Below are 72,089 nucleotides of genomic sequence, written 5' to 3' on the forward strand. Positions count from 1 at the left end.
GTCTTAATGAGATTGTATGCTTAAAGCCTGAGACAGAAGGTGCCTCTCATATAGCGTTTACGCGTCCTCTCTCGCTCCTCACTGATCTACATAAAGAATGATGGAGCGGCAACAATGGGATAGTCTAGCCCTTCTTTTATCTTTCTTTATGTAGATCATTGAGGATCGAGGAGCGAGGGAGGACATAGGCCTATAAACGCTGCTTGAGAGGGACCCACAGTAAATACTTTAAAAGTTGTATGTAGATAGTCTAATTAATGTTGATAGACAGAATGTTTAATGGATGTTGATAGGCAGATTGTTTAATACATATTGATTGACAGTTTAATGGGTGGATGAGTGAATGGTCTGAAGAAGATGAATGGATAGAAGGTTGGATGGAATGTGCCTTATATTCTTGTTAAGAGAGACACTGATACAACTCTCTGAGAGTAGTTGATACAGGTGTAATCAATTTAATTGGCTAGTCTGAGACAGAGTAAATAATTTAAAAGTTGAATGTAGATAGTCTAATTAATGTTGATAGACAGAGAGTTTAATGGATGTTGATAGACAGATTGTTTAATAGATGTTGATAGACAGTTTAATGGGTGGATGAGTGAATGGTCTGAAGAAGATGAATGGATAGAATGTTGGATGGAATGTGCCTTATATTCTTGTAGAATGGAGAGACACAGCTCTCTACTGAGAGTAGTGGATACAGATACAGGTGTAATTAATTTAACTGGCTAGTCTTAAGAGAGCCAGCCTGAGACAGAGTAGATTGTTTAAAAGTTGAATGTAGAGCGTCTTATTGATGTTGATAGGCAGACTGTTTAGAATGGGTGGATGAGTGAATGGTTTGAAGAAGATGAATGGATATAAAGTTGGATGGAATTAGGAGAACTTATTTTGATACTGTTGTGCGCAGAGGATACAGGGGAACAGAATATGTAGTCTTCAGAGAGATTGTAGCCTATGGTTAAAGCAAGAGAAACTGACAGTTGGTGCCCAGGTGGCCGGCCACCTGGCCTAAGATTCTAATTGCTGCCGTGATGTCACAATGAGCAATGTTAAGTCTATGGGGAAATAGCTCAATGTTAAATCTATGTGGAAATCGTTTTTTAATTCATAGTTTAAAAAGTATAAAAGTTACAAAGTTGAAAAAAACAAAGCCCACATCGCGTAAGTAAGACCTACGCAACGAAGTTTGAATGAAGTTTCTACGTTAAACGGTTGAAGCTGAATTGCGTGCGTTAGAAGAAGAATAATAAGAAAAAGCCTAGGAAGAACAGTACAGTGCATTTTCATGCACTGTAACTAGAGAATGTAATTCCAGGGAAATTACGAGTGCATGAAAATGCAAAAATGTATAGATACAGTAGATAATGTAGATATAGTTACTAAGGTGTAGCTAGGGTAAACATGGTGGTTGCATAGTTTAAAGAAAGCTGATAGTGTGAAGGTAGACAGTTTAAAGCTTAAACATTACTGTTCTAACTGAACTAATGATTTCTAGCAGTTATGCTAAAAATGTTAACTATGCTAACAATGCTAACCAGGTTGATTAGCTAACTTAGCTAATCATTTCGAACAGTTATGCTAAAAATGCTAACTATGCTAACAATGCATACTATGTTAACAATGCTAACCAGGTTGATTAGCTAACTTAACTAATCATTTCTAACAGTTATGTTAAAAATGCTAACTATGCTAACAATGCTAACAATGCTAACCAGGTTGATTAGCTAACTTAGCTACTCATTTCTAGCAGTTATGCTAAAATGCTAACAATGCTAACAATGCTAACCATGCTAACTAGCTAACTTGCTAGTGAGGACTTTTATTTTGAAACATTTGTTGATAGGGTATCTATGGTGGCCACTATCAGGAATAAAGAAGTTACTGTAGTAAAATCATGTTGGTTGCTATGGAAACGGCCATAAACGCTTAATTTTAATGGTTGCTATGTTGGTTGCTAGGTACATGGAGGTTTCATGTAGTTGACTGGAGGCATAGTTGATGATAACTGACAGTTGGAATGGTTGAACAGTTAAATAGTTGAGTAGTTTCAATGGTTAATTGATTTAATAGTGTATTATTGCAATGAGGACTTTTATTTTGAAACAGTTGTGGACAAAGGAAGTAGTGAAACAGGATCTGTAGTCTTAATGAGATTGTATGCTTAAAGCCTGAGAGAGAGAGAGCTGCTGCACCTGGACTGGCCACCTGGCATAAGATTCTAATTGCCCTATTATGATGTCATAATGTAATGTTAAGTCTATGGGGAAATTTTAATAGTTTTTATTTAATAGTTCAAAAAGTATAAAAGTTACAAAGTTGAAAAATACATAGCTGAAGTCACCTAAGTAAGACCTACGCACCGCAGTTTGAATGAAGTTTCTACGTTAAACGGTTGAAGCTGAATTGCGCGCACAAAAACGTTAGAGGAAAAATAAAAATAAAAAAAAATCGGATAACAGTAGAGTGCATTTTCATGCACTCTAATAAGAAGATATCGGATAACAGTAGAGTGCATTTTCATGCACTCTAATAACTAGAAAATGTAATTCCATGGAAGGAATTACCATTGCATGTAAATGCAAAAAGGTTGCTGACTGTGTAAAACATTGTAGGCTATTAGGCCTATAGTTAAAAAGACAACTAGGCTACACAGAAGAATAGATAAATAACAATTACCCAATTACAATTCCACTGAAATTGTATAGGCCTACTTGGAAAGTCATATTTAAAAAGTGATTTATGAAAATGCATCAAAATTGTGGATATAGGCTATTTTGGAAAATAACTCTTCATTTATTAGAATTTAAAAGACTGAAATGAAGTTGCCAACAAACGAGTTGCAAGAGCCTTTAGTAGCCTACAGTGAAACGACTGGTAGAATAGCTTACATGTAGGATATTATAGCCTATACATGGCTATGTATAGCCTTCATATCTACACTAATGCAGGTTAAATGTAGGCCATAGGCTATAGACTTAGACACCATTGGAATACGGAATACCGAGATATCGATGGCTTTGCGGAATACAATCTCAAACAACGCCAATCAACGATGATGCAGCAACAGGTAGCCTACGATCTAGCAAATGTAACGTTAGCTTACAGTAGGATATTTTATGTAGGCTAGCTACACTACACATATTACAGAATGAGCTAGTATGTTCTTCGAAGTGTTTCCAGGTGTGTGATTGTCCTAATCGGAATGTACAATGAGCTGTTAACAAAGGTTTTTAATTTGTGAATGATACTGAAAGCTTTAAATGATCGCCTGGCAAGTCCCTATAGCTGAAACGACTGCTAGCTTGCTAACAAACAAACAAACGTGAAAATGATACTGTAGCAATGCAGTTTGTACTAGAAACGACTGGGAGAAAAAGGCTTGAACCTAAATGGTGCAACTAGTAGGCCTATCTATCAGGCTGGACTTCACTTAAAACGCTGGATGAAGATCAGTGTCGTAGCTTAGGCTGCTCTGTCGAGATGGCTAACTTGCTTGTCGTTAGCTATACAGTGTTTACGTTGACGTCAGGTTAGATTGTCTTTAGCTGTTGATAACGTTACGAGAGCAAACCGGTTACTATAACGATATAAACAAATCAAGAGTAGCCTAACAGGAGACAAGACGATAACGTCCCGGTTTTCAGCAGTTGTGGCATGGTAGAATGTTTTCACAGCTGTTACAGCTGAATGAGTAGCAGACGAACATTCAGGTTTAGCGGTGGCATGGCTTTGGATCAAAGATCCTTGATTACTGACAGCTGAGCACTGACGTAACAATTAATCTTTGCCGCCAAAGGGTCTCAATAAACTCTATGGGAATTTTAAACTCTTATATCGTAAATATCTCAAAAAGTATGAAGTTCCCAAATGTGAAAAATACAATCGTCAAATCTCCGTTACAAGACGTTTGTATGAGTGTTTGAATGACGTGAAACGGTTCAGTGGTTTTAACGCAATTAACCGTTGATTTTGGTCGGAAAGAGAATAATAACTATAAGAAGAATAGGGATAACAGTACATTGCATTTACATGCAATGTAATAATAATAACTAGAAATGCAATTCCAAGGAATTACCAGTGCATGAAAATGCAGAAATAGATAGATAATGTAGATATGGTTACTAAGGTGTAGCTAGGGTAAACATGGTGGTTGCATAGTTTACAGAGAGTTGATAGTGTGAAGGTAGACTGTTTAAAGATGAAACATTCCAGTTCTAACTTAACTAATGATTTCTATTCATGTTAAAATGTTGATTAGCTAACTTAGCTAATGATTTCTAGCAGTTACGCTAAAAATGCTAATTATGCTAGCAATGCTAACCATGCTAACTAGCTAACTTGCTAGTGAGGACTTTTATTTTGAAACATTTGTTGCTAGGGTATCCATGGTGGCCACTATCAGGAAACAAGAAGTTACTGCAGTATAATCATGTTGGTTGCTATGGAAACGGTCATAAACGCTTAATTTTAATGGTTGCTATGTTGGTTGCTAGGTACATGGAGGTTTCATGTAGTTGACTGGAGGCATAGTGGATGATAACTGACAGTTGGAATGGTTGAACAGTTCAATAGTTGAGTAGTTTCAATGGTTAAATGATTTAATAGTGTATTATTGCAGTGAGGACTTTTATTTTGAAACAGTTGTGGACAGAGTAAACAGTTAACAGGATATGTAGTCTTCTGAGAGACTGTATGCTTAAAGCCAGAGAAACTGACAGTTGGTGCCCAGGTGGCCGGCCACCTGGCCTAAGATTCTAATTGCTGCCGTGATGTCATAATGAGCAATGTTAAGTCTATGGGGGAAATTGTAATAGTTTTTAACTAATAGTTTAAAAAGTATAAAAGTTACAAAGTTGAAAAATACAAAGCAGGCATGGCATAAGCAAGACCTACGCAACAACGTTTGAATGAAGTTTCTACGTTAAACGGTTGAAGCTGAATTGCGTGCGTTAGAAGAAGAATAATAACTAGAAATGCAATTCCAAGGAATTACCAGTGCATGAAAATGCAGATATAGATAATGTAGATATGGTTACTAAGGTGTAGCTAGGGTAAACATGGTGGTTGCATAGTTTACAGAGAGTTGATAGTGTGAAGGTAGACTGTTTAAAGATGAAACATTCCAGTTCTAACTTAACTAATGATTTCTATTAATGTTAAAATGTTGATTAGCTAACTTAGCTAATGATTTCTAGCAGTTACGTTAAAAATGCTAATTATGCTAGCAATGCTAACTTTACTAACAATGCTAACCAGGTTGATTAGCTAACTTAACCAATGATTTCTAGCAGCAATGCTAAAAATGCTAACTATGCTAACAATGCTAAATTTGTTAACAATGCTAACCAGGTTGATTAGCTAACTTAGTTGATGATTTTTTGCAGTTATGCTAAAAATGCTAACTATGCTAACAATGCTAACCATGCTAACTTGCTAGTGAGGACTTTTATTTTGAAACATTTGTTGCTAGGGTATCCATGGTGGCCACTATCAGGAAACAAGAAGTTACTGCAGTATAATCATGTTGGTTGCTATGGAAACGGTCATAAACGCTTAATTTTAATGGTTGCTATGTTGGTTGCTAGGTACATGGAGGTTTCATGTAGTTGACTGGAGGCATAGTGGATGATAACTGACAGTTGGAATGGTTGAACAGTTCAATGGTTGAGTAGTTTCAATGGTTAAATGATTTAATAGTGTATTATTGCAGTGAGGACTTTTATTTTGAAACCGTTGTGGACAGAGGAAACAGTTAACAGGATATGTAGTCTTCTGAGAGACTGTATGCTTAAAGCCAGAGAAACTGACAGTTGGTGCCCAGGTGGCCGGCCACCTGGCCTAAGATTCTAATTGCTGCCGTGATGTCATAATGAGCAATGTTAAGTCTATGGGGGAAATTGTAATAGTTTTTAACTAATAGTTTAAAAAGTATAAAAGTTACAAAGTTGAAAAATACAAAGCAGGCATGGCATAAGCAAGACCTACGCAACAACGTTTGAATGAAGTTTCTACGTTAAACGGTTGAAGCTGAATTGGCTGCGTTAGAAGAAGAATAATAACTAGAAATGCAATTCCAAGGAATTACCAGTGCATGAAAATGCAAAAATAGATAGATAATGTAGATATGGTTACTAAGGTGTAGCTAGGGTAAACATGGTGGTTGCATAGTTTACAGAGAGTTGATAGTGTGAAGGTAGACGTTTTAAAGATGAAACGTTCCAGTTCTAACTTAAGTAATGATTTCTATTCATGTTAAAATGTTGATTAGCTAACTTAGCTAATGATTTCTAGCAGTTACGCTAAAAATGCTTATTATGCTAGCAATGCAAACTTTACTAACAATGCTAACCAGGTTGATTAGCTAACTTAACCGATGATTTCTAGCAGTAATGCTAAAAATGCTAACTATGCTAACAATGCTAAATTTGCTAACAATGCTAACCAGGTTGATTAGCTAACTTAGTTGATGATTTTTTGCAGTTATACTAAAAATGTTAACTATGCTAACAATGCTAACCATGCTAACTAGCTAACTTGCTAGTGAGGACTTTTATTTTGAAACATTTGTTGCTAGGGTATCCATGGTGGCCACTATCAGGAAACAAGAAGTTACTGCAGTATAATCATGTTGGTTGCTATGGAAACAGTCATAAACACTTAATTTTAATGGTTGCTATGTTGGTTGCTAGGTACATGGAGGTTTCATGTAGTTGACTGGAGGCATAGTGGATGATAACTGACAGTTGGAATGGTTGAACAGTTCAATAGTTGAGTAGTTTCAATGGTTAAATGATTTAATAGTGTATTATTGCAGTGAGGACCTTTATTTTGAAACAGTTGTGGACAGAGGACGTAGTGAAACAGGATCTGTAGTCTTAATGAGATTGTATGCTTAAAGCCTAAGACAGAAGGTGCCTCTCATATAGCGTTTACGCGTCCTCTCTCGCTCCTCACTGATCTACATAAAGAATAATGGAGCGGCAACAATGGGATAGTCTAGCCCTTCTTCTATCTTTCTTTATGTAGATCATTGAGGATCGAGGAGCGAGAGAGGACATATAAACGCTGCTTGAGAGGGACCCACAGTAAATACTTTAAAAGTTGTATGTAGATAGTCTAATTAATGTTGATAGACAGAATGTTTAATGGATGTTGATAGGCAGATTGTTTAATAGATATTGATTGACAGTTTAATGGGTGGATGAGTGAATGGTCTGAAGAAGATGAATGGATAGAAGGTTGGATGGAATGTGCCTTATATTCTTGTTAAGAGAGACACTGATACAGCTCTCTGAGAGTAGTTGACACAGGTGTAATCAATTTAACTGGCTAGTCTTAAGAGAGCCAGAGTAGCCTACTCTTAAAGCCTGAGACAGAGTAAATAATTTAAAAGTTGAATGTAGATAGTCTAATTAATGTTGATAGACAGAGAGTTTAATGGATGTTGATAGACAGATTGTTTAATAGATGTTGATACACAGTTTAATGGGTGGATGAGTGAATGGTCTGAAGAAGATGAATGGATAGAATGTTGGATGGAATGTGCCTTATATTCTTGTAGAATGGAGAGACACAGCTCTCTACTGAGAGTAGTGGATACAGATACAGGTGTAATCAATTTAACTGGCTAGTCAGCCTGAGACAGAGTAGATTGTTTAAAAGTTGAATGTAGAGCGTCTAATTGATGTTGATAGGCAGACTGTTTAGAATGGGTGGATGAGTGAATGGTTTGAAGAAGATGAATGGATATAAAGTTGAATGGAATTAGGAGGACTTATTTTGATACTGTTGTGCGCAGAGGATACAGGGGAACAGAACAGAAGTCTTCAGAGAGATTGTAAAGCCTGAGAGAAACTGACAGTTGGTGCCCAGGTGGCTGACCAGCTGGGGTAACATTCTAATTGCTGCCGTGATGTCATAATGAGCCATGTTAAGTCTATGGGGGAAATTGTAATAGTTTTTAACTAATAGTTTAAAAAGTATAAAAGTTACAAAGTTGAAAAATACAAAGCCCACATCGCGTAAGTAAGACCTACGCGTCAAAATTTGAATGGAGTTTCTACGTTAAGCGGTTGAAGCTGAATTGCGTGCGTTAGAAGAAGAACTAGAAATGCAATTCCAAGGAATTACCAGTGCATGAAAATGCAAAAATTTGTAGATAATGTAGATATGGCTACTAAGGTGTAGCTAGGGTAAAGATGGTGATTCCATAGTTTAAAGAAAGTTGATAGTGTGAAAGTAGACAGTTTAAAGCTGAAACATCCCAGGTCCAACTTAACTAATGATTGCTATTCATGTTAAAATGTTAACTATGATAACAATGATAACCAGGTTGATTGGTTAACTTAGCTACTGATTTCTTGCAGTTATGGTAAAAATGTTAACTATGCTAACAGTGCTAACCAGGTTGATTAGCTAACTTAGCTAATGATTTCTAGCAGTTATGCTAAAATGCTAACTATGCTAACAATGCTAAAGTTGCTAACAATGTTAACCAGGTTGATTAGCTAACTTAGTTGATGATTTCTAGCAGTTATGCTAAAATGCTAACTATGCTAACAATGCTAACTATGCTAATCATGCTAACTAGCTAACTTGCTAGTGAGGACTTTTATTTTGAAACATTTGTTGCTAGGGTATCCATGGTGGCCACTATCTGAAAACAAGAAGTTACTGCAGTATAATCATGTTGGTTGCTATGGAAACGGTCATAAACACTTAATTTTAATGGTTGCTATGTTGGTTGCTAGGTACATGGAGGTTTCATGTAGTTGACTGGAGGCATAGTGGATGATAACTGACAGTTGGAATGGTTGAACAGTTCAATAGTTGAGTAGTTTCAATGGTTAAATGATTTAATAGTGTATTATTGCAGTGAGGACTTTTATTTTGAAACAGTTGTGGACAGAGGAAACAGTTAACAGGATATGTAGTCTTCAGAGAGACTGTATGCTTAAAGCCTGAGAAACTGACAGTTGGTGCCCAGGTGGCCGGCCACCTGGCGTAAGATTCTAATTGCTGCCGTGATGTCATAATGAGCAATGTTAAGTCTATGGGGGAAATTGTAATAGTTTTTAACTAATAGTTTAAAAAGTATAAAAGTTACTAAGTTGAAAAATACATTGCCCACATCGCGTAAGTAAGACCTACGTGACATAGTTTGAATGGAGTTTCTACGTGAAGCGGTTGAAGCTGAATTGCGTGCGTTAGAAGAATAATAAGAAGAAGTTGAAGACTAGGAAGAACAGTACAGTGCATTTTCATGCACTGTAATAAGAAGAAGAAGAAGAAGAAGACCGAGGAAGAACAGTACAGTGCATTTTCATGCACTGTAATAAGAAGAAGAAGAAGAAGAAGACCGAGGAAGAACAGTACAGTGCATTTTCATGCACTGTAATAAGAAGAAGAAGAAGACCGAGGAAGAACAGTACAGTGCATTTTCATGCACTGTAATAAATATTTTTTAATCGGGTTATATGGAAGCATGATATTAAAGGAAATCATTTGTAACCTCTATAAGGCTATGTTTTTATGGGGTTAAATTTGTGTCAATAATATCTGTAAATGTGCACAAGTCTTTCTTGATTTGTATGCGTGTTTTGATATCCACAAATACATTTTTAAAATCTAATTTGTAACTCATATATTTATTTTTTACAAAATATTTGTATTTTTCATATTAAACTATGTTATTCCCTTAACTAAGACGAGTACATAACTCTCACGTTTCAATGCGTGCACTCACTGGCTCTGGTGCGTACTTTGATAGCACTTAGCTAGCCCAGTTCATTCATTAGGATCCAAAAGTTAGAAGCGACCAAACACCTCCATGTTTTCCCTATTTAAATACAGTTACACGGGATGGTACTCACACGACCAAGTATGGCGAGACAAAATAAAACGTGGTGCATTTCTAAGCAGGTGAGAGGGATAAGTATATTGTGTGGCGGAATAACAATTGGGAGCACTTAGACTTAGCACCTCACTCCAAAGTGAAACTGAAAGTGCAAGAGTGAGGATATTACTGCGCCACAGAATATAGTTTGTTTAAATACATGCTTTTAGAGCATTCACATATAGGAGATAGACTGTTATACAATAGCTGTGAGACCACAGAAGGCTCTATGAGTTTACTAGAGGCCCTGCATAGAGATGTGTACTATGACCACCTCTAGTGTTGTTCATCTTTTCTTCCAGTTAATTACCATTGGGTGGGAATAAGTGAACACATTTCCCTCCAAGAATGAGTATTTATCTTGATTGGTAGTGTTTCTGACAAAACTATAAGAAGTTTATTGACCTGTGTGTGTGTGTGTGTGTGTGTGTGTGTGTGTGTGTGTATATGTGTGTGTGTGTGTGTGTGTGTGTGTGTGTGTGTGTGTGTGTGTGTGTGTGTGTGTGTGTGTGTCTGTGTGTCTGTGTGTCTGTGTGTGTGTGTACCTGAGTATGCATGTCCCTTAAAGTACTGTATGTGTGAGTGTAAATAGCCTGCACCTCACATTCACTCATTAACACACACACTCACACAGACAGCGCAGGTTGGCATGCAAGGCTCAACACGGTCACAACCTAGGGTCACGTGGCTTCGCGCCTGTGTTTGTGTGTGTGTGTGTGTGTGTGTGTTTGTGTGTTTCATGCTGGTGTTACTATTTGACTGTGTAATCCAGGGGTGGTTTTTCATAAACAATAAGCCTCCCTGCTGTTGCTCACCTCAGATATTTGCATTGGAAAAAATGAAGCAACTCACATCAGCATACCTGCAAAATAGACCTACATTTCACTCAACTGTGTGTAACCAGAGGACCTCCTGATCACACATTAAAGACCCTCGATGTGTGTGTGTGTGTGTGTGTGTGTGTGTGTGTGTGTGTGTGTGTGTGTGTGTAACCAGAGGACTTCCTGATCACACATTACAGACCCCTGATGTGTCTGTGTGTTTAAGAGACTGTGGAGAAAGAGGGAGAGAGAGAGCAAGAGAGAGAAGAGAGAGAGAGATTCAAACACCATTTTCTGGATCATTCCTTAACCCATGAAATCATGACCTGCCTAGAAAACCAAACACAAAACAAAATTCATAAATACATTCACAGATGAAAAAAAACCCAATGCATCATTTATTTAAGCAATATAGCACGAGTGGGAGTGGGTTGTTGCTGGATATTCCCACGGGTGTTGTTCGGCCGTAGCCTCGAGGCCGGAGGCCGAGTGGCGCAGGCAACAACACCCGTGGGAATATCCAGCAACAACCCACGACCACGAGTGCTATATTGCTTTTATACAACAATTCTACCACTTGTTTTTTGCGCTAATTTCCCATTATAATGTAAACGTTTAGATCGCTAAAACTGTCTTGTTTGTAGAACTACTTCTCTCCGCCACAAATTTCTATTACTTGCAGGACAAACTGCCGTTACTAGTTCTAAATGGATGGTTGCTATGGCCAAAGGCCAGTCGTTAGTTCTAAAAGCACGTTGCTATGGCCAAAAGCCAGTCGTTAGTTCTATCTCTCCCGTTGTCAAGCAATACACGTTAGCTCGCATTGCGTCTGTTAGGACATGCTTTTAGCTTTGAAACATCACTATTTTACTTAGCCTACATGCCATCCAACTAGCTAATATCCACCTCCGTCATATTCTACGTTCTGAGCGTCTGTATTTCAGATTGGATGCAACGTGACAGTTCGTTTTACACTTCACAACTTGACATTGTATCGCGGAGTGATTTATTATTAGCTGTGAAAAGTCCGAGTGGATTATCGTGGGATATTTCAACTCATGGAACGTCTCTCGGCCAATCAGAAACAAAGAAACAGCTTCTTAGAACCCAATTGTTGTATAATAAAAATCATAGCCTGCAAGAATGTTCCTATAAACAGACAACACAGGCCAACAGCTGATATTTGCACATATGGGGATCACCTGATGTAATTATGTCTCCTGGCTGGAGCTGATGAGGGCCGATAGCAGGTAGTGCTCAGTGATCATCACACACTCAGGCTGATGAGGCTGCCTTTGGAGATCTGCGAGGTTGATAAGTGTGTGTGTGTGTGTGTGTGTGTGTGTGTGTGTGTGTGTGTGTGTGTGTGTGTGTGTGTGCGTGTGTGTGTGTGTGTGTGTGTGTCTATGAGCGAGAGAGAGAGAAAGTGTGTGTGATTGTACGTGTGCCTGTGTGTGTGTTTGCATGTGGGTGTGAGATGAGATGTACTGTAGAGAGAGAGAGAGAGAGAGAGAGAGAGAGAGAGAGAGAGAGAGAGAGAGAGAGAGAGAGTGTGATGAGAAAGGAAATGTCATCCGCCCCAGTTGTGCTTTTCCAGTGAGACCCACATATTGTTTGTTGGTGATTTTGTTTGGTATTCCGTAAAGAATGCTGTTGATGTAGTCCAGTCTGGGGGTGATGAGGGCATGGATGAGTGCTGTAGTCCAGTCTGGGGGTGATGAGGGCCTGGATGAGTGCTGTAGTCCAGTCCAGGGGTATGAGGGCCTGGATGAGTGATGTAGTCCAGTCCAGGGGTATGAGGGCATGGATGAGTGCTGTAGTCCAGTCCAGGGGTATGAGGGCCTGGATGAGTGCTGTAGTCCAGGCTGGGGGTGATGAGGGCATGGATGAGTGCTGTAGTCCAGTTTGGGGGTGATGAGGGCATGGATGAGTGCTGTAGTCCAGTCTGGGGGTGATGAGGGCATGGATGAGTGCTGTAGTCCAGTCTGGGGGTGATGAGGGCATGGATGAGTGCTGTTGCTGTAGTCCAGTCTGGGGGTAATGAGGGCATGGGTGAGTGCTGTAGTCCAGTCTGGGGGTGATGAGGGCATGGATGAGTGCTGTAGTCCAGTCTGGGGGTGATGAGGGCATGGATGAGTGCTGTAGTCCAGGCTGGGGGTGATGAGGGCATGGATGAGTGCTGTAGTCCAGGCTGGGGGTGATGAGGGCATGGATGAGTGCTGTAGTCCAGTCTGGGGGTGATGAGGGCATGGATGAGTGCTGTAGTCCAGGCTGGGGGTGATGAGGGCATGGATGAGTGCTGTTGCTGTAGTCCAGGCTGGAGGTGATGAGGGCATGGATGAGTGCTGTAGTCCAGGCTGGGGGTGATGAGGGCATGGATGAGTGCTGTTGCTGTAGTCCAGGCTGGAGGTGATGAGGGCATGGATGAGTGCTGTAGTCCAGTCTGGGGGTGATGAGGGCATGGATGAGTGCTGTAGTCCAGGCTGGAGGTGATGAGGGCATGGATGAGTGCTGTAGTCCAGGCTGGAGGTGATGAGGGCATGGATGAGTGTTTCAGCTGCAGTGGGGGACAGAGAGGGGTGGAGGCGTGCAAAATTTCATACATGAAACCAATGGCAAACGGTGAATCTGGGTATGAGTCCTTCGTTCATCTTTTCCATTTAAAACCAACAATCAAAAAAACACTTTGTTTTGGTAAAGAATACAAAACAAGGGACGGAACGTGAACGCAACATGATAAAAGTGGACACTCCCACAGGCTTCCCCACCGGGGGCAGATCGAGTTCTCTTGCTGTTTTGCTCACCCCACAGTTTTGATTAATTGTTTAATTTAATTCTTAATATTCAAATATGATGACAGTCTGACAGTGGACCATATGAACTGGTCTGATCTTGCCATCTGGACTCGTGTGTACAGTATGTGCAAGCTATTCTTGATCTTAGGCCCAGGGGGCGCCTTATCAATCAGTACAGCTTCTTCCCTGGGTCATTTAGGCCTACACTGTGGGGCCAGTAATCAGTGTGAGTGAACTTGTGTAGTCTGACACGCCCAAAAACAAGAGGGAAGAACAGGGAGACAAAGTCCACTGGCGACATGTTGTTACTTCACCAGTCAATCACACTTCTCCGGCTCCATTTTGGGACAGAGAGCAGTTGAGACATTCCTGTAGGCCGGGGCTGATCAATTACACATTCAGTTGGGCCACATTTGAGACCAATACATGGAGCTGGGTCAGACATTTTCAGCAGCTGGTAAGCAGCAGGTAATGATACATTTTTTACACAATTGAATGTGTTGAAAAACAACTAATGCTTTCATGGGACTGAACTTGTGTTTCAGAAGTGGAGTTAGAGAGAGCTTTGTAAACATAGCAGAATCTTGACAATGTTGTTATGTGTGGCCTACATAGCCTGTGCATTTTTCACATTTGATGTAGGAAATTAAAACAGCTCATTCATCAACAAAGCCGAAGTAGTGTAGTAAAAATGAAGTATTAATCCACAAAGAAAAGAAAAGAAAAGTCATGCACAGGCCAGCCCACCATACAGCAGGGTACAAAGTACGGCAGAGAACAAGGCTTTTTTCACCACACCGGAGACAGGTTATAAACACACAAGCATCCCAGGCAGGCATGAGAGCAACAAGGCTGTTGTAAACAAAGTATTACCATTATTTATAGGACGAAAAACACCATTATTTATAGGACTAAAAGAGGTGTTCTTGATGGATTACATGAAAGAAAGCGAGCTGAGATAGGAGATCAGAGATAAGCTGTTATTACTGTACATCAGACTAAAAGGGAGTCCACACTGTAAACTCCCATTGGTAGATTGATTTGTGTGTGGCAAAACACTCTTCAAAAGTCAAATGAAGCTCTTCAACAGTCTTACTGTATATACTTGTTTGGTCCTTTGCAAAACAGTATTCTAAAGCCTTTTGTTGAGTAGTTTGTTATTCTTGTGTCAAAAAGATTGTGTAAAATCAGCTGCAGCACTGAGAAATGTCATGTAGTAGACTTAGATTCTGATTGTTTGTTTTTTATTGTAGTTTGTCATGATGAGATTGATCTGGACGCTATGAAGAATGGCTGATACAGGGGAAAAAAGACTCGTCATAAAACAGGAAGCCAGTCCAAACGGGCAAAGGTAGGCTGCGGAGCACGTGATCTGTTAGTTGATGAACCTCGCAAAATCTTTTGGGGTTGTACGAAACAAACATGTAATATATCTGCTGAAATGTCCCTGCGGTCTAGCGGCTAGACTCTAGCCTACGTATGTGGGTAAAACCACGAGAGCACTTAAGACTAGAATAACGGGGCATAGATCTGCTGTTCGTAACCAGGATATAAAACGTTCAGCTGCAGTCCATTTTACAGAAGCCCGGCACAATATGTCTTCAATATGACTCCCTGCTTCTAAAACAGGAACTTTACTGGGTCCACATTAGACATAACCTGGAGGATTACATTAAGGGTTCAGTATTAGTAAATGTTTTCGGACTGGGATGTGTCTGGTATGTAACATAATATTAGTCGTAGATAACATAAAGACATGAACACCCTCAGTAAATATACCTTGATCTTGCTTGATCATACAGTTTGCTTGCAATCATGACCGCCTTTTGCACCTGCTGGAGCAGCTCGAGTGTGTGTGTGTGTGTGTGTGTGTGTGTGTGTGTGTGTGTGTGTGTGTGTGTGTGTCCTGACTCTTCCTCTCTTAGTGCACCTGCTGGAGCTGCTCAGGTGTGTGTGTGTGTGTGTGTGTGTGTGTGTGTGTGTGTCCTGACTCTTCCTCTCTCAGTGCACCTGCTGGAGCTGCTCTTGAGCTTCTGCGAGTGGACTTTTGCACACACACACACACACACACACAAACACACACACACACACACACACACACACACACACACACACACACACACATACACACCACACGTACTGTACACACACACCTACATACACACACACACACACACACACCTACATACACACACACACACACACACACACACACACACACACACACACACACACACACACACACACACACACACACACACACACACACACACACTTACTAAGCCTAAGTGTTCACTCTTGTGTTCCCCTCTGCATCCAGAAGCCCTGCATGGACTAAACCCCCCCCCCCCACACACACACACACACACACACACACACACTGGCACTGTACTGAAGACTGTGGCTACTCCAGCCATGCCATAGGCTGGGTGAACCCTGCCTGAACTTCCGGGGAATTTGAATTTCGCCCGGCAGCTCAGGCTGGAAACCAGCAGATCTTTTTTTGCTGTTTACTGCCAGAACCTTTGGCTCCAATCAGAAATGGCCATACTCTAGTCCTGGCACGCTATTGGCCGGTAACGCGCCGAAAAATAAACTTAATCGGTGCAAAGTGCAGTAGAAACAAAGCGCAGCCTTAAACGATTGAGCTTAGTATGGTGAAAACCAGACTAGCCATGCCATCCTGTGCTCCCACTCTCTTGCACTGGCACTGTCCTGAAGACTGGCTACTCCAGCCATGCCATCCTGTGGTGCCACTCTCTTGCACTGGCACTGTCCTGAAGACTGTGGCTACCCTTGAACCCTCCTCAACGCTCACTATTGCTGCCTAAATGGCCGTGACTATTGCACTGCATCATTGTGAGTGTCCTCTGCTATCTGTGGTGCCGGTCATTTGAGGTGCTCTCTTGCTGTGCTGTGGTCCCAGTGTCCCGTGCTGTCCTGCAGACTGTGGCTGCCCCTGAACCTCCCTCAACGCTCACCACTGCTATCTTGCTGTCCTGTGGTCCCAGTGTCCCGTGCTGTCCTGCAGACTGTGGCTGCCCCTGAACCTCCCTCAACGCTCACCACTGCTGCTGGACGGGCCGTAACTATATTTGACTGAAGACTGTGGCTACCCCTGAACCAGAGGTGGAAAAGTCCAGATTCAGAAAGTAAAAGTCCTTCCACACATCTGTGCCAACCATTCTTTTAAACCAGCTGATTCTGATTCTAGCACAACTCTTCAGCTAGGCAGAGCAGCTAATTAGTGAGATCACCTGTGTTAAGTGCACAGGTAGAACCAATACATGGTTGGATTTTTACTCTCTGAAGCTGGACTTTTCCACCTCTGCCTTAAACCTCCCTCAACGCTCACCACTGCTGCTGAAAGGGCCGTAACTATATTCTATTGTCTCTCAGTGTGTGAGTGTCCTCTGCTGCCTGTGGTGCTGCTGGTCATTCTTGGTGCTCTCGTCCAGCCTTGCTGTCCTGTGGTCCTGGAGCCCTACGCTGTTGTGAAGACTGCCTTGGCTGCACTGGATGTCTGTTGGGTTTGTCGTTCTGGAGCCCTACGCTGTTGTGAAGACTGCCTTGGCTGCACTGGATGTCTGTTGGGTTTGTCGTTCTGGAGCCCTACGCTGTTGTGAAGACTGCCTTGGCTGCACTGGATGTCTGTTGGGTTTGTCGTTCTGGAGCCCTACGCTGTTGTGAAGACTGCCTTGGCTGCACCGGATGTCTGTTGGGTTTGTGCTGCACGGACCTGGGCCCTTGATTATTGAAACGGTGGCCTCTAGGTGACCTCTAATCGAATTACTATGCAAACATTTTATATAATTTATTTTATTGAACTTCACAAGTCAAGCTACATTAGGAATCAAAATAATCCAGTAGATTAAAGCAGTTCAGCAACCTACTGTATCATGAATTCAGGTTCAGGGGTTTAATGTACAGTGTAACTATAGCTGCTGATATGGAACAGTAGCCTACTTCACTAGCTGCTTGGCCTTAGTTTCATATACTGTAGCCCCCCAATGCAAAGTCCATGCACCACCAACCTATGTACATGACCTAGGCTACCTAACACAATAAGTTGGCCTTTGCATCCTAGATTCCCAATGGCAGAAATCAATGGCTGATATGAGTCCTCCATAAATAGATCAGAAGCACATGACGCTTAACATGATTTAACTCTTTTGGCATTCTGACAAATGGAGATAATGTCCGGTGTGTTTGCAACTCCAGAGAAGGTGTTTGCAGGTGAATTAAACCTTTCAGAGTGGACAGTGGTGTGTTTGTAGATCTGTTCTTCCTCTGTGTGTGGGATCTGATCAGCTATGGGGTCCACCAGTCTGTCATGTTTGCCGATGTATTTCCCTTTAAGAGAGCTACAGTACAGCTGTTCATGATGTGGGGGGCTACTGACTCCAGATGCTGGGGGGGGGGGGGGGGGGGGTTCATGCAGCTTGCAAAGCGGTGAATGGTTGGAAGGAAACCACAGCGCTAGGTTGTACTTTGTGGGGAGAACTTGTGTTCAAACATCATTTACTGAATCATTCCTTAACCCATGAAATCATGACGTGCCTACAAAACAAAATTCATAAATACATTCACACATAAAAAACCCAATGCATCATTTATTAAAAATCACAGTTCACATGAATGTTCCTACATAGACAGACAACACAAACCCAACAGCTGATATTTGCAAATATGGGGATCACCTGATGTAAATATGTCCCCTGGCTGGAGCTGATGAGGGCCGATAGCAGGTAGTGCTCGGTGATCATCACACACTCAAGCTGATGAGGCTGCCTTTGGAGATCTGCGAGGTTGATAAGAGTGTGTGTGTGTGTGTGTGTGTATGTGTGTGTGTGTGTGTGTGTGTGTGTGTGTGTGTTTGTGTGTGTGAGAAGGAGGGCAGTGACCCTCACAGGCTGAGGTTGATGAAGGTGTGTGTGTGTGTGTGTGTGTGTGTGTGTGTGTGTGTGTGTGCACGGAGGGTGTGCACACACACACAGGGTGGTTGTGTCATGCATGTTCCTATAAACAGGCAACACAGACCAACAGCTGCCATTTGCAAATATGGAGGATTACCTGATGTAAATAGGTTGCCTTTGGAGATCTGCAGGTTGATGTGAATGTGTGTGGAGGGTGAAGGGCATTGGCCCTTACAGGCTGAGGTCGATGAAGATGTGTGTGTGTGTGTGTGTGTGTGTGTGTGTGTGTGTGTGTGTGTGTGTGTGTGTGTGTGTGTGTGTGTGTGTGTGTGTGTGTGTGTGTGTGTGTGTGTGTGTGTGTGTGTGTGTGTGTGTGTGTGTGTGTTTGTGTGTGTGTGTATTTGTGTGTGTGTGAGAGTGTGTGTGAGAGAGAGAGACTAAACAGACACATTATATACTGTACAATTACATATTGATATGTGATGTGATGTGACACACACACACACACACACACACACACACACAGAGAGACATATGCACACACACACATACACACACACTGACCTGAGACCAGCAGTATAGTAATTACAAGCAGAATCATGACTGAGGGCCTGAAGATGGAAGATCATTCAGAGTCGCTGGACACATCAACAAGGAGGGAAACACACACTGATGATTCTGTCAGATAGACACACAACAAACAACGTGATCTCAAAGTCAAGGTAGTACAACCTTGTACGAAAATTCGTGTCACGATAGATAGTACAAATCTGTACGATTTAATGCAATGTGAACCACGCCCCCATTCTCCGATGATCTTTCAGCCATATTGGATGCTGGGTTCACACGAAATTTACTATTGATTTAATTGTATCGACAGTGGATAATTTACTGTATTCCATGTCATGAATGACCACAATTTTGAAACGTTGATAAATTATATCACAGTTTTCTCGTCTTAAATGAAAGCATGAGTCATGAGTTATCCTAGTTTATGATTGCGAAGGCGTTTCTCCGTCAGATTTGTTAGCACATTGTTAGCACAGCGAGGTGTCACGTGACGGCTTGGCGTAAGATTGTACGCCACTTACGCTATTTGGCGTGCCATTTTACCATGCATTTTACACATTACATTTAAGGCTTTTAGCGTCTTACTGTACGCTGTTTGGCCATGGAGAACAACGCATCCCAGCTGCTACACGTTAACAGCCGAATCAAAACGAAAATATCCGAGCAGCTACGGATTGAAACGAAGTCCGAAAAGAAAACGACAGCAAGGTGAGTTGGTTGCATCTTGCATGTGACAGCAGACAAGATTTGCGTGGTAATAATGTGTATGAACATCTCAGCTCTTATATTATATATTGTGACAAGTAGGCTAGTAGGCTACGGCTGCACATCTATGCTTTTCTGTGTGATCTTGTCGATAGCCAGCTAGAATGTTATACCCTAATAATAACAGCTAATGCTAGCTTGCAATAAGAAACATATTGGAAACGTAATTTTCGCATAGGCCTACATCTTGCATTGAATATGGCCATTATGGCCATTTTAATTGCATGTAGTATGTTATTGAGCTATATTGACAAAACAAAATTATATACCACGTCGTTTATTCAATGTTGCCATACATAAAGCGAGTGATAATGATAAAGTTATCAGACAGGCATGTGCAATCGAATCTAAACTGCAGATTAGGCGGCGAACGCTCGGGAAAGGGCGAAGAACATAAGAGGGTGATGGGTTACTGCACTGATCACTTAAAGAACACTTTATGTTTGTATATTCTATAGATCAGTGGGTTGCTGTCATGTGACAGCCACACACAAAAAACGGAAATGCATCATAGAGCGAGAGCAAGCCATGTGGGGTAAACATGTAATAATGTTGTTGTTGTTTTGATTTTGTTTTTAAATAATGTTTTTTTTAAATAGTGCATTTCTTCAGCGTACCAAATAGTACAATGCAGCTTTTAATGTCCAAAGTAGCCTACCGGTACTGTATTATTTTCCTGCATAAGAACTACAATAGGCTACTCCAGTATTTGAATAAATACCCACATCAGTTTTACCCTTGTCTCACCTATACAATGTCTATGAATTGCAGTAGTGATAAAAATGAAAAAGGAAAGGAAGGTGTCCTGATGTGTTGTTTAAGGATTATGGTCCTGCAATGTTTTAGACGAATCTTTATGTCTTTTTTTGTTTTCATTTCATCATGTTTTCACAGATCCTTGCTCCTGATATCCTGATGATACTGTCCTGTATGACTCCAACAGAACACTCACAGAAAGGAGAGCAGTGTGATACTACAAGATAACTAGCAACAAACCCCTTGTTTGTCCTTGTTTGGCTACTCATTTGTCTACTTCCTGAAGAGGAGCATGCTAGCCTCGACACCTCAGTTCTTGCTTCCATTAACAGCTGTGTTATGGAGCGCATCCTCACATCATGGTCTACTGCAGCAGGTGGATACGGAAGACAATTGGTAGGTATTTTGCATCACTTTTACCTAACTTTTACTGTGGTTTGGCTATGGTACATATGGTTGTTGCTACACTAAATATAGGCCCATATTGTAGATTGAGAAACCAACTGTACAGTTGATACATTTTGGCCTATACTATTAAGGGTCAGCTGAATTGACCACCTATACCATATATTTTCTGAAAGCCTATAGCCTCTAGATGTCGGCATCAGGAATAACGGCATGTTCTTCCTGAGCCATACATTTTCTGTGAATTTGCTTTGCCTTTCAGCAAATATACAAAATAGAACCATGTATAGATTTATGTTGTCCAAAGGTTGCAGGAAGGTGGGATATGTTCTAATGTATGTTAAATCACATCTATAACTGACAAGCTTTCAGAAAATATATGGTTTGGGTAGGTGAAATTGCTCTGCCTTTGAGTTGGACCTCAAATCGTATCATATGTGTACCTCGTTCGCCAATATGCAGAATAGAATGATGTATAGATTTATGTTGTCCAAAGGTTGCAGGAAGGTGGGATATGTTCTAATGTATGTTAAATCACATCTATAACTGACAAGCTTTCAGAAAATATATGGTTTGGTTAGGTGAAATGGCTTTGCCTTTGAGTTGGACCTCAAATCGTATCATATGTGTACCTCGTTCGTCACTATGCAGAATAGAGTCATGTATAGATTTATGTTGTGCAAAGGTTGCAGGAAGGTGGGATATGTTCTCATGTATGTTAAATCACATCTATAACTGACAAGCTTTCAGAAAATATATGGTTTGGTTAGGTGAAATGGCTTTGCCTTTGAGTTGGACCTCAAATCGTATCATATGTGTACCTCGTTCATCACTATGCAGAATAGAGTCATGTATAGATTTATGTTGTGCAAAGGTTGCAGGAAGGTGGGATATGTTCTCATGTATGTTAAATCACATCTATAACTGACAAGCTTTCAGAAAATATATGGTTTGGTTAGGTGAAATGGCTTTGCCTTTGAGTTGGACCTCAAATCGTATCATATGTGTACCTCGTTCGTCACTATGCAGAATAGAGTCATGTATAGATTTATGTTGTGCAAAGGTTGCAGGAAGGTGGGATATGTTCTCATGTATGTTAAATCACATCTATAACTGACAAGCTTTCAGAAAATATATGGTTTGGTTAGGTGAAATGGCTTTGCCTTTGAGTTGGACCTCAAATCGTATCATATGTGTACCTCTTTTGTCACTATGCAGAATAGAGTCATGTATAGATTTATGTTGTGCAAAGGTTGCAGGAAGGTGGGATATGTTCTCATGTATGTTAAATCACATCTATAACTGACAAGCTTTCAGAAAATATATGGTTTGGTTAGGTGAAATGGCTTTGCCTTTGAGTTGGACCTCAAATCGTATCATATGTGTACCTCGTTCGTCACTATGCAGAATAGAGTCATGTATAGATTTATGTTGTGCAAAGGTTGCAGGAAGGTGGGATATGTTCTCATGTATGTTAAATCACATCTATAACTGACAAGCTTTCAGAAAATATATGGTTTGGTTAGGTGAAATGGCTTTGCTTTTGAGTTGGACCTCAAATCGTATCATATGTGTACCTCGTTCGTCACTATGCAGAATAGAGTCATGTATAGATTTATGTTGTGCAAAGGTTGCAGGAAGGTGGGATATGTTCTCATGTATGTTAAATCACATCTATAACTGACAAGCTTTCAGAAAATATATGGTTTGGTTAGGTGAAATGGCTTTGCTTTTGAGTTGGACCTCAAATCGTATCATATGTGTACCTCGTTCGTCAGTATGCAGAATAGAGTCATGTATAGATTTATTTTGTCCAAAGGTTGCAGGAAGGTGGGATATGTTGTAATGTATGTTAAATCACATCTATAACTGACAAGCTTTCAGAAAATATATGGTTTGGTTAGGTGAAATGGCTTTGCCTTTGAGGTGGACCTCAAATCGTATCATATGTGTACCTCGTTCGTCAATATGCAGAATAGAGTCATGTATAGATTTATGTTGTGCAAAGGTTGCAGGAAGGTGGGATATGTTATAATGTATGTTAAATCACATCTATAACTGACAAGCTTTCAGAAAATATATGGTTTGGTTAGGTGAAATTGCTCTGCCTTTGAGGTGGACCTCAAATCGTATCATATGTGTACCTCGTTCGCCTGTATGCAGAATAGAATGATGTATAGATTTATGTTGTGCAAAGGTTGCAGGAAGGTGGGATATGTTGTAATGTATGTTAAATCACATCTATAACTGACAAGCCTTCAGAAAATATATGGTTTGGTTAGGTGAAATGGCTTTGCTTTTGAGTTGGACCTCAAATCGTATCATATGTGTACCTCGTTCGTCAGTATCCAGAATAGAGTCATGTATAGATTTATGTTGTGCAATGGTTGCAGGAAGGTGGGATATGTTGTAATGTATGTTAAATCACATCTATAACTGACAAGCTTTCAGAAAATATATGGTTTGGTTAGGTGAAATGGCTTCGCTTTTGAGGTGGACCTCAAATCGTATCATATGTGTACCTCGTTCGTCAGTATGCAGAATAGAGTCATGTATAGATTTATTTTGTCCAAAGGTTGCAGGAAGGTGGGATATGTTGTAATGTATGTTAAATCACATCTATAACTGACAAGCTTTCAGAAAATATATGGTTTGGTTAGGTGAAATGGCTTTGCCTTTGAGGTGGACCTCAAATCGTATCATATGTGTACCTCGTTCGTCAATATGCAGAATAGAGTCATGTATAGATTTATGTTGTGCAAAGGTTGCAGGAAGGTGGGATATGTTATAATGTATGTTAAATCACATCTATAACTGACAAGCTTTCAGAAAATATATGGTTTGGTTAGGTGAAATTGCTCTGCCTTTGAGGTGGACCTCAAATCGTATCATATGTGTACCTCGTTCGCCAGTATGCAGAATAGAATGATGTATAGATTTATGTTGTGCAAAGGTTGCAGGAAGGTGGGATATGTTGTAATGTATGTTAAATCACATCTATAACTGACAAGCCTTCAGAAAATATATGGTTTGGTTAGGTGAAATTGCTCTGCCTTTGAGGTGGACCTCAAATCGTATCATATGTGTACCTCGTTCGCCAGTATGCAGAATAGAATGATGTATAGATTTATGTTGTGCAAAGGTTGCAGGAAGGTGGGATATGTTGTAATGTATGTTAAATCACATCTATAACTGACAAGCCTTCAGAAAATATATGGTTTGGTTAGGTGAAATTGCTCTGCCTTTGAGGTGGACCTCAAATCGTATCATATGTGTACCTTGTACGCCAGTATGCAGAATAGAATGATGTATAGATTTATGTTGTGCAAAGGTTGCAGGAAGGTGGGATATGTTGTAATGTATGTTAAATCACATCTATAACTGACAAGCCTTCAGAAAATATATGGTTTGGTTAGGTGAAATTGCTCTGCCTTTGAGGTGGACCTCAAATCGTATCATATGTGTACCTTGTACGCCAGTATGCAGAATAGAATGATGTATAGATTTATGTTGTCCAAAGGTTGCAGGAAGGTGGGATATGTTCTCATGTATGTTAAATCACATCTATAACTGACAAGCTTTCAGAAAATATATGGTTTGGTTAGGTGAAATTGCTCTGCCTTTGAGTTGGACCTCAAATCGTATCATATGTGTACCTCGTTCGTCAGTATCCAGAATAGAGTCATGTATAGATTTATGTTGTGCAATGGTTGCAGGAAGGTGGGATATGTTCTAATGTATGTTAAATCACATCTATAACTGACAAGCTTTCAGAAAATATATGGTTTGGTTAGGTGAAATGGCTTTGCTTTTGAGTTGGACCTCAAATCGTATCATATGTGTACCTCGTTCGTCAGTATGCAGAATAGAGTCATGTATAGATTTATGTTGTCCAAAGGTAACAGGAAGGTGGGATATGTTGTAATGTATGTTAAATCACATCTATAACTGACAAGCTTTCAGAAAATATATGGTTTGGTTAGGTGAAATTGCTCTGCCTTTGAGGTGGACCTCAAATCGTATCATATGTGTACCTCGTTCGTCAGTATGCAGAATAGAGTCATGTATAGATTTATGTTGTCCAAAGGTAACAGGAAGGTGGGATATGTTGTAATGTATGTTAAATCACATCTATAACTGACATGCTTTCAGAAAACAGTTATTTTACTATGGCCCTGAGTTATGATAGAAATTATATTGACACAAACAGAATGGTAATGGCATTTTTTCTGTTACCGTTTATTTAGGTCCAAACCATCTTGAAGCCTTTTGGACAGAGGAGCGGATGACCGAGCTGGTTAACCTCTACATAAATAGACACATGTCAAGTGGTATGTTTGTCTTTAGATGTAAAGAAATGAAATTTAAAGAAATGATGCAGACTACTTTGTCTGATTACACTTTAACACCTTTCTACCTCAACACTAATTCAGGGTTTATCAAGGCCCAAATATGCTGAGGAATACAGGCTGCCTTGGTGGCCTAAGGAGTCATGTCAATGATCAGCTGTTTGTTGAGGCAGCAGCAGCAGGAGCAGCACCAACAACAGAAGCAGCAGCAGCAGCAGGAGCAGCACCACCAGCACTATAAACGCCATCAGCAGCACCACCAGCACTATAAACGCCATCAGCAGCAGCGGCAGATTATAAAGAAGGATAACAATGAATACATGAAATCAGAGTGGGAAGTTGTGCTTTTATGTTTCATATATACTGTATAAATATATGCACCTTACTTGAGTGTCTCTACAATTTAATTATACTGCAATGCAATTAAAATAAAGGCATTAATTTAATTCATTTGTCATTTCAGTTTTTATTATTACATTCATTTCACCTGGGTGCCAGCCAAACTTAGCCCTTCCCACAACATTTCAGGTCGGGAAGTACGGTCTGGAATTGCGCCGTCAACTATGCTCGATCCAGAGCTGTTCGGACCAATGTGTACATGTTGTAAAAGATACACAAGTTCATCTGAATGCTGTAAGCTATGTCTTAGTAAACATACATGTTCATGATTTGCATAGACAGGCAGGCCTTGATTGCATCTTAGGGTTACACCAGTTATGTTCATATAGACTGCACTCTGGCTATCGTCAGACAGTTTTCCATGCGCACAAGTTGATGAATCGAACCAACCACCTCATAACACCCATTTTGTGCCTGTTTCTTATTTCACATGTTTTGTGATAAATAAACATGATTTGCCGGTCAGTTTTGACCTACGTGACCGCCTTAAAAAGTACCATCTAGACAGCTATTCGGTTGAGTTTTCAGACAGTTTTGCATGCACACAAGTTGATGAACCATCTTCAGAAACTGATGGTTAGAGGGCATATTTTTGACATACGTTGATAAATAAAAGTTTTTAAATCATACTCAAACCATTAAAACATCCATATTTTGACTGTTTATGATACACAGAGGTGTGCTGTACTGAAATACACCCAATTTCACTGATCTTACACACTGTGGGAATTTTTATCCACAACACATCCTCAGAAACTAATGTTTAGAGGGCATTTTTTTGACATACGTTGATAAATAAAAGTTCTTAAATCATACCCAAACCATTAAACCATCCATATTTTGACTGTTTATGATACACAGAGGTATGCTGTACTGAAATAAACCCAATTTCACTGATCTTATGTGCAGTGGGAATTTTGATCCACAAGACATCTTCAGAAACTGATGTTCAGAGAGCTTATTTTTCACATAAGTCGATACACAAAAGTTCTTAAATCATACCCAAACCATTAAAACATCCTTTTTTTATTGATTATGATACACAGAGGTGTGCTGTACTGAAATAAACCCAATTTCACTTATCTTATGTGCAGTGGGAATTTTGATCCAGAAGGCATCTTCAGAAACTGATGTTCAGAGAGCCTATTTTTGACATAAGTCGATACACAAAAGATCTTAAATCATACCCAAACCATTAAAACATCCATATTTTGATTGATTATGATACACAGAGGTGTGCTGTACTGAAATAAACTCAATTTCACTGATCTTATGTGCAGTCGGAATTTTGATCCAGAAGACATCTTCAGAAACTGACGTTCAGAGAGCATATTTTTCACATAAGTCGATACACAAAAGTTCTTAAATCATACCCAAACCATTAAAACATCCATATTTTGATTGATTATGATACACAGAGGTGTGCTGTACTGAAATGAACCCAATTTCACTGATCTTATATGCTGTGGGAATTTTGATCCAGAAGACATCTTCAGAAACTGACGTTCAGAGAGCATATTTTTCACATAAGTCGATACACAAAAGTTCTTAAATCATACCCAAACCATTAAAACATCCATATTTTGATTGATTATGATACACAGAGGTGTGCTGTACTGAAATGAACCCAATTTCACTGATCTTATATGCTGTGGGAATTCTGATCCACAAGACAGCTTTAGAAATTGACGTTAGAGAGCATATTTTTCACATAAGTTGATACACAAAAGTTCTTAAATCATACCCAAACCATTAAAACATCCATATTTTGATTGATTATGATACACAGAGGTATGCTGTGTTGAAATAAACCCAATTTCACTGACCTTACCTGCCTTGGCAAGTTTGATGCTCTGGACATACTCAGAAACTACAATTCAGACACCCATATTGGCCAGATAGGCCTAAGTAAGTGTCACACTCATTGTTTCATGAAATGTTGACATGTGGCACATATTTTGATTCAGGGAGTGATAACAAACTTGTTAGTCAAATTTGAGACCTCCAGCTGCTTGTGTGTTGACAGGAGGCGGAGCCAAAGATTGGAAAATCTAGATTTCTAGGGGGCGCTATAGAGTCTGTGAATATGTGAGGTGTGGTTTTACTTCACTCATATATTTTATGTCATACATAGATGTCACATGCCAAATTTAGTCTGTCTATGAGGTATGTAAGTTAGAAATTCTAACCCTAGGTGTAGATGGTCATAATTTGCATAGGTCAGACAGGCCTTGATAGGATTATACCAGTTAACTCAAGATGGTGCCAGCATGTGGCACATATTTTGGTACAGGGGATGATAACAAACTAGTATGTCAAATTTGAGACAGCTAGTGGCTTGTGTGTTGCCAGGAGGCGGAGCCAAATATAGGAAATATTGGATTTCTAGGGGGCGCTATAGAGTCTGTGAATATGTAATGTGTGATTTTATCACACACTCATATTTAGTGTCATATACAGATGTCACATGCCAAATTTAATCAGTCTAAGGGGTATACAAGTTACAAATACCAACCCTAGGTATAGATGTCCTTGATTTGCATAGTTAGACAGGCCTTGATAAGGTTACACCAGTTATAATCAACTAGAATGGTATCTGAGGGATTGCAAGAGTGGGCTTCATCAGGTGCAGATCACCAAAAGGGTCGCAACAGTACCTTATTTTTGAAAATCAGGCACACAGATCAAAAGTTATCTGCATTAACGCAACATCCAATAGGCCAAAATGCATAAATAAAGTGGTTGCTATGGTGGTTGCTAGGTAATCATGTTGGTTGCTTTAGTGGTTGCTAGGTTGACATTGTAGAGCTGGTTGCTAGGTTGTTGCTAGGGTAGTTAAGATGGTTGCTAGGACGTTGCTAGGGTCATTGAGATGATTGCTAGGGCGTTGCTACGCTACGTATGGTGGTTGCTGTGCAAAATAATACGGTTGCTATGCTGGTTCCTGCTATGGTGGTAATCATGTTGGCTGCTATGCTGGTTGCTACGTTGACGTTGAAAAGGTGGTTGCTAGGGCGTTGCTAGGGTAATAGGGATGGTTGCCAGGGGGCGTCACTATAACACTATGCTTTGCCATGCTGTGGGCTTGCTGGATAAGGGGGTAAAAACAAAATAGTTTGTCACATTTGAGGCTTAGCTGCTTCTGTGTTTCCAGGAGGCGGAGCTAAAGATGGAAAAAAAGGATTTGAAGGGAGTACTATAGTCTGTGAATATGTGAGGGTTGATGATTCCATTCCACACACATATTTTGTTATCCAAGGATGTTACATGCCAAATTGAATCAGTCTACAACACTACAGTATACTTAGAAATGCCAACCCAATGTGTACATGTCCATGAGTTGCAAATGATGCCAAAATGATGTAAAAAACGTAAAAACAACACAAGTCGGTAACAAGTATTTTTATTTCTGTAGACATCACAAAATATCACAATACAAAATTGGATTCAAGGAATTGTCAGATACAGAGATATCATTGTAAAATACATAGAGAACTGGCATTCAGCTTCTCAACTTGCCTGTGCAGAGGTGTACAGGATAAAGAAAGAAGGATTTAGAAATACATGTAATTTAACGATAGGGAAGGGTGGTCATTCTGTTTCAAGTCAGATAAAATCCAGGAAAACAGTTGTTGCACCGTCTCAGATTTTGCTCTTAACTACCTTTAAGTCCCAAAACCAAAACCTGTAAAATATTTTTGCTCAATTTTATAATTCCATACCCCTTTTAACCCTTGATTTTGTATCATTTACACTCTCAGAAATTCCTTATCTTGGAGGCCATCTTTAGGCATTGATATATTTAAAAAATATTGTTCCTAGCTTGTCCAAACTTGGTGGAAGATGAAAGACAGACATGTTCGCAGTATGACTGGACCATTGTTTGTAGTGCATACCCATTCATTTTATATGAGGCCCTAGATAAGGAACAAGGTGCAAAACTGGTGATATTATGGGCCTTGTAAACATATTTTTGTGTCAACATTATATATGGAGAGCTAAAATATTGGCACAACATTAATAACCCATAGTATGTAAATGTGTACAAAAAGAAGTTCATACCCTTAATGTCACTGGTTTTCGCACTTTTCCCCAAATCAAGGGCCTTGCAGAAAATGAGCCTGGCGAACAGGCGTTGGTTTTGGGAACCATCCTTGATATACAGTAGACATGATTTGAACAAAACCTGAGACATTGCAGCAACAATCTTTTCAGGTGGTAAACAGAGCAGTGTGTGTAAGTGCAGTATGGCAAGTCTATATAATGTAGTTTAAAGAGTTATGTGTGATCGGGATGCAGATGGCTTCAGGAAAGAAACTCCTTCTCAGTCTGTTCTAGCCATGTGGGAACAGAGACGTCTGCTTGACCTCAGTGGTTTAAACAGTCCATGGTCAGGGTGTGAAATGTCTTTTGAAATATTTTGGGCCTCTGTACTCTTCTGGTATAGATGTCCTGCAGGGTAGGGAGAGGTGCTCTGATGGTACCTTTTGGCAGTAAATGTCAAGTGTCAAGTGTCTGTAAAAGAGAAAATGCATATATTACAATTGACCCTGTCCATGAATATAATCAATGCAAACTACTCAGTTTTGTGTGACAAATAAAAGCAAACCCACACTAGCAGCCTACAAGTCAGGTGCAATAGTTAAGCAGGGTTTAGACCAAAGATTCGCGACGAGCCAAGCTGAGCCGAGCGGTGAAGTTCTAAAACCTTGCAACTGCAACTAAACATGTTGAATGCTTTGAGACGGCTTGCAACAGCTTGCAACTCCATGCAACCTCTAATTCACACCGCTGCAACTCTTCTTTGGTGTGAATTGGGCTTTAGAAGTAATGCAGATGTGTACTTTGTTCTGTTTTCAAAGAAACTTGCTTTTAAAATATTCTAATAAAGAGGACTATTTTAAGTAACTGTAATAATCATGATTACTTTCTGGAGTAATGCATTAAATAGCACATATGACAAACAAATTAGAGCATGCTCAATAACATACCCTACAGCCCTCACTATGGAACAAAAAAATTACATTCAAAACACACAAACACTTACACCAGGTTGAGGGCAGTAGCCACGGCTACCAGACATCATCAAGTAGAAGGTAGTGCAATCAGTACAGACCGACTTCACCCTGGACAGTTGATGGAGCCCACTACATAAACACATGAAAGCAGGGGATAAACTAAACAGCTACAGACACAAATACATGCACGCATAATATAATGCTATATGCGATTCTACGTGTATGAGTGTATGTATGTGTGTCTCTACCAGTGGGGTATACTACGAATCTCGCTGAACATAACCTGGATCGACAAATACAAAAGTCGCAATCAGAGATGAGTGGTATCACAAAGCTCACTGATGGGTTGAATTTATCAAACCTGTGGGGTGTCCTACGAAGCTCGATTAGTGGCTTAGCGAGGTATGTTGCGCTCAAAGCCAGGGTATGCTGTCATACGAAAGTGGATTTGTTTTAGTGTCGCTGTATCAACATGGTATCTTATGCTCGCAACCAAACCTGGTCGGGAGCAGGTTATGTGCTAACTTATAACTCAAATCGTGAAAAATCACCGCTCTCTGACTAATCCTACTGACTACTGACCAATCAATTATCTTGAAAAACGAAGTCATCTCACTGGATCTACTGGAGCAGCTCCGCCTCTTCAAACATTTTGAAACTCGAAACCGCTTTTAACTATGTTGCGCATGCAGATATATCACTACCATGGACATGCATACCATACAATATCTGATGACCATCGATTTTTTGATGTTATAGGTTAGACACTAAAAAAGACCACCCTAGATTTCGCTACCGCTCATAAATGCGGAAGTAATCGTTTTTAAACCTAGGCTGTCTTGTGCGTCTCCACGTTTCCCGATTGGTCAAAATCACCCCAACCACGAGAACGCGCACAGATCTGAGCTGAAAGCCTAGTTTGACAAATTTATCACATACCCGCTGTCGTAGGATCACTTAACTTAATTCCCGAGTTAAGGCTTTGTGCAGCCTCGATATGTCTAGATAACCTAGATTTGTCTAACTTGCTTCGTAGGATACCCCACAGGTTGTCCGCACCAGTTGTCCGTTGTCCGGGGCATTTAGCGACAGTTCAATCACCTTTACAACATGGAGAATCCACGAGCGAGAGCTGTATATTTTGCCCATTTCGAACAAGTCATGATAATGAACTCCTATGAGGAGTAAAACAGTCAGATCACAGTGCGGGGAAATACCACTGTGATAAATAAGAATGGGGAACAGTGCTGTCAAAAAATAGCCCATGCGGTGAATGCGTGCTAAGTGTAAATATTTTGCAGAATTGTATATAAACTATGACCAGGTTTAGTTGTGAGCATAAGATACCATGGTGATATCGCGATGCTAAAACAGAGCCACTTTCGTGTCACAGCATATCCTGGCTTTGAGCGCAACATAACTTGTTAACCTCGCTAATAAGTGAGTGAACTTACTTGCGGGCTTGGAACTTCTTCCGTATGAATCAGGGCAGCAGTCCTCACAGCACACTGCCTGCAAACAGAGGGAAACAAAACACACAGAACATGAAAAGACCGTCACTGAAGCACTACTACAGCAACGATCACACAACAACAACAACGATCACACAACAACAATCACACAACAACAACGATCACACAACAACAACAATCACACAACAACAACAACAACAACAATCACACAACAACAACAACAACAACAACAATCACAAAACAACAACAACGATCACACAACAACAATGATGACAAACAACTATCACACAACCAAACTATCACACAACAACGATCACACAACAACAATGATGACAAACAACTATCACACAACCAAACAACTATCACACAACAACAACAACAACAATGATCACACGATCACACAACAACAACAACAACAATCACACAACAACAACAATCACACAACAACAATCACACAACAACAACAACAACAACAACGATCACACAACAATCGCACAACAACAACAACAACAATAATCACACAACAACAACAATCACAAAAAACAACAACAACAACAATCACACAACAACAAGGATCACACAACAACAATCACACAACCAAACAACTATCACACAACAACAACAACAACAACAACAATCACACATCACTCAACAACAACAATCACACAATCACAATCACACAACAACAACAAACGATCACACATCAACAACAATCACACAACGATCACACAACAACAACAATCACACTGATCACACAACAACAATAATCACACAACAACAACAATCAAACAACTATCACACAACCAAACAACTATCACACAACAACAACAACAACAACAACAACAATCACACAATCACACAACAACAACACGATCACACAACAACAGTGATCACACAACAACAACAATCACACAACAATCACACAATCAACAACAACAATCACACAACAACAAGGATCACACAACAACAACAACAACGATCACATAACAGCAACAATGATGACACAACAACGATCACACAACAACAACAACGATCACAGAACAACAACAATCACACAACAACAACAACAACGATCACACAACAACAACAACAATGATCACACAAAAACAACGATCACACAACAACAACAAATATCCCCATCCAAGAGCATTTATATGCCTACAGTTAGTGTTCTTTTTCAAAAACAGTCTACAACAACCATCAGCCCACCAAAACAACACACAACAACGTTACTACCAGCGCACACAACAACAACACATACACCACAGAACAACAACAACAACAACAGACAACAACAGCAGAGGGGTTTCACAAAAGCAGAATTAAGACATCCAAGATAAGTGATAAAGCGAATAGCGTTGTCTGGTCATCCTTGCGCAACTCGTTTCACTAACGCCAATCCAACTATGTCAAGCCAGGGGCCCGTTGCACAAAAGCAGAATTAAGATATCCGGGATAAGTTACTGAGCTGCGATCACTGAATCCAAAACAAGAGCATACCGGCTTAATTGGTTGCACAAAGACCAATCCAGGATAAGCAGACACGGATTCATCAAGCCAGGTGTAAGTTATCCGGTATGTGTGCGCGTTCTCGTTTCTCCCCCAAATAACTCACGGTTGGAATAAAAAAGACGCGAAAAATAGCGTCTTGCACACAAAGTGAATAACCGCTTTTGATATAGACTAACAACGAGGTAAAGTTTTACTTTTTTGGATGGGGGATCATGATTATTTCTGTTACTTAGCGGGAGTAGGTGTGGCAGATCAACTGAATGTAAATTTACGTATGCACCCACGTGTGTGAGAGCTTCCTTGTCTCGGCACGCAACGTCATTAGGAAGTGCTTTGCCACCGCAAAGATGCACAAAGTATCTTAATTTGTCTTAAAAGCCGAATTAGTTCAAAACACCTTCGAAAAATGTCCCCTCCACTTCCAATCAACTACTACAGCAGCCTATTCATCAAACATCTGTCAAAAAAGAAGCAAACACTGAGTAGGCTATGTTATTAATTATAAGGCCACCATAATTTAAATGACATCCATATGGTATTAGGCAGACATTCTGCTGTGTTTTGCGAGTAAATGCATGTTGCAAATAATATATAAATGGAATCTACAGCTCTTTAAAAAAAATCACGTGGAGGTCTCATTTGAATGACAGCTAGCTGAACCAATCAGATTATGTAATTACCATTAGAATCAACTTATCTTGGCTGTGAGCCTGGACAGGAGCAGGCTAGCTCCACAGAATAAATCGCCATGGTAACTTATACCATAACATATCCTGCTGCCCCCTATCCCACTTTTGTGCAACTGGATCACGGATAAATTGAGCCAGGATAACCAAGATATCCCAGGTTAATCCCTTATCCTAGTTTTGTGCAATAGGCCCCTGGGGCCTATTTCACAAAACCAGAGTAAGTAGATCCAAGATAAGTGACGACACACGCGGTTGACCAAGCCTGGTCAAAGTAAACATGCTAAATACGTTTCACTAATGCTGAGCGCAGATGAGTTGAGGCGGCTAGGTCAAGACAGGTCTAAGTTATTCGGTATGTGTGCGCGTTCTCGTTTCTCCCCCAAATAACTCACGGTGGGAATAAAAAAGACGCGAAAAATAGCGTCTTGCACACAAAGTGAACAACCGCTTTTGATATAGACTAACAACGAGGTAAAGTTGTACTTTTTTGGATGGGAATCATGAGTATTTCTGTTACATAGCGGGAGTAGGTGTGGCAGATCAACTGAATGCAAATTTACGTATGCACCCACGTGTGAGAGCTTCCTTGTCTCAGCACGCAACGTCATTAAGAAAGCTCTTTGCCACCGCAAAGATGCACAAAGTATGTCCTATATTATCTTAATTTGTCTTAAAGGCCGAATTAGTTGAAAACACCTTCGAAAAATGTCCCCTCCACTTCCAACCAACTAGGCTACTACAGTAGGCTATTCATCAAACGTCCGTCAAAAAAGAAGCAAACAACGAGTATTATAAGGCCACCATAATTTAAATGACACCCATATGGTATAGGCAGCCATTCTGCTGTGTTTTGCGAGTAAATACAAGTAGCAAATAATATATAAATGGAATACAGCTCTTTGAAAAAATCGCATGGAGGTCTGATTTGACTGACAGCTAGCAGAACCAATCAGATAATGTAATTACCATTAGAATTAACTTAGCTTGGCTGTTAGCCTGGTCGGGAGCAGGCTAGCTTCCAAGTATAAATTCCCATGGTAACTTATATGTGATCTCTTCTGTGAAACCAAGTCAAGGCTATGTTCATCCAGGATAACCCAGTAAGCCTGTCTAAATCCCCTATCTTGGTTTTGTGAAATACCCCCCTGGTGTAAGTTTTGATATCAACAAAGTAAAGTTTTTCTTTTTTGAATGGGGGATCATGACTATTTTCTAAATACGGTATGACAGTAAAAGTAATGTAAAAGTGATGTAAAATACCTGCCAATTGCCGTTGCAGTAGACCATGATATGACGATATGCTCCATAACACAACTGTTAATGGAAGCAAGGACTGAGGTGTCAACGCCAGCATGCTTCAGCCTCTTCAGGAAGTAGACAAATGAGTAGCCAAACAAGGACAAACAAAGGCCTTGTTTACATGCTGGCGGTCTTGTAGTTTTACACCACTCTCCTTTCTGTGAGTGTACTGTTGGAGTCATATAATGAAATGCAAGCCATACTTCAGGATATCAGGAGCAAGGATCTGTGAAAACATGATGAAATTAAAACAAAAAAAGACAAAGATATGTCTAGAAAACATTGCACCTGTCAATTTTATCAATGCAATTCATAGACATTTAGTATAGGTGAGAAAAGAGTAAAACTGTCATTCAAATACTAGAATAGGCTTCTCAACTCCACAACTTCCAGTGTAAACACTGTTTTGGAGGAGTAGCTCTTATGCAGGAAAATACATAGCACATTGGACACTAAAAACTGCATTGTAGCCTATACTGCAAAAATGCTATATTTTGGAGATGGGAATGATGTTGTCCTGCTTTTTTTCCAGAAAAACGTTAGCCTATAACAACATTTTTGGTCACATAAATTACCCAGACTAGATCACAATACAGCTTATTACATGAAACTGACCAGCTTAATTTAATGTCAAAGACCATGTCAACTAATGGAAAAGTAGGATTATATCGCCATCGCACTCATTTCGATCATTTAACCATAAAGTGTCGTGAACAATGATTTATTTGGCTAATTATCATGTATGCCCACGCCTTTTACACTCAAGACATTGTTGTAATAAGAAATTGCACTAAATTCGCGTGATTCTAGTCGTTTTACAGCATGAACAAGGAGCTTTGGTCGGTCAGGAGACAAGTATGCCTTTATTTCTTCGAAACAACAACAATATCATTATTATTTACTACATTTACATCGTTTAACAACTTACCCCACATGGCTCGTTCTCGCTTCCGTTTTCTTGTGGTTGCGTGTGTCACATGACAGCAATCAGCTGGAGCGAATGAATGACGAATTTTGCCACTAGACATGTGCAATCGATCAAAATGTCATTGTTGGCACATCAAGATTGACAGGTGTACAGGAATTACATAAATAAAGGTTTATTATTGATTAAATGAAACATGCAAATAAATGTCGGATGGGCTTACCCCACCCTGGCATTCAACCGTTCACTAACATTAAAAGGTTTCGAGAGAAAGCTTTGTTGGACACATGAAAATCCCTAAAACGTTCTAGCATTTTGCCTGGCGTAAATGGACACGCTGTTTCCCTATACATTGGAAGTAAATGGGCGCTTAAGAGCGTGACATTGTACGCCAAAAGCATGAAATGCGTCAAATAACACGCCAATTTAAGAAACCGGCGTGTCATTTTACTCCTTTTGTGGTGAGATCAGGCTGCTCAACTAAATTGTGTTCCGTTCTGATGGTTAGTAGCCTAAATGTTGTTTGAAAATAGCCTTTGAATCATTTAAATGCCTCACTGAAATTACCAAGTTAAGATAACATCACCCGTCACTGGACTGGGAAATAATAAAAACCGATCCCCCTCAAAACCGACCGCTCGGCTACTTTAGTAAACGGCTTTACGAATTAACGTGTACTGTGTTTTCGTACACATATGTACTACATACGTTTTGAGATCAGGCTGCAACAAAACACACCGTTTCATTCACGACATCATACTAAAAAGTCATTCTGAATATACAAATGTTCAAGTGTAATGAATTGCTCATTATCCTTTTTGTCTTGCAGTTACTTAGGTCCACCACAAGATGGTAATGTTGCCACTTCCATAGGATCAAACTCCCCTTCATGCAGAGCAGAGCAAACCCCTGTGTTCTCCAGATAACCAGAAGTGGCCTCTGATGGAGCATCTTGCTCCCCCTTAAAGGCAAACTACGCAACGTTTTTCAGTTAATCAATTGTTCCATACCCTTATATATGATTAAATGAGTCATTACCGGTCGAACAATGTTTTTTACGGCCGCCCTAGTGGTCTGTAGCGGTAGAACCACGCTTGCAATTTCAGGAGCCCTCGGGCACGCACCCATGGTCCACTCCAGGAAGTGTCATGTAAAGTCTCATGAAAAGGCACGGCAGACTGACTGATAGAGGAGTTTTGTAAAATATACACGCTAAAGCTGTAAGGAAAGCTCTGCAGAGATGAAATCGCCAATCCTGTGCTGTATGTTCACTAATTCGGTTAAATTGGGTTAAATGCAGAGAACTGAATTTCCCTCACAGGATCAAAAAAGGATATATTCTATTATATTATTTATTCTATTATATGCAGCGGGACTCTTGTCTCTTAGCGTAACTCCCACCGTCACTCTGTAGACTAGCAGGACTCTTGTCTTTTAGCGTAACTCCCACCGTCACTCTGTAGACTAGCGGGACTCTTGTCTCTTAGCGTAACTCCCACCGTCACTCTGTATATTATGCAGCGGGATTCTTGTCTCTTAGCGTAACTCGCACTCTCACTCTGTAGACTATGCAGCGGGACTCTTGTCTCTTAGCGTAACTCTCACTCTCACTCTGTAGACTATGCAGCGGGACTCTTGTCTCTTAGCGTAGCTCTCACTCTCACTCTGTAGACTATGCAGCGGGACTCTTGTCTCTTAGCGTACCTCTCACTCTGTATATTATGCAGCGGGACTCTTGTCTCTTAGCGTAACTCGCACTCTCACTCTGTAGACTATGCAGCGGGACTCTTGTCTCTTAGCGTAACTCTCACTCTCACTCTGTAGACTATGCAGCGGGACTCTTGTCTCTTAGCGTAGCTCTCACTCTCACTCTGTAGACTATGCAGCGGGACTCTTGTCTCTTAGCGTACCTCTCACTCTGTATATTATGCAGCGGGACTCTTGTCTCTTAGCGTAACTCGCACTCTCACTCTGTAGACTATGCAGCGGGACTCTTGTCTCTTAGCGTAACTCCCACCGTCACTCTGTAGACTAGCGGGACTCTTGTCTTTTAGCGTAACTCCCACCGTCACTCTGTAGACTAGCGGGACTCTTGTCTCTTAGCGTAACTCCCACCGTCACTCTGTAGACTATGCAGCGGGACTCTTGTCTCTTAGCGTAACTCGCACTCTCACTCTGTAGACTATGCAGCGGGACTCTTGTCTCTTAGCGTAACTCTCACTCTCACTCTGTAGACTATGCAGCGGGACTCTTGTCTCTTAGCGTAGCTCTCACTCTCACTCTGTAGACTATGCAGCGGGACTCTTGTCTCTTAGCGTACCTCTCACTCTGTATATTATGCAGCGGGACTCTTGTCTCTTAGCGTAACTCGCACTCTCACTCTGTAGACTATGCAGCGGGACTCTTGTCTCTTAGCGTAACTCGCACTCTCACTCTGTAGACTATGCAGCGGGACTCTTGTCTCTTAGCGTAACTCTCACTCTCACTCTGTAGACTATGCAGCGGGACTCTTGTCTCTTAGCGTAACTCTCACTCTCACTCTGTAGACTATGCAGCGGGACTCTTGTCTCTTAGCGTACCTCTCACTCTGTAGACTATGCAGCGGGACTCTTGTCTCTTAGCGTAACTCTCACTCTCACTCTGTAGACTATGCAGCGGGACTCTTGTCTCTTAGCGTACCTCTCACTCTGTAGACTATGCAGCGGGACTCTTGTCTCTCAGTTAGACACAATCCAGCTCCTGCAGCCACAGCACCCGACAGCTGACCATGTGTGAGCGTTTAGTTTGTGACAGAACCAAATACACGCTGTTTAGATTGTAGTTTAAACAATTCTATTGTATTTACAGAGAGAGGAACCTATGGATGAGCCAGATGAAGACCCTGATGAAGACAGCCTGTCTGCTGTCACAGATGTGCCAGAGGTGAATGTAAATAAATCATGCATCCTTCCACAGATGTGCCAGAGGTGAATGTAAATAAATCATGCATCCTTCCACAGATGTGCCAGAGGTGAATGTAAATAAATCATGCATCCTTCCACAGATGTGCCAGAGGTGAATGTAAATAAATCATGCATCCTTCCACAGGCACTTCCTGGGATGAGCACATGGGGCAGATCGTGCACACAGTATTATCCAATCAGAGAGGCGCAAACGAGGCTGGAGTCAGTGGATTAATCAAAAGTGAGCCGTAAGGGCAGGCAAAATGGGAATGATGATGAGAACCGTTTAGACTCTAAGCCCTGAATGTTTTTAAGAGTCATTGCACGAGAAAACCAGGCAAAACCAGCAGGAGGTAGGAAGATGGGGGTAGGCCAAATCGGCTCATACTTTGTATATGTGATAAGTATGTGGAACTATGAATAGCCATATACTTAAAACCCTCAAACTCTTTTTTGTTGTGGAGTTCTGGGGCCCCCTCTCAGAGAACCTCAAAAATCCAACAATTCATGGCTGAAAATGACTGAAATTGCCATTTCTACCCTGATTATCCTGATAAAGATATGAACATGAGCTTTATGTTTCCATAGAGCTTAGGTAGAATAGTTTTAAAGACCAAAAGGTGCACTAGGGGGTTATCTGCACCACTGAAAGCAGAATTTTCATCCCTCTAAAATTGGTCATTTTTAGGAGGCATTATCTCACATTCGCAGTGGCTTTGGTGGATGGTTTTACTGTTGCTGGACAGAGGAACATCTTCTGATTCAAAAACAATTGTCGTCTAATTGGGCCACACATAATGTGCGCCGTGCCAGGAGGGTCTTTACGGGGGTTTTTCGGGTTTTGGAGTATAATAAACCAGGTAATAATATCTCACTATAGGGTAATTTATGGTACATTTTTGTGTCACTGTATGACAAATTGTTAAAGAAAGCTTTAATTAACTAGAAAAGCACTCAAAGAGTGCAGACCTCTGCATGCATTGTTGTTCTTGGTTGTCATACATTTGAAACTAGACTATTCAGATCGCCACCGAGTGGCCATACCATGCCATTACATCGCAAACATCTGGCATTACATCTGTTTGTGATGTAATGCCATGCACTACCAGCACAAAACCCCTGAATTTCGGCACTTAAAATCCCCTGAATTTGGTACTGAAAATTTTCAGTAGGACATTGCCCATTTTCAGTGGAAAAGTGCACAGTTTGAGCATTTTTCAGTAGAAATTCAGTAGAATTTTCCCCTTAATTTGGCGGTTTTACCCATGAATTTAATTAAGGGGTAATTTAAGAATCTAAAACCCCTGAAAACACACCTTCATTTAATGAATTAAGGGGTGATTTAAGGGCCCTGAACTTAATTAAGGGGTGTTTTAATACTTTTCTAAGGACTTCATACCCCTTAAAAACTTCTTATGTCAGACCTTAATTGGAGGAATTCAGGGGTAATTTAAGACCCCTGAACGTAATTAAGGGACATTTTAAGAATGTTTTAAGGTCCTTATATCCCTTAACCCCCCCTTATATTGGACCTTAAAATGGACTAATTCAGGGGGTATTTAATGTCCCTGAATTCATTAAGGGGTGGATTAAGGAGTTTTTAAGGCCCCTACACCCTTTAAAAACCACTTATGTCAGACCTGAATTTTGATCAATTAAGGGGTGATTTAAGACCTCTGAACCTGATTAAGGGGTGGTTTAAGACTCTTTTCAGGCATTTATACCCCTTAAAACCTCCTGATATCAACCTTACCTTTGATGAATTAAGAGGCTATTTAAGGCCCCTGAACTTAATTAAGGGGTGGTTTAAGGAGTTTTTAAGGCCCCTACACCCTTTAAAAACCACTTATGTCAGACCTGAATTTAGATCAATTAAGGGGTGATTTAAGACCTCTGAACCTGATTAAGGGGTGGTTTAAGACTCTTTTCAGGCATTTATACCCCTTAAAACCTCCTGATATCAACCTTACCTTTGATGAATTAAGAGGCTATTTAAGGCCCCTGAACTTAATTAAGGGGTGGTTTAAGGAGTTTTTAAGGCCCCTACACCCTTTAAAAACCACTTATGTCAGACCTGAATTTAGATAAATTAAGGGGTGATTTAAGACCCCTGAACCTGATTAAGGGGTGGTTTAAGACTCTTTCAGGCATATATACCCCTTAAAACCTCCTGATATCAACCTTACCTTCGATGAATTAAGAGGCTTTTTAAGGCCCCTGAACTTAATTAAGGGGAGGTTTAAGGAGATTTTAAGGCCCCTACACCCTTTAAAAACCACTTACGTCAGACCTGAATTTAGATAAATTAAGGGGTGATTTCAGACCCTTGAATCTGATTAAGGGGTGGTTTAAGACTCTTTTGAGGCATTTATACCCCTTAAAACCTCCTGACATCAACCTTAACTTTGATGAATTAAGAGGTTTTTAAGGCCCCTGAACCTAATTAAGGGGTGGTTTAAGACTTTGTTAAGGCCTTTATTCCCCTTAAAAACACTTAAGTCAGACCTGAACTTAAACACATTTCACTTTTTTTTGTTGAGCAGTTCCAACCTGACAGTGGAGAACTCAAATATTCAAGTTCAACTAAATCAAAAACAAAAGAATCAACAAATGCTTCCACCTTGAAATATCTGTTAACACCAAATAATTTAAGTATTGTAAGCAAGGATGGCTTTACTCAAAATTAATCTAACATATGTTTTATTATGTTTCAAACAGATACTACTCCTTTCAGTGCTCCTTTAAGGTCAATACAAGTCAAATTAATATTATCAAGTCAAATTAAAAAAACATTCCAAAAGTCTGTGCAAGACCTAAATCTTCCTGTGTGTGTGTGTGTGGGGGGGTGTTGGCAGGGACTTCACAGCAGCAACGCTGTCCTGTATGACTGCAAGGATTAATCTTCTTCCACATCTGTGTGAAACCAAAGGAAACATCAATGAATTTGAGAGAAATATATTTAAGCACACTTCCCCTACTGTGGTTACACATCATATCAATCTGCTAATCATCTTGATGCATTGTAGAAAGACACAAATATTACACAACACAACATGCACAACATTTTACCTAACAGTATGTAGGGATGTAATGATTACCAGTGTAAAGCATGATAATGATTACCACGGTAAAGCATGATAAAAAAAAATGTTGATAACAATTACCGTTTTCATTTCTAATATCATTCCCAGCTTCACCCGAGGCTGTTCCTGACAGGCCTGGTAGGCCACAATGAAACAAAACTGGTAGTCTACTGATTCTGTTGTCCAATTGATGAATTTAACCACGATTTCGATACACCTGCTTTTAAAAGACATAACATCTTTACCGAAAATGTGCGCTGTATCATGTAGCCACTCTGCGTCTTTTTATGTGCACATTTAAAACCAACAAAACCATTCAAAATGTTATCAGGAAAATATTGTTAAGTTTTATTTTGAGCACTTACTGGGTCTTGCTCATTGGATCCAAATAATAGCAAACTCCAAGTCATGGTAGGTAAGTTAAGCTATAAGCACATAGCCAAACATGACCAAGGAAAAAGTGAACGAGACAACACACAATGGCCCAATCCCAATGTGAGCCCTGAGGACTAATGACTAAAGACTCACAGACTTAACTGATCTCGGGTGCTAAGTGAGTGAGTGTGTGAGGCCACATGGGCTCAGATAGGTTTTTGGGAAATGGAAATGAACATTGTTATTCTTGAACGTTTATGTTATCTAATGACAGAAAACATAATGAAAACATCCTTGGACTACGCATGACTGTTTTGCTCATAGCCTAAAACCGTGAGAATGAAAGCTAATTACTTTCATTCACGCTGCTAAAGGCTGGCTTGCATTTTACGATTTTGGTCTGTTTTAACAGTTGGCGACTTAATTTCCAAAATCGGGCGGAAATCGTGGGAGCGCGCTCCCGTCAACTAAATAGTTCAGTGGAAGGTGCCAATCTTAGCATGCAAACGAGTGTTTGACACCTGAATCTCGACGATTGATCCTGTTTCTGTAATTTGGCTGCATTAGAACGTTCTCTGTATGGCTTTAACATTGCTCGCTACGGGCATGGTCTATTCTGTCCTTAAAACACCTCTAAACGTTAGTTTTTTAAAAATGTGCAACTCGCAGAGTGGTTACTGGTCTTCAACGATCTTCTATAAGATAAGCAAGTTTAGCAGTGAGTTTTAAGGACAGAATAGACCATGCCCGTAGCGAGCAATGTTAAAGCCATATTACAGAGAACATTCTAACGCAGCCAAATTGCAGAAACAGGATCAATCGACAAGATTTAGGTGTCAAACACTTCTTTGCATGGTAGGCAATACAGAAAACGGGCTTAAAGTGTAAAATACTACACTATTCATTTAAACAAACCAAAGCTTGTATTTCGGTTAAAGAACCGAACCAGATTTTCATCAAATCTACATACTCATCACAACTAAAAAATGGAAGGTTAATTTATCAAATGTTATTTTGAAGTATTAAATCGCTCTACATATGTCATTTGGTATAGGCTAATTGATACGACTGGCTAGCCTATGAGCTATGCACAGACACATTTTATAGACATCGGTCGCGCCCAATAAACTGGTCTGAGCATTGGTAAACCATACCTTAAATACGTTTGGTTCTCTGACCAAGCTAGCCAAGCTAGTTAAGAGTTAAGAGATTTGTGTTCAATATGTCAAGAAAGCACTGATAGGCAAAAAAATATAGGCAAAACCTTATTGCTTTAAGCGGGATACATATTCACAGCAGTGGCAGTCTCTGCTCAACCCAATGGCTTGTAATGTTTCTATTTCATATTTTGAATTAATAAACTTTATATATTTTGTTAACAATTTATTGTATGTTAGGATCTGCATAATTACGTATAGCTAAAAATATTCAGTAATTTGAATACTTCATCTTGATTACACTTGTCTTTAATGATATTACAGGGGTGGTGTGTAGGTCGAATTGAATGCCTGTCACTTTAAGAATTACATGAACGTAATTAGGTTTAATTTGGTTTTAGGAAAATAGTCATGCATAGTTCAAGGATATATGCTTTCATTAAATAAAAGGAATGTTCAAAAAACTAACAAGGTAAAGAAAATATTTCTGGTGTCATAGAAAATATGAGTGTCTTGCAATGTTAACTTCTATGATTTAGTTAGGTTACCGTGGCATGGCATTGTGTGTTGTCCAGTTCACTTTTTCCTTGGTCATGTTTAATTGGCTGCTATAGCTTAACTTACTCTACCATGACTTGGAGTTTGGTATATCTGTTATTTGTGTCCAATGAGTGACAGCCAGTGTTCAAAATAAAACGTTATGATATTCTCCTGATAACATTAGTGGAATGGATTTAATGTGAATGTACATAAAAAGATACAGAGTGGCTATATGATACAGCGCACGTTTGCAGTGAAAATGTTCCACCTTTTAAAAGCAGGTGTAGCCTAATCTGAATCGTGGTTAAATCCATAAATTAGAAAACAGAATCAGTAGGGTACCAGTTTGGTTTAGTAGCCTACCAGGCCTATGTCAAAAGCAGGCTCGGATGAAGCTGGGAGGAATCACACACGGTTTCCACATTTGAAATGAACACGGTAATATTTATCGTCAACATTTTTATCATGGTTTACCGTTACACCGGTAATCGTTACATCTCTAAGGGGAAGGCTGTAGAGGAGAGGGGGAAGAAAGGACATGAGGAGAGAAGCATGAAGTAGAAAAGAGAACTACAGGAACAGGATTGGAGAAACAGAAACTAGAGCACACAAATAACAGTGGCAAAGAATCTACAGAGAATGGCATTAATGACAATTACCAGGCATTTCCTGAAAGGACATGTAGACTCTTCCCTGAAGAAAAGCGGCAGTCCTTCCAAGGCTATTCCTCTCCTATGTGCTATGATATCTGCCACCTGTACATACATGGAGATACAGAAAGAATGACAATATTTGACACAATTTCCAATTGTTTTGTAATTTAGTTATAGATTGTACAGGTTACAGGAAATGTCCCATGGGATGGTCACTATGCTATCAGCAGGAAAAAGAAAAGAACATTACAACATAGACTAAATAGCAGACCAACTTACTGCTAACGCATCACAAAGCCATTTTTACTCTTAACTTTACACATGATGCAGTTTACAGTGTACATGCTTCATGAGACACAAAACAGTACACAGTTCTGGGTTCTGTTCTATTGGTGCCGATGAAACGGCAGTATGTCTAGAGGAGAAAAATGAGGCATACATTGACAAGTGCAACCTGACTTGAGATGCATGATGATGACTCGATGATGCATTAGGGCTGCTTTGCGTCCTCTGGAAAACGTGCAGCTTGTGTAGGGGAAGAGGGATCATTAACATACTGGAGGCCATTGCCCATTAGGAATGGGCAAATTTACATTTGCAACAGGCTAAAACATAAATGTGCTCTTCCAAATATAAAAGACACAAGGTGTTGAATACGTTTGAGACTGCATTGTCCTTAAAAGTGTAATTTTGGTGTCAACTTGTGTTGAATTGGGAGAAAACACTTGTTGAGTTGTTAAATTATGCTGGTTTGATTTGCTTACTGAAAACACTGAAAGTATATGAATTTTGTAAAGATGTGCAGATAAACTGTTCAAATGTCCCTGTTCTACTGCCAGTGCACTTTACCATGACCAGATATTTCCTTTAAGCTTATAAAAAATGTACAGAAAATACATAGATAGACAAATATCAACAAATTGATATACAGACACGCAGAGAAATAGATGAGAGATACTTGCCTCATTGAGAAACAGAGCAGGCCATCTTTGTCCAATTTCTCTGATAAGGGGCTCAACCTCCACAACCTCTTGATGGAAGAGAGAAAAGGTGGACTGCATCAATTGTTGAATGATGGTGGTATCACTTTTTTTCTGGATTCCTTAATCACCTGCAATATTTAATCAAGTATTACAATCTGAGTTTCAACTTGTTGAACCTAGGACTGAGACAAGAGGACAACTTTTATTTCTGAAATCAAGTAAAATGATGTAACACTTAAAATATCATTGTTGCATTCGGGTATTGTCACAAATATAGCCCATCAACTGTTGTTCCTCTGTTCAAATAGCAAGTTCAACTGCAGAGCTGAACACTGTCCCAGAAGGAAGTATTCCAAATGCTTCAGTAGTAATCAACAAGTTGTTCCTCAAGCATCATGTAACCTGCGTCAATTGGCGCGGTGCAGGGGCACTACACAGGCTTGATGCCGTCAACACGCAACACCACAGAGTGGCAGTTGTCACTGACTAGCATGACCATATATGGCTCTATAGACGTCTAATAACGTTCAACACAACACAACGCGACGCTAGCATACAAAGCTACAGAAACTCTTTCGTTGCATGAGTAAAAGTTTTAAGAACATGCATGTTTTTCAGCATTGGGGAAACAGTCAATGACAAAATATTATATCTTACCACAACATATCAAGCTAGTATTGCCATTAGTTGAGTTTTAACGAGCGCTAGTTATATAGCTAAGTGTGGCTAGTTGTTAACGGAATCTGGCTAGTCAACTGATTAGTTCTTAATCACAATTCATCAACACGACACGAAATTTCCAAGACTAACATTTAAAACAATGAAAAGACTGACTAGTTTGCTTAAATGTTTTACTTACGTGTAAGTATGCAGTCGTTCGTTTTCGAGAGAGAGAGGTAGTTTCAAATGTTCATAATTTCCATGAAGTCTGCCGACGAATCGAGTGGTGGTGCACGCACGTGAAATCCGGAATCCCGTAGATAAATAAACTGCGCATGCGCCAACTTGATGTGTCTTCCAATGAACTTCAGGATTTTTGTACTGATAAAGTTAATTAAATATCTAAGTAGAGTCAATAGAAATGTACAAGTTTGCATCATGAAATTACAAAAAAGTTACTGACAAGCCAGAACACTTCCAATATAATTTTGGAATAATTGTTGTGGACAAATAATGGCTATGATATTTGGTCACATCAAGAGAACTTTGCATGACAGAAATACTCAGCATTTCAAGAGAAGAATTTGCTGCCTATGTAACTCCTGCTAGGGAGTTGCGTGGTCATCGCAGGTCCTGTGCACAGTTGCAAAGACTCCACCCTGTATCAGAAAGTTTGTGAGAACAATGTTGAAGGATCATTAAGGGAAGTCATGATGGAGTTGTTTGCTCCAGCAGGACATGGTCCATAGCACTGCTCATAATCTGCAAAGGAATTCATGCAGAGACACAATTGCAGTGCTCTAATGGCCATTATCAGATCATTGAACATTTTTGGAATGATTCGAGGTGGACTGGTGATGCTCAGCAGCCAGCAAACCTGACTGAACTAGATACATTTTCGATTGAAGAATGGTCCAAAATACCTGCAGCCAGAATTCAGGGACTTACTTACTGTACACAAAAGATCTTGGGAGCAGGGGAAGTAATGCACAGGGAGCAAGCACAAAACTAACCACAAGTAACATGCAACCAATTGACAATCAACAATGAGAGAAGAAGGGTTTAAATATAAGAGGTAACAAGCAGGGTAACTGGAACAAGTGGGTGGACTGATGGGACACAGGTGAACAGAGGCGGGGGAAACAGGCACATAGGCCTAGACCTCTGAAGTTCGCCTATACAAAAAAGCTATCTTTGCCCAAGGTGATCTTTCTTGAGATGCTTTCAATGGAAAAACAACATGGGGTTTTTCAATTATTGCACCTGTTAAACTCTCGGATGATGACATTGGAAATGCAGGCGTTTTTCGCTACTCAGTTTTGTCCACTGCAGTCTAGTGGATACTGATCTTCGGTAGGTGAAGACGGCACTTTAATCTTTGCTACCCCAAAGCTAACTTACAACGCAACTTGCCAATAAGGTATAGGCTAACATATACCAAAATAAAGTAGCTACTTCAAAAGCTCTCCAAATTATAAAATAAAATCATATTTTTTCTTAAGCAAAATCAAGGCAAAATCAAGGGGTTTCACGTGACAAGGAATTTTAAGGTAAAATTCAGCACCTAATTGGAAACAAATGGTTGGCCAACCAAATCTATTCTTAATTACCTACTTAATATGAAAACCCTTCAATTAGCCCCTGAGAATATAGTCAAATACTTAAATTGTCCTTAATTACCCCCTTAATATCACAAAATAAACAACCCCTGAAATACCACTTTAATATGTAACCAAGGGTATACTTAAATTTTCCTTAATTACCCCCTTAATCTCACTGAATAAACAAGCCCCTGAATTATCACATTAAAATATAGCCTAATTGTGCTGGAATTCTCCTTAACCAACCCCTTAATAGCTAAACAAGAGAAAACCCCTGCATTGACAAATTAAATGCAGAATTTACACCTGAAAATGGCCTTTCAAGGTAACATTCAGTAGGCCTACCTAATTTGGACACAAAGTCTTGGCCAACTAAAATTATTCTTAATTACCTACTTGATATGAAAACCCTTAAATTAGCCCCTGAGAATATAATTAAGGGTATACTTAAATTGTCCTTAATTACCCCCTTAATATCACAAAAGAAGCAACCACTGAAGAACCACCTTAAAATATAATCAAGGGTATACTTAAATTATCCTTAATTACCCCCTTAAAATATCACAAAAGAAACAACTACTGAAGAACCACCTTAAAATGTAATCAAGGGTGTTCTTAAATTATCCTTAATTACCCCCTTAAAATATCACAAAAGAAACAACTACTGAAGAACCACCTTAAAATGTAATCAAGGGTATACTTAAATGATCCTTATTTACCCCCTTAATATCACAAAAGAAACAACTACTGAAGAACCACCTTAAAATGTAATCAACGTGTTCTTAAATTATCCTTAATTACCCCCTTAAAATATCACAAAAGAAACAACTACTGAAGAACCACCTTAAAATGCAATCAAGGGTATACTTAAATGATCCTTATTTACCCCCTTAATATCACAAAAGAAACAACTACTGAAGAACCACCTTAAAATGTAATCAAGGGTGTTCTTAAATGATCCTTAATTACCCCCTTAAAATATCACAAAAGACACAACTACTGAAGAACCACCTTAAAATGTAATCAAGGGTATACTTAAATGATCCTTATTTACCCCCTTAATATCACAAAAGAAACAACTACTGAAGAACCACCTTAAAATATAATCAAGGGTGTTCTTAAATTATCCTTAATTACCCCCTTAAAATATCACAAAAGAAACAACTACTGAAGAACCACCTTAAAATGTAATCAAGGGTATACTTAAATTATCCTTATTTACCCCCTTAATATCACAAAAGAAACAACTACTGAAGAACCACCTTAAAATGTAATCAAGGGTGTTCTTAAATGATCCTTAATTACCCCCTTAAAATATCACAAAAGAAACAACTACTGAAGAACCACCTTAAAATGTAATCAAGGGTATACTTAAATGATCCTTATTTACCCCCTTAATATCACAAAAGAAACAACTACTGAAGAACCACCTTAAAATGTAATCAAGGGTGTTCTTAAATTATCCTTAATTATCCCCTTAAAATATCACAAAAGAAACAACTACTGAAGAACCACCTTAAAATGTAATCAAGGGTATACTTAAATTATCCTTAATTACCCACTTAATCTCACTGAATAGAACAAGCTCCTGAATTATCACATTAAAATATAATTAAGGGTGTGCTGGAGTTGTCCTTAGTCAACCCCTTCATAGCAAAACATAGAGAAAACCCCTGAATTATCACATTAAAACATGATTAAGGGTGTGCTGGAATTCTCCTTAACCAACCCCTTAATAGCAAAACATAGAGAAACCCCCTGAATTTACACATTAAATGCACAATTAAGGGGCATCATATTTACACCTGAAAATGGCTTTTTTAGGTCAAATTCAGTACCTAATTTGGCAATTAAGGTGCACTTAATGTAAATTCAGGGGAAATTACAGTGTTTTTAAGTACATTTTCAGTGGATTTTTGCTGGTAGTGATGGTATGGCCATGTGATGGCGATCTGAATATGGTTTATCATAGGCCAAAACACGACAAATCCTGCTAAAGACCCTCCTGGCACGGCACACATTATGTGTGGCCCAATTAGACGACAATTGTTTTTGAATCAGTAGATGTTCCTTTCTCCAGCAACAGTAAAACCATCCACCAAAGCCACTGCGAATACGAGATAATACTTCTTAAAAATGACCGAAATTTAGAGGGAGGAAAATTCTGCTTTCAGTGGTGTAGATAACCCCTCGGTGCACCTTTTGGTCTTTAAAACTATGCTACCTAGGCTCTATGGAAATATAAAGCTTATGTTCATATCTTTATCAGGATAATCAGGGTAGAAATGGCAATTTCAGTCATTTTCAGCCATGAATTGTTGGATTTTTGAGGGTCTCTGAGAGGGGTCCCAGAACTCCATAACAAAAAACAGCTGGAGGGTTTTAAGTATATGGCTGTTCATAGTTCCACATACTTATCACATATACAAAGTATGAGCCGATTTGGCCGACCCCCATCTTCCCACCTCTGCCTGGTTTTCTCATGCAATGACTCTTAACTGATATTGAGCCCCCCAAATATGGTGGTGGTGGTGGTGATGATGATGATGATGATGATGATGATGATAATGATGATAATGGTGATGATGATGGTGATGATGATGATAATGATGGGGATGGCATGCTTTAAAATTTTGGTCAGGATGTAGATTGGATGGATGCATACTGTTGTGAATGCAGCGTTCATCTGTGCAACACATATTTTTGCTTTTTCAATCTTGTAGAAATTTGTAACGCACAACTTTCAGACATTGTGTTGTGTGTAGATATGGTCAATTGTACTGGGAATTGAATCTAAATAATAGCAAATGTAGCAACACATTTGCCTAGTGAACTTCAACTGTAGCCTATGCTAGGCCAGGCCTATTTTGCTTTCATAGCTCCTCTCTCTGAGTCTAATGTCACATCATGTTACATTGTCAACATGGTATGAAGCAGAACATGGTGGTTCATATGTCTAATGCTTTTTGAAAACTCTAAAGGTTTTCATCTTCATAAAGCATGTCTGGCATCATCACATTTTTGTATAATTTTTTTTATTAATTTGCGTTACAGTAATTTCCTGCGTATTAGTTGCATTGTGGATAAGCCACATGACATGTCTTTTATGCAAGGTAAAATACACACAACCGAATGCCATATTACTGTAACTGCCCCCATGCGTTAACGTCATAGTTGAAGAATTTTGCTAAATCAAGGTACAAGCCACGGCTAATAGAGTTGGGAAATTACATCAGTAAGATACAGGACAGCGTCTATCAAAACATGACCTGCACGAAAGAGAAAATAAAAATGAATGGGTCTTTGTAACCATCGAGTCTGAAAATGCACTTCGGAATGCATCTCTGACCGTAGCACATTTGAATCCCAACTGACACCCACGCTAATATAACACATATTTGGGGAGGGCGGATGTGGAGGAGCTCTGGTCTAAGATGAAATTAGTGACGTTGACTCCCTCTGTAATGGTGATGCTGGGGATGACGTCCATGTTGAGTCGGTTGGGAACACTCTCTTTTTGGTCTTTTGGAAAACAGATTTCAAACGTGTCTCCATTGTGCTTGATGCTGACCTGTAGAGTAAGTGAAATGAAGGGTCATTAGGAAACTGATCTGATTTAAAAATAAAGAAATCAATAAAACACATTGTAAATTATATGAGAGTGGGTTCATTTAAACGTTGACTTACCTCAAAACTACCACCCTGTGTGTAGGCATTTGGATATATCAATTCCTGGCCCCAGTGGCCGTTGTTTCTGGTATTGAATATCACAACATCTTTTCCAAGACGCACATTGAAGTGCAATACATAATCTTCCCCTGACATCAGGTTAACTGAAAAACTTCAAAATGCAGGAAACAGCAACATTAGGTTACATTAGGCTACAGCATCCCAGAGGAACATTTCTTTTTTTCATGTCTTTATTGTTATTATTATTATTATTATTATTATTATTATTATTATTATAGGTTTATTTCAACATGCCATTGCATATTGATTAAACATTTGTTTTCTCAAAACCCCATGCTCTCATAGTAGCAGTCATATCCAGCCTGGTCCTACCAAACTCTCGAACATACTGTATGTCATATTGTACAGAGAGTCTGGCCACTTTCCGTTGCCAAGCGTTAACTTCCTTGAATGCAGGTACTCTGTTGAAGTTTGAGACTAATGGATCTGCAACGAAACAGCCGCCGAGGTGTCCCGTTATACACAATTGACCTATGGCTATGCCCTGCCCCCTCCACTCACTCGCACAAACATGTATCCCATGCACACCGATTGACCATTTAAAACTTGAAATGTCAAGAAAAAAACATAAACGAATGACAACTGACTAACTGCAATGCATTTCCATGGGCGTGGAAACAGAGAATGCTCGTGGCGTTTGGGGGCGTGGTTAGCCAGGTCTATTGGGAATTGGAAAGGCGGAGACAAAGATCTCCCTGATGTGCCAAGTTAATTCCGTATAATGGAACACCTTATTATCCTGCTTGTCTCTATGGCAACAGTCACACCCATAGACTGTATACAGTATAAAGTCTAATAATTTAGCACACACTTTTGTCCAAAGAGACTTACAGAATATGATATACTGTACAATAGAAGTTGGTAAGCCAATATAACCAAAATTGTACCAGTAACAATAATGTCATTACAAAACATTATTAGTAACACATATAAATAATAAAAATGCTTTAAAAACAATTCACCCTAATCATGTTTGCATCACAATCTTAGTTGCACGTATCTTGGTTAGGATATGTTTACTGAGTATCATAACAGTGTGTAGTGATTTCAGTACAGGAAAGTTGTTAAATTCATTGTGATGTTACAGTAAGTTCAGTTATACAACATGAAACAGGACACAACAGCAATGCGCAATTGGATTAGTCACAACACCCACCACCGGTTGTTCCTGTAATTGGTTAATTATATTGTATAGTTACCTGTCTGTATTAGATGTAAGGTCCCCTCTGACAATCAGTAGGTTGTCCTTTCTAAAGGCAACTCCGTGGCACTCAAAAGGCTGTGTACACAAAGATACAAATGTGTGAGGAAGCTGAACAAATGCACTTCACACAGTGGCATCCACAAGCAATGAGCCAAGCAGAGCCATGAAGACCAATGAAGTGCTCCAGTAGCCTAATGTGTCTAAAACAGCCTTTCTTACCATCCTGCTTGGTGTCTCTGCTCGGGGCTCCACAGAATTCTCCTAGAAGGAAATGTGTGTTTTGGGTGAAGTGTCTCTGCTTTATATACAGAAGGATGAGGGCAGGTCCCATGTGCTTCAGCTGTAGGACTGTGAAGGGAGGGTTGGGGTTGGGGGGGGGGGGGGGGGGGGGACAGGTACGGCAAATTAACTTGGTATTGTAAATGAGTGATAGATAACTGATTAGCGCAAGTGAAAGCTAAAAAAAAAAAACGTTCGACTTTCGAGCACTCATGTCACCCTCAGCGATACCTGCCTGCTGCGGGAACCTGCTGTTGTGTGGGAGTGAGTTCCAACAGGGCCTGTGGCTCTAACTGTTTGTGTAGGAGTGACAGCTCTCATTAAGCAGAAAGCAGCGAAACATTGCAAAGCGCTTGTGGCTAAACGGACAGGATCGTTTGCTTTAATGTTTGCCGTAGTATTGTTGATGGGTTTCAAAATGGGCCTCGCCCAGAACCTTTTGGTTTTGGAATTTGGAGATGTGCCTTTTGTGCCTGAAACATGATTTGAATGTAATACATACCGTTATGCGGATTAATCTACTGCTGCTGCTGTGTACCGATAGCAGTAGTTGTTTCAGTCTCCACAGCAGCAGTAGGCCATAGCAGGCATTCCTAAAAAGTGTAACTTAAGTTTGATTTAAGTGTGTGTTTGTGTGTGTGTGTGTGTGTGTGTGTGTCCCTCAATGTGGACATAATAAAAGAATTAATCATTGATTTCAGAGGACCCCTAGGCAGTCACACCCCACTGTCCTTAGTCCATAAACAACCTTACAGTGGAGACTGGTCAGGAGTCAGGACACAGGTGTACACATCCCAAACAGTCTGCTACAGCCCAACACTAAACACAGAAAAAAAGACCACAGAGACAGAGTACCCAAAAGAGGGGTAGTTTATTTTGTAACCCTCGCAAAAATGGTCAAAAAACAGCCAAAAAAGCCCAAAAGTGACGATCCCTCACGGGGAATGTTGGAGAAATAGACGAAAAAGTAATGGCGCTGGCTACGAGCCGGAGTCATGATCCTCGTCTTTTTGGTTAGAGAGAGAGACTGAGACAAGCAGCAGGTGACCTTAACACTTGGACATGCGGGGCCTTTTAAGGCACTTTGAGACAGTCAGCTATACCTTGAGATTTTTAAGTTTTTCATCTAACTAAAAACGTCTATGCAAAAGTGGCACATACGGTTATATTCTAGAGGTCCTCCACAATAATTATATGAGAGTAAAGTGGATGTAATTTAGTGCACTTTAGTGCAGGGGTCGGCAATTAAGTTTGGCATCGGGCCAGATATTTTCCGAGCCATTACATAGCGGGCCACAAGTTCACAACCAAAACAATGGCTAATTTAATTAATTAATATCGGAGGAGGTAAAAATGATAGGCGCTCTTGAAATGACAGAGCAAAGACATTCAAGCAGGCTGATGTAGGTTAAATTTGTCGACTGGTCATTGGGGGCGCTATTATATGCCTGTGTCTTTAAAAAAATAATGATAAAAAAACACCAGAAAAACATTTCCACGCGTTGCTGTTAGCTGTCAAAAAATGGCACTATGAAAAAATCTGAAGAGAAAAGTTAACAGCGAAAACAGGATCTTTAATGATGAATGGACAGAGAACTATGCCTTCATCCTCCCTAATTGTATTAATGCAAAGCCCACATGCCTGATCTGTAACAACTAGGCCTACTAACGAGGGTTTCTCTGCATGCAAAGAGTACAAGACGGCACCACGAAAGTAAGCATGCTAATTTAAAGGTTGCGTTCCTAAATAACACGCACGCTATTAATGTTTGAAACTCGTGTTTTACTTTTCACAGTTCTATGTGCGTAAATTGCCTGTTTGATGTCAGGCCTGTTTAAAAGAAGTCGTGTTTTAATTATCACCATAAGCCTATGTCCGTTGTTTGAATGACAACATGTGTTTTAGGGACTAGCTTGGAATTTGAGAACCAGCGCTGTCCACTGACTTCATTTGTTTTTGCATGTTGTGCGTTCACGCTGCACCTCGCTGCGTGCTTCTTCACTCGTATTCATATGAGACAAATATCTAAGCATTTAGATTGATTGATATTCTTCAGTTCTGGAAAGTTACGTTTCAAAATAAAGAGCATGTTTGAGACTGGCAGTCCGATTTTTATAAAGGTTTTTTTTTTTTTTTTTTTCATTCTCTGGTTCAAAAGATCTCACGGGCCAGATGTTTTTTGCTTGCCGGCCGCATCTGGCCCGCGGGCCGCCTATTGCCGACCACTGCTTTAGTGGATGCCAAGTGCACCTCATTATGAGCAGTTCACAGGGACCTCTCTTCCATTGCTCTGCGATATCCACCTACCATCCTGTCTGCGCAAAGCTACGAGTATTGTTAATGACACTACACACTCGTCCCATGGATTGTCCTCCCTAATGCCATCAGGGAAAAGGTACTGCAGTATAACTGCCCTTTAGCCTAGAAATCTAGACGCCCCTAGCGGCAGCAAATGTAATTTGGCTGGCGGGGCAGTCTAGCTACGCTCCATTGAGCTTAGGAGCTGAGAAACCGAGAAACGGACAGGCCAAACACAGCGTGTATAGAGTCGGTGGGCGGGCTTAACATAATGGTGACTGACATGCGACCAGAAGTTGCGGCAGTAACGCATCCTGCTATTTGAAAATACTAAGATGATTCGTTTAGCGTTATCCTATTGCATGGAGAGGGAAAGTTACGCATCCTGATACTTGAAAACAAGACGATGATTCGTTTAGCGTTATCCTATTGCAGGGAATTTGAAAGACAACTGTTTATCCCACCCCTCTGATTGAGCCCTGCTTACGGTGAGTTCCCAGACCCTGCATCTTGATGTGGGTCTGGCTGGGCAGGCTAACTGCCCTCACCTCCAGAATGGGGAAGAGCTTCTTCCCTCAATAAATCAGACTGTTGAACAGCAAAACATTTATTATGTCATATTTTGTACCGGTTTGCGGTACATTTAGTTCACACTGAACTGAATGCATACCTGCACTTTTTTTCTATGCTTTTTTCTATGCTGCTAAATATTCTACCTCTACCGCACTGTGAACCTATCTTATACATAACAATCAGTGCTCTGTTACCCATCTCTACCCATGCCCTGTCTTGTTGCCTGTCGTCTGACGCACTTAATATATATTTATAGTACACTAAATGTAGCCTAATTGCACTAAATGTAGCCTAGGTTCACTATGTCTAGTCTGTCTCAAAATATCTTCCTGTATGTGCTGTATCACCGCTGGATACATGGAGAAACGTTGTTCTGTCTCACTATACTCTATATGGTGTATATGGCTGAAATGACAACAACACCCCACTTTACTATTATCATGCGTGTTGTTCTAAAATACCGCTGTAATCATTTTGTTGCATATCTGAAAATCATATTTTCAATGATAATCTTTCTGATTGGTGGGTATTCAAACACCTTCATATATGTGTGTAGCCCTGGTGAAGTTCATGGCATCCAGGAGTGCTCCTGTCATTTTGCTAAAATTAAAAATGATTTGAAAGCAGAGCCAATTCTTTGAGTTTCGAAATACTACACTGAGGCCAACAAACTTGTCTTGGAAGTACAAACGGGGCCTGTGGCTATGACTGGGAATAACGGTGCAGTGATTTCCACACACTGTACGGTGTGTACCATCGCAAAATATTTGTGGCTAGATGATAGATGATAAGCTCAATTAGTTCCCAGCCTTTCGAGAAGTGGAGCAGTGACCCCCCCATCCCCCCCCCCCTGACACACACACACACACACACACACACACACACACACACACATCGCCCCCCAACATTGTAAGTCGTTTTTATGCATCATATGGTTGTGTCGCTTAAAGCTTGGACTCATGTCACCCCCCCCCCCCCCACCACATTTTCTATCTAAAATCCACAATTTTTCCCAAATGGCCGCCGACCATACAGTACTTCAGAGCCTCATCTTTGCCTCTGTAATAGTTATGATGACACATATGGTGTCAAAATGTACATTTGTGGGGTCAAGGAATCCAATAACAATAGGCTCCAAAAAGGCTAAAAAAACAATAATGTTCTCCTTACCATGACAACGGGAGGTAAAATATATATTTTTTTTGTGTTTGTTTGTTTTAAACGCATTGCACATTACAACACTGGGATGATTCTCTATTTAGTTGCCTGTACCACTGTGGGAACATGAGCCATGCCATCCACAGAGAGACATGCAAACCAGCCTCTACATGCACCGTTTGCAATGTGCCTTACGGTCAGTCTTACACTTGCACATGACAAGTTCTGGCAAGTCCTTTGAGATGGTGTACAGCACATGGTGCCATAGTAATATTAGTAATAAAAAAAACCAATGCATCATTTATTAAAAACCACAGTTCACATGAATGTTCCTACATAGACAGACAACACAAACCAACAGCTGATATGCAAATATGGGGGATTATCTGATGTAATTATGCCTCCTGGCTGGAGCTGATGAGGGCCGATAGCATGTAGTGCTCAGTGATCATCACACACTCAGGCTGATGAGGCTGCCTTTGGAGATCTGCGAGGTTGAGTGTGTGTGTGTGTGTGTGTGTGTGTGTGTGTCTATGAGCGAGAGAGAGAGAAAGTCTGTGTGATTTTACGTGTGCCTGTGTGTGTGTTTGCATGTGGGTGTGAGATGAGATATACAGTATATATATATATATAGAGAGAGAGTGATGAGAAAGGAAATGTCATCCGCCCCAGTTGTGCTTTTCCAGTGAGACCCACGTATTGTTTGTTGGTGATTTTGTTTGGTAGTCCGTAAAGAATGCTGTTGCTGTAGTCCAGGCTGGGGGTGATGAGGGCATGGATGAGTGCTGTAGTCCAGTCTGGGGGTGATGAGGGCATGGATGAGTGCTGTAGTCCAGTCTGGGGCTGATGAGGGCATGGATGAGTGCTGTAGTCCAGTCTGGGGGTGATGAGGGCATGGATGAGTGCTGTAGTCCAGTATGGGGGTGATGAGGGCATGGATGAGTGCTGTAGTCCAGTATGGGGGTGATGAGGGCATGGATGAGTGCTGTAGTCCAGTCTGGGGCTGATGAGGGCATGGATGAGTGCTGTTGCTGTAGTCCAGTCTGGGGGTGATGAGGGCATGGATGAGTGCTGTAGTCCAGTCTGGGGCTGATGAGGGCATGGATGAGTGCTGTAGTCTAGTCTGGGGCTGATGAGGGCATGGATGAGTGCTGTAGTCCAGTCTGGGGGTGATGAGGGCATGGATGAGTGCTGTAGTCCAGGCTGGGGGTGATGAGGGCATGGATGAGTGCTGTAGTCCAGGCTGGGGGTGATGAGGGCATGGATGAGTGCTGTAGTCCAGTCTGGGGGTGATGAGGGCATGGATGAGTGCTGTAGTCCAGTCTGGGGTGATGAGGGCATGGATGAGTGCTGTAGTCCAGGCTGGGGGTGATGAGGGCATGGATGAGTGCTGTTGCTGTAGTCCAGTCTGGGGGTGATGAGGGCATGGATGAGTGCTGTAGTCCAGGCTGGGGGCGATGAGGGCATGGATGAGTGCTGTAGTCCAGTCTGGGGGTGATGAGGGCATGGATGAGTGCTGTAGTCCAGTCTGGGGCTGATGAGGGCATGGATGAGTGCTGTAGCTGTAGTCCAGGCTGGGGGTGATGAGGGCATGGATGAGTGTTTCAGCTGCAGTGGGGGACAGAGAGGGGCGGAGGCGTGCAATATTACGGAGGTGAAAGAAGGCGGTTTTGGTGACGTGGTTGACATGCAGAACAAAACAGAGGGTGGGATCAAAGATGGGTCCAAGGCTGCGGATGCAGGTGGAGGGGGTGACGTTGGAGCCATTGATGTTCGGGAAAAAGGTCTGGGAGAGTTTGGACCAATTATGAGAGTCTCTGATTTATTGCAGTTGAGTTGGAGAAAGTGTTCTTGCATCCCTGATTTAATGTCAGTGAGGCAGGTTGTGAGGGTGGAGTTGGTGGAGGCTGATGGTCTTTGAGGAGAGGTAGAGTTGGGTGTCATGGGAATAGCAGTGGAAGTGGAGGCCATGTCGGCAATAGATCTGTCCAATGGGGGAGCGTGTACAGGATGAAGAGGAGGGAGATTTTTCCACAATGTTCTCCAGCAGCACATCTGTGCAAAGGGGGTTGACAGGTTCAAATAGTCAATTTATTCACATTTGACGAAGAAAAATAAACCGCTTATTCATCAACAAAGCTAGACAGCTACTGTCAGGATACCTTAAAACTAAACCATCCACCTACAAAGAACACACACACACACACACACACACACACACACACACACACACATTTGACATGTTTGGAGTTTTAAAGAGTGTTAAGACTAGTTCATGTACAGGATGAAAACAGAACACAGTGGTGCACCCACACATCAGCTGTCTGATAACAGGTGTTCTGATGCAGAGGAGTGAAGGAGCATAAGGTGCTGTGTCCACCAAACACGTTTTTTGCGCCGACGGCGACAATTTTCAATGTAAAGTCTATGTAGCTCTGCGCTCACAGCGGAAAAAAACGGTCGGCGCCGACCTTTTTTGTCGCAGCGCTCAGAGCGCTCAAAGTTGAAATCTGTTCAACTTTTAGAACAGCGCCGGGCTCGTCAATGACACTTCTCGTTACAAACCGTCTCTGGTTTTGGTAACTTAGCAACAATAAACACTTATCGAAGCGCCGAGAGGAGGAGGTTGTGGGCGCTCTGGCTGTAAAAAACGCGTTTGGTGGACACAGCACCTACAGTAAAGCGTTGGCTTTGTGAGGAGCACTGACGAGCACTGCTGAGTCTTTCTACACTATATCTCTACCTGCCCCTCATCAACTGCCAGGCCTGCATAGCCAAGGCATTCACCTACATTATCTTACAGGCCATCTTGCCATATGCTGTTCTTTTTACTTTTGCTGTGGCCAGAAAAAGCTCACAGACTTTCTGTGTCTGTGCAAGGGAACAAAGCTGTCAACAAAAAAAAAGCCATAGTAGGCCCTAATTAACAGATTCATAATTCATAATTAACAGGTTCTCCCTCATGTGAACCAGGCTATTATGTCGCATCTCTTCTCTTATCAATATATTTTTATTTTTTTATTTCATACATGAAACCAATGGCAAACGGTGAATCTGGTATGCAGTCCTTTGTTCATCTTTTCCATTTAAAACCAACAATCAAAAAAACACTTTGTTTTGGTAAAGAATACAAAACAAGGGACGTGAACATGAGCGCAACATGATAAAAGTGGACACTCCCACAGGCTTGCCCACAGGGGGCAGATCGAGTTCTCTTGCTGTTTTGTTCACCCCACAGTTTTGATTATTTTTTTATATAATTCTTAATATGCAAATATGATGACAGTCTGACAGTGGACCATATGAACTGGTCTCTTGCCATCTGGACTCGTGAGTACAGTATGTGCAAGCTATTCTTGATCTTAGGCCCAGGGGGCGCCTTATCAATCACTACAGCTTCTTCCCTGGGTCATTTAGGCCTGTACTGTGGGGCCAGTAACCAGTGTGAGTGAACTTGTGTAATCTGACACGCCCAAAAACAAGAGGGAAGAACAGGGAGACAAAGTCCACCGGCGACATGTTGTTACTTCACCAGTCAATCACACTTCTCCGGCTCCATTTTGAGACAGAGAGCAGTGGAGACATTCCTGTAGGCCGGGGCTGTTCAATTACACATTCAGTTGGGCCACATTTGAGACCAATACATGAAGCTGGGTCAGACATTTTCAGCAGCTGGTAAGCAGCAAGTAATGACACATTGTTTTACATGAATGTGTTGAAAAAATGACAAATGTTTTCATGGGACTGAACTTGTGTTTCAGAAGTGGAGTTACAGAGAGCTTTGTAAACATAGCAGTAGAATTAAATCTTGATAAAGTATTTTGTTACAGTATGTGCACCCTACATAGCCTGTGCATTTTTCACATTTGATGTAGAAAATTAAAACAGCTCATTCATCAACAAAGCCAAAGTACTACAAAGTAACATGGTACAAATGAAGTATACATAAAAAGTAAGCAAGGTCATCGTATGGCAGAGTACAAAGCTTTATTCACGACACCAGAGACAGGTTACCAACACACGCATCATAAGCGAGCATGAGAGCAACAAGTCTGTTGTAAACAAGGTCTTACCATTATGTATAGGACTAAAACAGGTATTCTTGATGGACTACATGAAATGAAAGAAAGCGAGCTGAGCTGAGATAGGAGATCAGAGATAGTTATTACTGTACATCAGGCTAAAAGGTCTAAACTGTAAGCTCCCATTGGTACATTGATTTGTGTGTCTGTGGAGGCATGACAGAACACTCTTCAAAAGTCAACTGAAGCTCTTCAATAGTTCTACAGTACACTTGTTTTGGTCCTTTGCAGAACAGACTTGTAAAGCTTTCTGTAGAGTAGGCTTGTTATTCTTGTGTCAAAACGATTGTGTAAAATCAGCTGCAGCACTGAGAAATGTTATGTAGTAGACTTAGATTCTGATTGTTTGTTTTGTATTGTAGTTTGTCATGATGAGATTGATCTGGACGCTATGAAGAATGGCTGATACAGGGGAAAAAAGAGTCGTCATAAAACAGGAAGCCAGTCCAAACGGGCAAAGGTAGGCTGCGGAGCACATGATCTGTTACTTGATAAACTTCGCAAAATATTTTGGGGTTGTACGAAACGTAATATATCTGCTGAAATGTCCCTGTGGTCTAGGCTATGTCGGTAAAACCGCAAGAGCTTTTAAGACTAACATTGCATGGATGTGCTGTTCATTATCAGGATATAAAAAGTTCAGTTGCAGTCCAATTTAAAGAGGCCCGGCACAATATGTCTTCTCCATGATACACTGGAATTGATATAGAGAAAGGGGCATATTGAATCCCAGCTTCTAAAAAAGGAACTTGGGTCCATACATTATGGCTCCTAAACTGGAGTATTAAATTAAGGGTTCAGTATTAGATCCTTTAAAATAATAATAATAAAAAAAAAACAGATTTTAGAACACATTTTTTTTTCGTACTGGGATGTGTCTTGCATGTGACGTAGCCTATTGCACTAACGCGTTTAAAAAGAGTGCATTTGATAAATGAGCTAGGATTGAACTTTTACAACTTATGTTTCATTACCTTGGCGCCCAGGTTTAATCATGTGCGCGTTTCACAGGTAACTGATGGTTGCGTAATATGAGGAAACCATTTAGTGCACAGGTGCATAGGCCTAGCCTCCATTTTAGACCGAATAGGCTCACAGGTCCATTGTGCAGAAGCTTTAAGTAAGAAAATTCGATAACACTTTACTTGACGGGTTCGTTCATAACACACTCATATCAGCTGTCATGAACTGCACATGAAGCATTCATGGCTGTTTCATGAAACATGACTCAACATTCATACCAACCCTTTCATGAATGTGGAAGACAAAACGTCAAAAACTTATCAAAACAAAAGTCCAATAATCACAAAGCAGCATTGCTGTCTTTTTTTTGTTTTTGCCAACCTGATCATGTCACATCTTAGTCAATGGGGAAGTCCAGTGTCCAGGAGAATTATTTTTGTTTGTCTGTTAGGTTATTTTATGACAGTAACATTTGAAGAATGCATAATTGTCAACACCAATTACTGTATATATAGATATAAAACAGGAATGTCCAACCATTCAGAGGTCCACAGATGGTCAGTAGTTCACTTCCCAGTATGATGAATACTTCACAACTCTTATAGTAAAGTGACATTTGAAGTAGACTTCATAAAATATTCATGACATGTTTACAAACACTGAAGAGGATTCATAATACCCTGTATATGGATTACTAGATGGTTGGCCTTTTATTTTGACAAGTTTTCGTTGTTTTGTCTTCCACATTCATGAACGTGTTGGTATGAATGTTGAGTCATGTTTCATGAATCAGTCATGAATGCTTCATGTGCAGTTCATGACAGCTGTTATGAATGTGTTATGAATGAACCCGTCAAGTGTTACTGAAAACTCTAAACTACTGCCCCGGTTTTCTTGACATTTGGTGGGAATGTGGTAGCCTGACTCTCGCCAGACCCGTGTAGTTCCGCCATGCTCCACCAGAGGCGTTTCGCTGAGCTCCACACAAGGGTCTGGACGCGAGGGCAATCCAAACCCCTGCCAGTGCTCAAAAAATGAGCAACCAATCAGGAGCGCCGAAGCGAGTGTTTGATTCAAATAACAATGGCGGCACGCAGCGAGGAGTCTTGTGCTGACATTGATTCTGCTATTTCAACCGTTTTGTCGAATATATCGAGTATTCATTCTTTAAAAGATTAACAGAGAATAGTTTTGAAGACATTTATTGGTGGCAAGGATGTTTTTACTCTTCTTCCAACCGGGTTTGGCAAGAGCTTGAAGAAGCCTAGCACGTCATTCAAGATAACAGGCAAGTGGTTTATCAAATCACATGCGAGGGTGTTTTACAAGGACCCGCCTTCATAAATACATCTCCTATCGAGAAGTCCCAGATCCTTGTGTGAAGCAGACAGCGAACTACAGGATCTGGCGAAAGTCAGGTTAGGAATGTGGGCCCCCAATGATGAATGGATAATGGATGATTTTTTTGCTAGCGTCACTAGATGTGTCATAAGTTGCAACTAAATGTGCACTCTCCAAGTGCATATAATGTAGTTTATTATATAAGAATATGAACAGGCTTCTTTATTAATTGTTGTGTGTGTATGTGCACGTTAGATTGAATTAGATTAAACATTATTGTAATTATACGGAATATAAGTAGGCCTACAGAGACAGCGAAAAGCAGCGTCTAACCAGAAGTGCAAAAAAAGCAGTAGGCCTAAAGTGCAAAGTACAGTACATTTCAGGGAATGTGAACAGATAATAGCCTGGACGTCGTCAGGAGGCCTATAAACAGGATAGACAGTTTTCTAATCTGTCAAGCAATATTTATGATCAACTGTGTCAAAAGTTGCATTGAGGTCTATCAGGGGTTGCAACCCAGTCTCATTCTCAACCCAACCTTGCTATCAGGACAGTTGTTTTACCATAGTCTGCATTCAGGCAGATGTAATTTAAGACATTAACTAGGGCAGCTATGATGTTGGTGAAAGCCTGACTGGAGGCTGTCATAATCCATTTAGATCTAGTAAGTATATTGATTTGATTGGAACATACTGACTCAATGCCCTTCCCTATAAAGGGGAGGTTTGATAACTGCAGTCTTACAGTACAGTATGTGCTGCTGGGAGGTAAGAGAACGGTTCACCATTTGCAAAAGCTCAAATGCCAAACAGCGGAAAACACTTTTAAAGAAGCTTGTAGGCTTGTTACAATAGATATCATGTGGTCTGTAACTACTTGTTGCCGTACTTGTTGCTGTTGTTCAAGACAACTGTGCATAATAACATATCTACCCTGCTGTCTGCTATTCATACTGTATGTGATGTGTGCTGTCTTTAGGTTTTTTGTTATTTGTAGGTTATCATGGCGAGATTAATTTGAATGACATGAGTGGCTGAAACATGGAAAAACAAGACAACAGAAAGCAGGACGGCACTCTAAAGGGGCAAAGGTACTGTAGACTGATAAGCACATAATAAACTAGAAAAGCACTCAGAGAGCGCAGACCTCCACCTGTATTGTTCTTCCTAGTTGTCATACTGTACATTTGAACCTAAACTATTCAGATTGCCACCACGTGGCCATACCATGCTATTACACCACTAAGCTAAATACATAAACACCGACGGAATCCCGACGGAATTACGAGTCACTCCCAAAATTTAATCGTTTCTTCCTTGGGTCCATGTCTGACCTTCCCTGAAAATTCCATCGAAATACTGGTAGCCTACTTGCAAAAGTAGCGAAACAAATCATTGATGATTACTTAATTAGTTGGTTGTAATCATTGCAAGTTGCTGATGAATCAGAAAAAGATGTTCTTCCGACATTAGCATGATGCTATCTGTGCTACCTATCTACTGTATCTGGGTGCATACATATAGATGTGGGTATTTGTGCTATAAAGAGCATCCCAGCTCTATATGGGACACAGCATATTTTTGTCACAGACTTCATTTTTACACCACAGCTCACTCCATCATGAGAGGCCTCCTTCACCTGTGCCCACTTGTGTGTCCATGAAGAGTAACAAGTCAGAGGGTCGTGACATAAACTTCCAACATGATGATGTCACAGATGGATCAAGGCAAGTCCTTAAAACAGAGCAGGAATCAGATGCATACTTTATTTCCCCTGGGAAAGACTGTTAACCCTCCTGTTGTGTTCATTTCATGTTACTGATGAATCAGAAAAAGATGTTCTTCCGACATTAGCATGATGCTATCTGTGCTACCTATCTACTGTATCTGGGTGCATACATATAGATGTGGGTATTTGTGCTATAAAGAGCATCCCAGCTCTATATGGGACACAGCATATTTTTGTCACAGACTTCATTTTTACACCACAGCTCACTCCATCATGAGAGGCCTCCTTCACCTGTGCCCACTTGTGTGTCCATGAAGAGTAACAAGTCAGAGGGTCGTGACATAAACTTCCAACATGATGATGTCACAGATGGATCAAGGCAAGTCCTTAAAACAGAGCAGGAATCAGATGCATACTTTATTTCCCCTGGGAAAGACTGTTAACCCTCCTGTTGTGTTCATTTCATGTTAATCAGTTATGTGTTCCCGGTCAAAAATGGCCGACCCCAGTATAATTGATCGTAAATCCATAGTTATACATATGTATTCACCTAATGTTGTTACAGTATGTATCTTTTAATTAGCTCAAGTCCTTGTGAACATTACTTCTTTTAATGTTCTATTTGCTATTTCTGGCCTGTAGGCCTCATTGACCTGAGCTCATAGAAGTCATTTAGAAAAATAGCATAATATATGCATTATTTTGGCTCTAATCAACATAAAGATAAATATATTGGGTTAATATATCACAGAGTACATTATGTCCAAGTTTTAAAATGATCTTTGTTTTGAAACCATTTCAAGTTTTTCTCAGTTGCACAAAATCATACTTTTTGTTTCCCGGTATGATTTTATTTGTAAAGAATGACCATAAATAGTCAATAGTGTGCCTTTTCTGAGCCACAACTGACAAAACTCTCTTGATTAGGGCTGGCACAGGTCTCCTGAGGTATTTTGACCCATTCTTTCATTGCGAATTGTTCCAGCTGCATAGTTTCCGAACATGGACATTCACTTTGAGCACCCGACACAGATTCTCAATTGGATTGAGGTCTGGGCTCTGTGTGGGCCACTCCAGGACCTTGGTTTTGGTATCCTTGAGCAACTGTTGGACCAATTTTGATGTATGCTTTGGGTAATTGTCTTGTTGGAAGACCCTGCGACGACCTAAAGCTAGTCTAAGAGCCCATTTCTGCATATTATACTTCAAAATGTTCATTTTCCTTTTTCATGATACCATGCACCTGAGCAAGGTTCCCTGTGCCTGAGGCTGCGAAACAGCCCCACAGCATGATGCTCCCACCACCATGTTTAACTGTGGGGTTCAACTTAGGGTTGAAAGCATCTCCCTTTCTTCGCCAAACATAAGCAACATCCATGTTCCCAAACAGTTCCAGATTAGTCTCATAAGACCAAAGCACAGACTTCCAAAACTAATTTTTTATCTCTCAAATGCTCACGTGCAAATCTCAGTCTGATAGAGAGGTAGATAGATAGATACATTATAGATCCCCAAGGGGAAATTCAAGGTTGTGATGTGCCACTCTTTGAGTAAAGGGGTTCTTCTGAGACGATGGCCCAACTTTGTTCCTTGAAATATCAACTCCAGACCAGGCCAGGTCAGCAACAGTCATCTTGGCAGATGTCCGGCCTTCTTGCTGACATCTCTGACTATTTTCCTCTCCAGAGTTCTTGACATCTTGTGCTTACAACCACACCCAGGTTTGTTTTGTAGAATTTGTCTCCTTGTACTTGGCAATAATGCAACGTACAGCAGTTCTAGACACTGTGAAATGCTTGGAAATGGCAATATAACCTTCCCCCTTATGATCCTCCACTATCTTCTTTCTGAGCTCAAGACTGATTTCCTTTGTCTTTGACATGGTCAGTAAGAGTAGTGTCGTGTCAAAATGTGGGTATTTAATAATCCAATAATGCAAACTTGCAAGATGAAAGAATACTGAAGATTGTGTTTATTCCTCCCAGAGCCACGGTTCATGAAGCATGCTCGTACAGTACAAAATGTCACTTTGCTCTTATACCTGGTGAAACTACTGTAACATATCTGTGGTCACCCAAAATAGCAGAGAGTTGTACACCTTCTCTCCTAACTAGGTAAAGGTCAGTTGGCCAGTTCTTGCAATGCAAGCATATCTTGTCTCCAAGATGCTTGTTCGTCATACATGTGTTGCCACGTAGTCTAGTAACTATGAATAACCTTGTTTTCCAAGTCATCCCCACTTGCAGTGGGTCAGACTCACAGTGTTCACTACTTATGCACATTTTGTTCTATAGGGAAATATACTACAGTAGTCCCTCGATAATGTGTACAAGTGCCTTGTGCCTTGTTTCTTGGAGTCCTTTTATGCTGATTGAATGCTCGGGTATTGTTATGAAGTCAATTGACTGTACAGGAGTGGTTTGAAAGCTGATTGGTTAATTAGGTGTGTTTTGATAGCAAACAAATCACATGCGCAGTTATATTATCACCCATCCCATCATGGGGGCTAATGTTTTTGACCACTATATTTGATATAAAGTAAAACTAAAAATGTGTTTTATGTTCCAAAATGTTCGGCACAAGCTACTAAATAGCACTTTTTATGTGTGCCCAGCAACACATGCATGTGTGGGTGTAGGACAGAAACTGTTCATATGAATTGGCAAGTCACTCAACTCAATTTCACACACTTTTTGTAGTCACACCCATTCATTTCTAATGACCGGTCATTTTTGACCGGGAACACCACAGGTGTACACAAGTTGAATAAAACACACAAAATTGCATCAAAGTTATCAAAAAATATTTTTGTGTGTTCAGATGCCCTATGTGAACAAAGTCATGAAATCTCATGACAATCAGATTAAGTTAACTATACTTTTCAGAGACAAAATGTGCAGAATTGTGACAGATTTGACCGGATGGGATCTCCATCATGTATGACTCTTTGTGCTTTTATTTAGGGTCATTTACGCCATAAATACCAAATATGTGCTTTCCCTCTCCCTTAAGAGCCATACAATAGTTTATTTGATGCGTTTACTATAGTCGACTTTCACTGACAATATGGCTGACTGCAAAAGTTGTGCAGCAAGAAGGCCAAAAAAACGTTTGGGAGCGATTTGGGCTGGTCGTCCTATGTGATGACACAGTCACAGACTATTATCTGCTTTGACTGTGAGGCGTTGTACAAGTATGGTGGACATAAGACAGGTACATCAAACCTGATAGGGCATTCATGTCGTGGGTCAGTTCCACAGCCTAACTAGTCTGTCACACAAATGCCCTCAAATCAGCCCTTAGTATCAGCATTTCTGAAATATAAGGTGTCACTTATAAATTAGCGAATATTTTTGATCGTTGAGTGGGTGTGGATTGACTCCTGAGGAGTTGGGTGGGTGCGGGTGTTAAAGACCCTTGACCTACTGTATGCATCACCAGTAGGTAACATTCTGCTGGAGCTCCTTGAATGCTTTTGTTCCTAGTCCATCGGATTTACAGCTTTTACATGGTGTGTTAAAGTTTCAGCAATATAAGGCCGACCCAGCTGTGCTTTAGGGCAAACTCACCTATTCATGATCTGCATGGTGTGTTGCCATGGCAAAGCCGACCCAGCCGTGCATTAGGGCAAACTAACCTGTTCATCATGGAACTGCCTGGATGAACAGTAGTCCTGATGTTTTTATTCACTCATGCACATTGTTTGTGCATTTTAATAGTAATAAAATAATAGTAGAGTTTGAAGTTAACATGATGTAACAGGATAACTAGTGCCGCATGTGGTGTTATAATTAGCTGTCCTGGGGGTTTTACACTGTACTGACACAGACAGTGTCCTCTCAACTAGACACAAGACTATTTATTTACAAGGACAATTACGAATGGCACCTAGTGGTAGAATTATGCAAAATGTATGTGCTCTCTTCGCACTGAGCCCATACCAACCCATACTCTTACTCTTTAAGTTTGATACAACAAAGCCTTATTCACCCGCATTTCAGAATGTTTTATGAGTTGGCCCTGCCATAGACTCCGATGACATAAGAACTGTGGGGATCTTCTGTACCCACAAAGATGTGCATGCACAACTAATGGAAGTCTGTTTGTGTTTTTTTGCCTTAAATACTCAGTGGTGAAAAGGAAGAATGCAAACCAGATGCCGTCAGTGAGCACTTCACCCAGGGGGACCTCAAGCACATATTCCAGGTTTGTATGGAGCTATGTCATGCTGCACTGATATACACATTTCTGATGTTACAATACAGAGCAATAATAATCTGGTCTTATTCAAAACCTGGGCATTATAATACAAACTTAGCTGAGATTTGTTTTCAGTTGCTTGAGGAGAAGATAATTGACTTTCTGAAGAATGAGCTGAAGAGATTCAAGAAGATTTTGAATCCAGATTACAGAGAAAACTTTGAGGCTAAAGAGCAGGATGAGAGTGATGCCAGAGAAGGGGCTCTCAAGATTGCACTGCACTTCCTGAGGAACATGAAGCAGAAACATATCGCTGACAAACTGCAAGAAAGTAAGAAATGTTACTTTATTTGCAATTGCAATGGTTGTCACCAAGAAGCTACATTTCATAAACAGAACATTGCTGCAGTGAATGATGAAATGGATGTCTTTGCTGTTGATGGCTTGATAAACATAATTATTTTATTTTTGTGAATTAGATGAACATGATGTAGTTTGTCAAGCTGAGCTGAAGAGAAATATCAAAATTAAGTACCAGAGTGTGTTTGAAGGAATACCTAAGCAAGGGAGCTCTGCTCTGCTGGAAAAGATCTACACTGAGGTCTACATCACAGAGGGAGGAAGTGGGAAAGTAAATGAGGAGCATGAAGTCAGGCAGATTGAGTCCATATCCAAGAGACCAGCTGGACAGGAGACACCAATCAAATGCAGAGACATCTTTCAGCCCTTACCTGGCCAAGACAAACCAATCAGAAGTGTCATCATGAAGGGAGTAGCTGGAATTGGCAAAACTGTCTCAGTTCAAAAGTACATCCTGGACTGGGCTGAAGGAAAAGAAAACCAGGATATCCACTTCATATTTCCACTGCCTTTTCGGGAGCTCAACCCCATGAAAGAAAATCATCTCTCTTTGATGGATCTTCTCCAAACCTTTTTCTCAGAAACGAAGCAGTTAACTTTTCTCAGCCAGGGGAAGTACAAAGTGTTGTTCATCTTTGATGGTCTGGATGAATGCAGACTCCAACTAGACTTTCAGAAAAATGACATTTTGACTGAAGTGACAACAGCCACTTCATTGGATGTACTCCTGACAAATCTCATCAAGGGTAACCTGCTTCCCCCTTCTCTCCTTTGGATCACTTCTCGACCAGCAGCAGCCAATCAAATTCCTCCGCAGAATGTTGACCGGGTCACAGAAGTACAAGGATTCAGTGACCTTCAGAAAGAGGAATACTTCAGGAAGAGAACATGTGATCAGACTCTTGCCAACAAAGTCATTTCTCACATTAATTTATCAAAAAGCCTCCACATTATGTGCCACATACCAGTGTTCTGCTGGATTGCTGCTACTGTGCTTGAACTTCTTCTGAAGAATGAAAGAGGTAAGGAAGTTCCAAAGACTTTGACCGAGATGTACACATATTTCCTCGTTTTTCAAACCAAACAGAAGAGTCTAAAGTTTGATGGAGTATATGACATGGAACCTCAGTGGAACCGGGCTAGTCTCCTTGCTCTTGGAAAGTTGGCCTACAACCAGCTGGAGAAGGGTAACCTGATCTTTTATGAAGACGACCTGAGAGAGAGTGGTATTGATGTCAAAGAGGCAGTAGTACACTGTGGCATTTGCACCCAGATTTTTCGAGAAGAGTCAGGCCTTCACCTGGAGAAGTTGTACTGTTTTGTTCATCTGAGCATCCAGGAGTACCTTGCAGCGTTGTATGTGATCCTGATGTTAGCTGAGGGGAAAGATCTCATGTCCCCACAGCAACCCCCCAGAACAGTGTTTCAGCTTCTGAAATGGCAAACAACGGAGACATCTATGACCACCTTACAGAAGAGTGCTGTGGAGAAAGCTTTGGAACATGAAGATGGGCGCTTTGATCTGTTCCTCCGTTTCCTTCTTGGGCTCTCTCTGGAATCCAACCA

At 40.5% G+C, this 72,089-nt stretch overlaps 1 protein-coding gene and 2 long non-coding RNA genes across 3 annotated transcripts in view; 2 read left to right on the forward strand and 1 right to left on the reverse strand.

Annotated features, from left to right (window-relative positions):
• The first annotated feature begins 20,117 nt into the window (after positions 1–20,117).
• Positions 20,118–25,662, forward strand: LOC134060411 (uncharacterized). Its single transcript, XR_009935184.1, has 4 exons — positions 20,118–20,300; positions 20,660–20,917; positions 25,174–25,257; positions 25,360–25,662. It is a non-coding gene; the product is annotated as an uncharacterized LOC134060411 (long non-coding RNA).
• Positions 25,663–29,081: 3,419 nt separating this feature from the next.
• Positions 29,082–35,884, reverse strand: LOC134060045 (uncharacterized). Its single transcript, XR_009935125.1, has 4 exons — positions 35,626–35,884; positions 32,147–32,204; positions 30,722–30,821; positions 29,082–30,189 (listed from the first exon to the last, which is right to left on the reverse strand). It is a non-coding gene; the product is annotated as an uncharacterized LOC134060045 (long non-coding RNA).
• A 29,391-nt stretch (positions 35,885–65,275) lies between these two features.
• Positions 65,276–72,089, forward strand: part of LOC134059629 (NLR family CARD domain-containing protein 3-like) — a 130,091-nt gene continuing 123,277 nt past the window's right edge. The window contains exons 1-5 of the mRNA XM_062516070.1: positions 65,276–65,325; positions 65,845–65,961; positions 70,094–70,169; positions 70,299–70,515; positions 70,667–72,089. The exon at positions 70,667–72,089 is cut by the window's right edge and continues 348 nt beyond it. Of these exons, the coding sequence (XP_062372054.1) occupies positions 65,276–65,325; positions 65,845–65,961; positions 70,094–70,169; positions 70,299–70,515; positions 70,667–72,089 (1,883 nt within the window). The remainder of the gene's footprint in view (positions 65,326–65,844; positions 65,962–70,093; positions 70,170–70,298; positions 70,516–70,666) is intronic.

Source organism: Sardina pilchardus, chromosome 16 (genome assembly GCF_963854185.1).
Source record: "Sardina pilchardus chromosome 16, fSarPil1.1, whole genome shotgun sequence".
In the NCBI taxonomy this organism is placed as follows: Eukaryota; Metazoa; Chordata; class Actinopteri; order Clupeiformes; family Clupeidae; genus Sardina; species Sardina pilchardus.